Raw genomic sequence first — 72,089 nt, 5'->3', positions numbered from 1 at the left:
CTCATCTTGTCTACGGAATGAGACCCTTTCAGTATTTGATTTGTTACAGGTCAGGATCCAGCAATTTTTGTCCTTCCCAGCCCCACCCCCACAAAGTGATAAGCCGATGTCCTCCTGCTCTGATTCTGATCTTCCCTGTAGCATCAGGTTTTCCTGATATGGTAGCAAGATAATAACTTTTCTAATTCCCAGATGCTTCATTTATTAGAGGAGAGGCAACTGGGAAAAAGAGAGGAAAAGTGTTTTCTCAACACAGACAGAAATTAGCAGAACATAGAATCCAATCTATTCCTTCTGCTCCTTAGCAAAATGTCCATTCTATTATGCCATTTATCCAAAATAATTCCCTTTAGCTTCTCTCATTTTTCCTTTGAAATATTACTGGTGTTTGCTAGACAAAATTGAGTTTTGTTATATATACCTAGAAATAATGTTATATAAATAAGAACTTTAGTTTCAATGTTACAGGTCCTCCGCATGCAATTTTCTGTCAAGGGAAACACTATCTTTCACAGAAATTTTAGAGCAGAACTGGAGCCTCAAAAACTTGGCTCAATAGTCTCAATTTCCAGATAGTAAAAAAGTGAAAAATAAGATCTAAAGATACTAATTTACTTGTACAGTGTCATGGTGCTAGTAATGCGATCACATTAGTTTTTTGTGATTGTAACAGTAAAGAATAAAGTAAAAATATACCACAAGGTTTTGCCACAAAAAGATAGCTACTATTAAAATATAATTTTTTATTTCTTCAATTAAGTTTACATTAAGAGGAAAATAGATAAATAGTGGCATTTATTTAATACTATAATAATCACCACAGTCCTCTTGGGTTTAAATTCAATTTAGGCATTTATTAGATTTGTGACATTGGGCAAATTAATTAACCTATCTGGGAAGTTCCCCCATAAATAGGACAAAATAGTAGGGCTATTTTCGGGATGAGATGTCACAGTATATGAGAAGAGTATCTAATATATGATCAGCATTTAACAAAGCATAGCTATTATTTTTTCTAAATCAGTGTAAACAGTTTATGGTTCATTATAACAGGAAAATTTTATAGATTTTTCACTTAATATATTCATTTTTATAGATACTCATGTAAGATTCATATTTTATAGATAGTCTATTCTACTATATATACATTTATGGACATATACACATTCTATATTTTAAAAATGAGGGTTATGTAGGAATAATTTTGTGTTTCTCTTCCCTTTTTAAAAAGAGATATATTAGATCAATCAGAAACTTGAGCTATGTTGGCTATAATTTTATCTTAGGAATTACCAAACTACTGGGCAAAAGCACACACAAAAGTTGTTATGTCTTGGAATAAACAGTAAATTCAGTAGAAGGATTTAGATACCAATCCAACTACATCTTAATCTTAAGCAATTATATTCATATATACATTACAGATCAGGAAAAAAAGTGTTTAATATAAACTTAACTATATAAAAATTGTGCATAAGGGCAGTGTCTGTGGCTCAGTGGGTAGGGCACCAGCCCCATATACCGAGGGTGGCAGGTCCAAACCCAGCCCCAGCCAAACTGCAACAAAAAAATAGCCGGGTGTTGTGGTGGGTGCCTGTAGTCCCAGCTGCTCGGGAGGCTGAGGCAAGAGAATCACCTAAGCCCAAGAGCTGGAAGTTGCTGTGAACTGTGTGATGCCATGGCACTCTACCGAAGGCAACAAAGTGAAACTCTGTCTCTAAAAATAATAATAATAATAATAAATAAATAAAAATAAAAATAAAATTATGTATAAATATGAAGAATATGTGCATTATACACAAGCATATATTTAAATCAGGAGGAGTATATTAGGATGTTATCACTGCTTCTCTCTGGAAGTTTTTTTTAAATATGGCTTTCTATATTCTATCAATTCCCATTATGAATTGTAATATTCTTTTAATCAGAAAGTTCCTAAAGAGAAATCAATAAAGAGTTGCCTTCTTCCCTGTATAGTTCATTGTGGCAAACCAAATGCCTTTCCTAATTGAAGACAAAGGCAAACTTTTGAGAGTTACACTTAGATGATTCATCGCATTGAAGTATGACATGAATTGGCCCGCCTCCTTGTCTCTTTCTTTGAGCTGCTCCAGTTGCCTGGTAGACTCTTGCTTCCTTTTGCCTCCACTACTTCATTATCACTGCAAAGGGAAAATCTAATCATCATTCTAGACACCATTAGTTTCTCCTTCTGCATTAAGTCTATTTACATTGCACACTAATAATTGACTACTCCTACCTTTGTGACCCACTGTAGCTTGAACATGTATTTGTCACAAACCATAAACAATTTTTTTTTTCACGTTTCTTTTTTTTTTTGTTTAATTGTTGGGGATTCAATGAGGGTACAATAAGCCAGGTTACACTGATTGCAATTGTTAGGTAAAGTCCCTCTTGCAATCATGTCTTGTCCCCATAAAGTGTGACACACACCAAGGCTCCACCCTCCTCCCTCCATCCCTCTTTCTGCTTCCCCCCCCCATAACCTTAATTGTCATTAATTGTCCTCATATCAAAATTGAGTACATAGGATTCATGCTTCTCCATTCTTGTGATGCTTTACTAAGAATAATGTCTTCCACGTCCATCCAGGTTAATACGAAGGATGTGAAGTCTTCATTTTTTTTTTAATGGCTGAATAGTATTCCATGGTATACATATACCACAGCTTGTTAATCCATTCCTGGGTTGGTGGGCATTTAGGCTGTTTCCACATTTTGGTGATTGTAAATTGAGCTGCAATAAACAGTCTAGTACAAGCGTCCTTATGATAAAAGTATTTTTTTCCTTCTGGGTAGATGCCCAGTAATGGGATTGCAGGATCAAATGCGAGGTCTAGCTTGAGTGCTTTGAGGTTTCTCCATACTTCCTTCCAGAAAGGTTGTACTAGTTTGCAGTCCCACCAGCAGTGTAAAAGAGTTCCCTTGTCTCCACATCCACACCAGCATCTGCAGTTTTGAGATTTTGTAATGTGGGCCATTCTCACCGGGGTTAGATGATATCTCAGGGTTGTTTTGATTTGCATTTCTCTAATATATAGAGATGATGAACATTTTTTCATGTGTTTGTTAGCCATTCATCTGTCATCTTTAGAGAAAGTTCTAATCATGTCTCTTGAACATTGATATATGGGATTGTTGGCTTTTTTCATGTGGATTAATTTGAGTTCTCTATAAATCCTAGTTATCAGGCTTTTGTCTGATTCAAAATATGCAAATATCCGTTCCCATTGTGTAGGTTGTTTCTTTGCTTTGGTTATTGTCTCCTTAGCTGTACAGAAGCTTTTCAGTTTAATGAAGTCCCATTTGTTTATTTTTGTTGTTGTTGCAATTGCCATGGCAGTCTTCTTCATGAACTCTTTCCCCAGGCCAATATCTTCCAGTGTTTTTCCTATGCTTTCTTGGAGGATTTTTATTGTTTCATGCCTTCAATTTAAGTCCTTTATCCATCTTGAATCAATTTTTGTGAGTGGGGAAAGGTGTGGGTCCAGTTTCAGTCTTTTACATGTAGACATCCAGTTCTCCCAACACCATTTATTGAATAGGGAGTCTTTCCCCCAAGGTATGTTCTTGTTTGGTTTATCGAAGATTAGGTGGTTGTAAGATGTTAGTTTCATTTCTTGGTTTTCAATTCGATTCCAAATGTCTATGTCTCTGTTTTTGTGCCAGTACCATGCTGTCTTGAGCACTATGGCTTTGTAGTACAGACTAAAATCTTGTATGCTGATGCCCCCAGCTTTATTTTTATTACTAAGAACTGCCTTAGCTATATGCAGAATCATTTTTTCCAAATCTTGAAAGTACGATGTTGGTATTTTGATAGGAATGGCGTTGAATAGGTAGATTGCTTTGGGAAGTATAGACATTTTAACAATTTTGATTCTTCCCATCCATGAGCATGGTATGTTCTTCCATTTGTTAATATCCTCTGCTATTTCCTTTCTGAGGATTTCATAGTTTTCTTTATAGAGGTCCTTCACCTCCTTCGTTCGGTATATTCCTAGGTATTTCATTTTCTTTGAGACTATGGTGAAGGGAGTTGTGTCCTTAATTAGCTTCTCATCTTGACTGTTATTGGTGTATACAAAGGCTACTGACTTGTGGACATTGATTTTATATCCTGAAACATTATTGTATTTTTTGATGACTTCTAGGAGTCTTGTGGTTGAGTCTTTGGGGTTCTCTAAGTATAAGATCATGTCGTCAGCAAAGAGGGAGAGTTTGACCTCCTCTGCTCCCATTTGGATTCCCGTTATTTCCTTGTCTTGCCTAATTGTATTGGCTAGAACTTCCAGCACTATGTTGAATAGTAAAGGTGACAGAGGACAACCTTGTCCGGTTCCAGTTCTAAGAGGAAAAGCTTTCAGTTTTACTCCATTCAGTAAAATATTGGCTGTGGGTTTGTCATAGATAGCTTCAATCAGTTTTAGAAATGTGCCACCTATGCCTATACTCTTCAGTGTTCTAATTAGAAAAGGATGCTGGATTTTATCAAATGCTTTTTCTGCATCTATCGAGAGGATCATGTGATCTTTATTTTTGCCTCTGTTAATATGGTGGATAACGTTTATGGACTTGCGTATGTTAAAACAGCCTTGCATCCCTGGGATGAAGCCTACTTGATCATGATGAATGACTTTTTTGATGATAAGCTGTAATCTATTGGCTAGGATTTTGTTGAGAATTTTTGCATCTATATTCATGAGTGAGATTGGTCTGAAATTCTCCTTTTTGTTTGGGTCTTTTCCTGGTTCTGGTATCAGGGTGATGTTTGTTTCATAGAATGTGTTGGGGAAGATTCCTTCTTCCTCAATTTTTTGGAATAATTTCTGCAGTACAGGAATTAGCTCTTCCTTTAGGTTTGATAGAATTCTGGAGTGAAGCCATCTGGACCAGGGCATTTTTTGGTTGGAAGATTTTTTATTGTTTCTTTGATCTCAGTGCTTGAAATTGGTCTGTTCAGGAGCTCTATTTCTTCCTGGCTGAGTCTAGGGAGAGGGTGTGATTCCAAATATTTCTCCATTTCCTTCACATTGTCAAATTTCTGGGCATAGAGTTTCTGGTAGTATTTAGAGATGATCTCTTGTATATCTGTGGGATCAGTTGTTATTTCCCCTTTATCATTTCTGATTGAGGTTACTAGAGATTTTACTTTTCTGTTCCTCGTTAGTCTGGCCAATGGTTTATTTATTTAATTTATTTTTTCAAAAAACCAACTCCTTGTTTCATTAATTTTCTGAATGATTCTTTTGTTTTCAATTTCATTGATCTCTGATTTGATTTTGGATATTTCTTTTCTTCTACTGAGTTTAGGCTTAGATTGTTCTTCTTTTTCCAATTCCATAAGATCTCTTGGAAGATTGTTGATGCGCTCTCTTTCTGTTTTTCAAATGTAGGCATCTAAAGCGATGAATTTTCCTCTCAAAACTGTTTTTGCAGTATCCCACAGGTTTTGGTAGCTTGTGTCTTCATTGTTGTTATGCTCAAGGAAGTTAATGATTTCCTGTTTTATTTCTTCCTGCACCCATCTGTTACTCAACAGAAGATTGTTTAATTTCCATGCCTTTGGGTGGTGTCGAGCATTTTCATTAGAGTTGAGTTCCACCTTTAGTGCCTTATGGACTGAGAAGACACAAGGTAAAATTTCAATTCTTTTGATTCTTTTGATATTTGTTTTGTGTCCCAGGATATGATCAATTTTGGAGAATGTTCCATGGGGTGATGAGAAGAATATATATTCTTTATCTTTGGTATGGAATGTTCTATATGCTTCTATCAAGCACAGTTGTTCTAGGGTCTCATTTAAATCTCTTATATCTTTGTTTAATTTCTGTTTAGAGGATCTTTCCAGCTCTGTAAGAGGAGTGTTAAAATCCCCTGTTACTATGGAATTGTCACATATCATATTGCTCGCACTGAGTAAGGTCTGTTTCAAGAATCTGGGAGCATTTAAATTGGGTGCATAAATATTTAGAATTGAAACGTCTTCTCATTGTATTTTTCCCTTGACCAATATAAAATGACCATCTTTGTCTTTTTTGACTTTAGTTGCTTTAAATCCACATGTATCTGAAAATAAGATTGCAACTCCTCTTTTCTTCTGAATTACATTTGCCTGAAAAATTTGTCTTTTGAAGCCAGGTTTGTTTCTTGCAGACAGCAAATGGCTGGCTTGTGTTTTTTAATCCAGTCAACCAATCTATGTCTCTTCAGTGGGGAATTCAAGCCATTAACATTTATTGAGATAATTGATAAGTGTGGTAGTATTCTATTCGTCTTATTTTGTGAGAGTCCATTGCTTAGTTTTATCTTTTGCATCAGTGTGGAGGTTAGGTTCTGTCCTTTAATTTCTGAGTTCTCAATTTGCTGCTGATCCATTGTGGTGGTCAGTGTGCAGAACAGGTTGAAGTATTTCCTGTAGAGCTGGTCTTGTTGCGGCGAATTTCCTCAATGTTTGTATATCCGTAAATGATTTGATTTCTCTGTCAATTTTGAAGCTTAGCTTAGCAGGGTACAGAATTCTGGGCTGGAAATTGTTCTGTTTAAGTAGATTAAAGGTAGATGACCATTGTCTTCTTGCTTGGAAAGTTTCATTAGAGAAGTCTGCGGTCACTCTCATGGATTTGCCCCTGTAGGTCAATTGGTGCTTACTCCTGGCAGCTTGCAGAATCTTTTCTTTTGTCTTGACTTTGGACAGGTTCATCACAATGTGTCTTGGAGAAGCTCGGTTAGAGTTGAGGCGACCTGGGGTCCGATAGCCCTCTGAAAGCAGTGTGTCAGAATCTTTGGTGATATTTGGGAAATTTTCTTTTATAATATTGTCTAGTATGGCTTCCATTCATCTGGGGCATTCTTCTTCCCCTTCTGGAATTCCTATAACTCGTATGTTGAAACGCTTCATAAAGTCCCATAATTCTGACAGTGAACATTCTGCTTTCTCTCTCTTCTTTTCTGCCTCTTTTACTATCTGAGTTATCTCAAGAACTTTGTCTTCTACCTCTGAAATTCTTTCTTCTGCATGGTCTAGCCTGTTGCTGATACTTTCCGTTGCAACTTCAAGTTCCCTAATTGACTGTTTCAGTTCCTTCAGCTCTGCTATATCCTTTTTATATTCTTCATATCGTTCATCTCTTATTTGATTCTGTTTTTGGATTTCCTTTTGGTTATTTTCCACTTTATTAGCAGTTTCCTTCATTGTTTCCATCATTTCTTTCATTGTTTTCAAGATGTGTATTCTAAATTCCCTTTCTGTCGTTCCTAACATTTCTTTATAGGTGGAATCATCTGCAGTAGCTACCTCATGGTCCCTTGGCGGGGTTGTCTGGACTGGTTCTTCATGTTGCCTGGAGTTTTCTGCTGATTCTTCCTCCTGAGTGATTTCTGTTATCTGTTTCCTTGCCCTAATTTTCCTTTCACTTGCTCTTGCTCTTTAAGTTCTCGTGCCTATGGACTAAGGGTTATAGGACCAGAAGGGTGAGAAGGTTGAAGAGCAAAAAAGGGATGAAAGAAAGGAGGACCGAGTGATAAGAAAAAAAAAAGAAAAATAGAGAAAGGTATATTGACAAAAAGAAGAGAGGCAGAGAAAGAGGGAGACAGAGCAATGTAGGTGTACAGTAGGGTACTTTGACACAACCTTAAAAAAAAACCACCTTCTGGGGGTGCCCAATTGTGTGGTTCCCTTGAGGTCAGCAGCTTTTTGCTAACCTGATCAGACACAGTACCCCACCTCCACCAAGTAGAGAGGAAAAACAAAAATGCTATAAATCAAACCAAAACAAGCAAACAGAAAACTTTACGGGATAAAATTGGGTGGAAAACCAAATAATAGTGGTAGAAACACTAGCAAAAATGAAGTTCTAGTTATTGAAAAAGGCAGCAATGGGAAATTATAATTAAACTAGAAGAATTGAGAAAGAAAAAGGATCTGTATGGAAAAGGTTGAAATTAAAAAACAAAACAACATGAACAACATCAAAATAAACAATTAAAACAAGCAAACCAGAAAAAAAAAAAAAAAAAAAAACACAACCAAACACAAAGCAGTATGTATATGTTGTTGAATATTGTCCGGGCAACACGTGGTCTTCTGGCGTATGAGATGTTAATCACAGTTCTGATACGACTGGAGGATGCTGATTTCTCTAACCCCAGAAGGTAGACACCCTAAATCTCTTTTCAACCCACTTAAAAGGCACTTTGAACTTGTAAACTTGCTGAGCAGAAGCTTTCCCAGGAAAGTGCTTGTCGCTGGAATCACTGCTGAAGTGGCTACCCACTTACCCAGTGTGCCAAAACCAGTCTCACTCTGTCCCTGATGGTTAGGGCTGCAAGGTGGCTCAGACCCCACCCTTAGGCTACTCGGTCACTGGGTTACCATCTCCCACCCGATTCTAGCTCTGAGACCCTGAGGGCGGAGCTTGCCAGGGCAGATCACTCACAATGGCTCCCTGTGACCCACAGCCAAATACTATTAGCTCCATCTGGCTCAGCAGCTCAGACTGGGGCCCTAGACAATGGCCAAAGTTCTCTGCACTCCCGCTCAGGCTCTCCCCAAGGCAGTTCAACTGAGTGCCAAGTCCAAAGACACCAAAACGTTTCACAGGTAAGGCCTTTCTGGTTTGCAGTCTCGCTGCTACTGAACTTACAGTTGTGGGCAGGTTTAGACGGATTGAACACACACGACCACTTGCCATTTTTCCACTGTTTTAGTGGAAAACAGAAGTCTTGGTGTCCAGAAGTCTCTCGCTGACTCCCTGTATCCTCACAGGGGTGATGATAGGCAGATCCCACCAGCCAGAGATGCCTGGAGTCCTATCTCCCCAGACTCATGGTGCCCAGATGCAAGGAAGCTGTTACTCGGCTGCCATCTTGCTCCACCTCCTCCTTTTTCACGTTTCTGAGCATATGTCTGTACCTGGAGATTAGAGGCTCTACGGTACGTCTGTTTTCCCAGTACTCAGCATAGTGTGTGCTCTTTGAATATTTGTTGAAGATGAGAAGGGAGGAAAGTGGGAAAAGAAGGAAGAAACAACCAAATAAACATTTGGCGATGTGCAAAGAATAAACACATCTTATGTCGACTGGAAACATTCTTATGAAATTGTTTGAGGCAGGCCTATTATTCATATTTTTTCCATGCATAAACATACCTGCCCAAAAGTCTGAAAAACATTAATATTAAGGTCATAAGAGTAAAATGAATGAATCCATAATTGGAGAAACTAATTTTGCCCTTCTGTGTCAATGTAATTACTAGCATCTACACAGCATTTTTTAATTTTCATAGCCCTTTTCGAATATAGTCCTTTTAAAATCTCATAGGAACCCAATGACCTAAATATCATTATTCTTAGCTAAAGATGAGGAAACTAAAGTTCAAAATAGTAATATGATTTGTTTGACAAGTAATATGAGAGCTAAAAAATGGCAGTTTATTCTTTAGCAACATTTTTCCCAAATCTCAGTGGTTTTGTACAAACCAGACTTATTTCTCAGTTGAGTTTTCCATTATATATCAGCAGGAAGGAATCATATATTGTAGACTCCAGTGAACCAGGCTGATGGAGAAGCCACCTTCACAAACATTGCTAGTTATTATGCTGGAGCAGAAGTTCTCAACCTGTGGGTCTCAACCCCTTTGGGGGTAGAACAGCCCTTTCAGAGGGGTCACCTCAATACATCCTGCATATCAGATATTTACATTACGATTCATAACAGTGGCAAAATAACAGTTATGAAGTAGCAATGAAAATAATTTTATGGTTGGGGGTCACCACAACATGAGGAACTGTATTAAAGGGTCATGGCATTAGGAAGGTTGAGAACCACTGTGCTAGAGAGACCGAGACTTCAGAATTTCTCACCGCAATTACAAATTTGTTCTGCCTCAAAGTGACACACCCCACTTTCACTAACAAATTGGCCAGAATTACTCACATGACCCTACCCAACTATAAAAGGGCCAAGAATTAAAATGTTATTCATTGTGAGTAGAACTAAAAATATTCTACAACATGTCTGTCTACCTCATATCTCCCAGTCCTGAGTGAAGTGAAAGTATTCCTCAAGTATTTTTCTCAGTACGAAAATAGAAATAAAATACTCTTAGAATTTTAGAACCATGTTAGCCCTTAAAACTCACATTTGTCACATTATTTTGTAATTGAATTTAATTTTTTATTCAAAAATAAGTTCGTCCTAAAGCAGATGATTGCATGCAGTTTCGTTTGCGCCTATTTAGTACAACTTTATTTACATTTAGGGTTGAGACATATAAACTTGTACTGATAAATTAGAGTCAGACTTTAGACAATAGGTTTTCTGCAAGAGAATTTCCATTAAGGATGAAAGAATGAGTGTGAAAGAAATTGGCCTCTTTCAATATTAAGTTTTATTTGTATGTCTCCTAACCCAACTAAGATTGTATATAGGTCCAGGGAGACTAATGGGGCTGTGCAACAACAGGTCTCTTTTATTAGACTTATTCATGATTTGAAACTCAACCCCCCTATGGAATATTTTTTTACAGCTGAACATAACATCCTTCACAAGCACAGATGTGTCTGTATCTCCACAGCAGTAATGCAGATTCATGTCATCATAGGCCACGAGAAATGCTGCCATTGTAAGGCCAAAACCTCTAAGTAGTTTAGGAGGCCAGCATCTAGGAAATCCCCAACAGACTAGCAATAATGGTTGTGACAAAAGAAAATCCCCAAAAGTGACTGGTACATAGTGAATAGTGGTGCTAGAAATGGACTGATGCCAAGGGCACCGGGAGTTAGCTCTGCTTGAAGCAGACATGATCTTCCTGGAGCAGCAGCTTTGTGGAACAGTTGAGTTGAGGTCAGTGGCTGTGTAATTCTGAATTAGTTAATAAAAATTAATTGACTAATTTCCTTAAAGATGGATTATATATTTACTGAGAACCTATTCCGTGCGAGTCACTGTTCTAAAATTTTTCTAGGTGGAGATATTAGGTAAATGAATACCTTCTCTGCTCTCATGAAGCTAAAATTTAGGAGGAAAAGACAAGAAAAAAATAAGTACATGAAGAAAGGAAGGAATGGATGTGTAAGAAAGGAATCAAGGATGACTTCTAGGGTTTGATGAACAGTTATGTTATTTAATGTAGAAGTGTAAGAGTTTCCTAAATCCCACAGTCAAGGGTGCAGTTTTGAATAAGTGAATGTTGAGATGCTGACAAGATATTATTGAAATGTTGATTAGACAGTTGCATATAGGAGTCTGGAGCTTGAGGAATACATTGGAGCATAGCAGTGATCCTCCACTAAAACAAGTACTGAATCAGATACAGGAACATTGATAGTGCAGCCTGGAATAAAAATAAAGGCTGCAACTAGTGTCTTCCTGGACTGATTTGTAGTCCATATATCTCACCTCTTTTGTATTCCCACCAACATATCCTAATACTGGGTACAAGAGATGTATCACAATATGCGTCCCAATGTGATTATTCTCATGGTATAATTTATTTCACAACTCATATTTATATTGGATAGCTTAGTAGAGTTATATTTGTGGAGACAGTGTGACATAATAGGAGGTTAATGGATTTGGAGCCAAAGTGTGGTAATTCTCCTTCAGTGAAGAAATTATTATTGCTTCAACTGCAGGGAGGCCTATTGGCAAATAACCTTCAGCTGTCCAGCATCTTTGGGGATTTTGCAAGGTCATGTCCCTTCCCAGGGTGGCCAACATCCAGTGACTAAGCCATGTGGGAATATTTATGCCAAAGATTAGAAGCCCAGCTTGGATCACTCTGTAGGGAACTCTGCAGGGTCCACCTGGTGGTGCTGGCAGTGATCAGCCCTGCAGCTCAGCTCAGCTTCTTCTCAGTTCTAGTGCTATCCTCTCTTTCATAAATGTTGATGCCAAGGGAACTCCTTTAGAAACACCCTGCACGTCACACTCTATCTTGGCACCTACTATGTGGAGAACCCAACTTGCAACACAAACACTATAGTTATTTCTGTTTCACTATTTACCACATAAATATATTTGTGGTTGTTTGATAACATGTTGACACAATTTTGTTTACAAAGGGTGGGCTTCATTACTGTTTAAATGAACAAAGGAATATGGTGGAAATGATAGCTGTGTTATTTATGACTTCTTAGTAAAGACCATGAGACTTCAACTGGTCCTCCTTGGGATATTCATTTTGGGAGCCTTTTGCTGCTATCTATGCAGCCCAGCTACTCTGAAGTTGCTATATAGAGAGACCTTGGTGTGGGAGATGACAGTCCGCCACATCAACTGTTCTAGCCTCCAGAGTTTGAGCCATGTCAGACCAGCCATCAAACATACGAATGAAACCTTCGAGATGTCAGTAACTTCAGCACCAGCCATCACCTGACTGAAACTGCACGAGAGATCCCAAGCAAGCATGGACCCTCTGAGCCCAGGCAACTCTCAAGTGAGTAAAAAAAAAGATGTGTTATTGTTTCAAACCATTGGTTTAGGTTAGTTTGTTCATAGCTATAAATAACTGCAAAAATAATGAAGTTATTTTAATTTTCTAAGTCTCAATTTCTCTACCCATGATATGGGAATAATTTTATTAAAACCTTCTGAACCTATAGCACTGAAATGTTTTGGAAAGAACATTAATAAAATATGTAAACTTGCTTTATAAGCTATAATAGGCATTAATTAGAGGTACAAATTATTATAATTATAGCTATAAATCCTCATTAACTGGAACAGAGTGTACGGAATACCAAAAAGCATGGTTCCTCCTATCTCAAGGAGCAATGATACTAGCTCCCAATTTATATAATTGTTTATCCTAACCACAAAAGTATGAATAGAGGAGTCTAGAATGGAAAGGAGAAAAGGAACATTAAAAAGCTGATTTAAAAACAATAATGTAGTATTTGTTTTTCTTTATCTACCCCTTCTGTACAGTTAACAGCGTGCCAAAAACATGTATACACATTTTAAAGGAAAAGGTATACTATTTATGCCTGTCACCTGGTGACACTAGCATTCATTTCATTAACATAATCTTTTGAGCAAACACCAGATTACACATTGATACCATAGTTCAACTTTGAAAAGCAATACACTTAAAATGTGTGTGTATATATGTGTATATATGCATATATACATACACATACATGCATACATATATATATATATATATATTTGGCACCCCTTCCCCAGTATATTTGCAGAGGATATAACTTTGTCCTCTGGTCAAAACTTAGCACTTAACATTTCCCTCTTTTACATTCACCAAGTATTTCCTCTACTCCCCTCTTTTTGTTCACATGTATATTTTGAACATCTGTATCTTCAACTAAACATTTTTTAAAAAACAGTTCAAGAATTGTTCATAATTGTGCCCTAAGATAAACCTTTATTGTATTTTGTAAATAGAAGTTACTTAATACACCTTTATAAAACAAACTCCAAATAGGGCAAATGTGATTTAAAAGATTAGATCAACAATTACTTATTACTATGCTCCTTTTAATTGAAAATTAAGAATTCAACTACCTGTTTAACCTTTTCTTTTTTCATTAAAAAATTAAAATTTCCCCCTAGTCTTTATTAGTGTGACCTACTAAATACTCCAGTTCCCCACACACCCACCCACTCTGCCCTTCCAGGTACATTTTTTTATTGCACATTCGGAGCTTCTTGTGATAAACAATTGTGGTGACACAGGAGTGTATGATACGAGTCACTTTAGGTGGAATGTAAGTTATGGTTCTAAACACTCCCAGAGCTCTTGTTTCCTCTGGCACTCATTTGCAAGATCCTAGGTAATGCTGAATCCCATTAGCCTGTGTTCCTTAGCGATGGTAAGCAGAAATACCTTTTTCCTCTTCTGATCTGACCCGAAATGGTCATGTAGTATCAACAAAAAAATAAATGGCTGCTTCTATTTAAACCTTTGAGATTTAGAGATGTTTTTGATTCTACATCATAACTTCCTGATACAGCCTTACTGATAATACACTTTAGTGATCAAAACTGATTGATGAGTTTGGCAAAAGTTCAGGTTAGAAGAGGAATAACAGCTCAGGTACAATTTCTCTTCTTTCCAATTCTTTGTCAGTGGAGTCCAAATCAGCTTAGAATTCAGCATTTAACTCGAAATGCCAAATTGTTACCAGAGAGACCACAAGCCAGCACTTTTAATGACTGCGTCATATGTACCTTTAGGCTTTCCAAACTCTATGTTAAATTCTGTTACAAGAGCCTACAACGTCTCGAGCTATATCTGGAGTTGTCTAGGTGAGTTCCCCAGAGAAAACACTCTGAGACAGGGATTTTTATGCAAAGTTTGTGAGTGCTATCTGGAATGTTTGTGACTTGTGAAAACATAGTTGGCCAGGAGATGCTGAATTGAGACGCAGTCAGAACAAAGGCTTCAGCTAATGGTCTGAGAAGCCATTTAGATGATGGTTGATTGCTGCCCTGGTTGAAGCAAAGGGCTTGGGCTCTTGTGTCTCTGTATCAACTTGTCATTGGATATGGGTGACTACAGGGGAGGAGTGTAACTTTCAGCCAGGCAGCTTCCTTCAGTGGAGGCTGATGCCCGGAAGGGACTCAGCGCTCAGTAAGCAACACCTTTGTCAGCTGGAGAAATTCATGTCTGTCCTGAAGGGGGATTCTGCAGGCTGCAACACAGCATCCCCTAGAAAATCCCATGTTTCTAATCAAATCATTGGCAACCTGCCACCAGGTTATCGCCGGTTGAAACCATTGCTTCAGTTTGTGTGTCATGATCTGTCCACCTGGATTGCTGTTTGTTTCCCTGGTTTCTATCAAAAAAAAAAAAAAAATTTAACATCATTTAGTAAAATTCTCCCAAGAAATCTCTCCTGATTGTGTTCCCAGTGATTTTTTTTCTTCTTGTGAACATTAGCACTCTACACCAATTCTGTTTTATAAGTTTTTTTTTTGTGTGTGTGTGTAAGGAAAAGGCCCTCTAAGTGGATGCCTGTGGGCTGCTCCTCAAACCTGAGGCACAGAAAAACTAAGATAAAAAACCATAGAGGTGAGAACAATAACTTGAGGGACTCAGATGCCCTGGGTCCTTTTTTCGCACTAAGCCTATTGAGTCCCAAGTATCTTGTAGAATGACGTCTCCTAAGCCAGATGCTTCCCTCTTTCACCATACTGTATGGGATACTCCCCTTTATTATTCCTAAAGCTTTAGTAAAGAATTATTTAAAAGCTCCATTGTTGAGCTGATCTTCCTTCGGATCATTTCAATCCCTTCTGTGACTTGATCCTCATTCAGTTTGCATTTTGGTCCTGGTGTTAATTATCAAGGGACTTAGCCAAGGGAAAGGGAAATATTAGAGTAATGGGTCTGGGCTCTCAGGTCTAACTGTCCCTTTCCTAGTAGAAATGCTTCCTACACAATCAACCTTTGATTATCAGTTTTAAGTTTCATTTTACGGGGGAAGCAATGTTTTCATACTTTTAATTATAATTACGTGTACGCAAATTTCATTTCTTAATTAGACCTTAGGTTACTTGAGATAAAGAGAGTAAATTTAGAGAAATCACTAGAATCTTTAATTTCCACATTTAAAAAATAATATAATTCTTCAAGGGCCCTTTCATCTGAAGAATTTACTAATTTTGTGTGAGTTAGCCAAAAATGATAGGATATCACAATTCTAGAAAGGTCGAGAATACTTTATCTCCGGTTTTCATATCAGATTGCCGGCAGATATGCCGTCTATATTTCTTTGTCACTGTGAGGCAAAAAATAACTGCCCTGGAACAGAGGGCAGGAATAACACAAAGGAAGTTAAAAAAGGATATTTCATAACAACCATAATCAGAAACTCAGGGGCAATTTGACTTAAAGCAGCTTAAAATTTTAAAAGAAAAACAAAAACTGTAAATTGCTTTCTCATTTGATGTTTCTTCTTTAAACAAGCACACTTTCTCTCCAAAAATTTACCCCTAAAAAGACAACACATTACACAGCTTGACCTGTAATTTTAAATCACAAATTTAAATTAAGCTTCCAGTTAGAATGTATCTTCTTCATAAATCTGTTCTAAGTCCCCTGGTGTTCTGTTGAATTCCCTTATCCTCTTAAACAGCATGGCCACAGTTTTATTTTCCCTAAATATAAAATGCTGAATTATAGCTTATTTATGAGTTTCATGAATAAGACTAATTTGATTGCAATTTGCAGAGAAATTCTCACCAGGTTATTATACTCTAGATCCCATTAACTAATAAAAAATGCACAAAATAAATACTACTCCAAAATAGTCATCCATGCAAAATTGTGGACAAGCTTTCTTTGGGTACAGAAGATGCCACCGACTAGCACTACTGAGAACGCTTCCTCCTGTTGCCCCAGGTCAGCCCTGCTAACTGTGCTAAATCCCATCTACTTTCTATCAACATTTACAAATCTACCTTCTACCTTCTAGCCTGTTACAGTATTTATTCCTATGAGACACCCAGATTTAGGTCAAGAACTTAAAATCTGAACCAATTTAGGTACTTCCCATAGGGAGTGAATTCTTAATGAAGCGCAACAATGGGGAAAACTGTTGCTTAGAAGTTGAAAATATTATTTCTCCTAGAAATTAAACTCTGGGGCACAAAAAGCCTTTGTTTTTGTAAAATTGTCTGAATACTCAAGTTTATATAAATGTAGAATAGTTCTCTGTTGCCATAGAAATATATTAAATATGTAGCAGCAAAGAAATAAAATGCTTTGCTTTAGGTTGGAGCATATTGAAATTAATCTAGGCATTTATTTTTAAAATACTCTTTTCTGTATTTCTAGACCATGCAATGCCTATATTTAATTGCTTGTACTTATGAAAGTGTATGAGTCTTTTTCCCAAGCAGCTGCCCATAGGACATTGGGTGAGGATACCAAGAAATGGCAGAGAAAACTTGGAGACACAGTAAGTTTGGATTGATGAAACCTCACCTGAACTGTGCTGGGAATGTACCATAAAAGCTGGTATTTTTAAGAAATAATCGCTCTCACTCTAAGGAATACATTAATGCCGTACTATCATGGTCTCAATACCCTTAGGAACCAAAGGGCCAAACCACGCCCTGGTGGGTAGGGTTTGGGTAGGAGACAGAGTATAAGAGTGTAGACCAAAATCTAATAAACAGAGGTCTGTGAACCCCCCACATGCTATCTACCCATAATGGGACAGAGGTGGGGTGAAAGTTGATGCTTGGAGATAAATGTGGAATGAGAAAAGGAGGGGAGATAGTGATCAAGGTTAAGTCCTAGTTTCTATGCAAGTTAATGTTTGATGGAGTATTTAGGAATTTAAATACAGGTAAAAATAACAACAAAATAACCAAGAAACTTTCATCTGAAAAATGTGGGAAACAGAATGTCATGTAGTTGCTTATCCATTCTGTTGATATTTATGGAGCACAACTCTGGTCAGGAACTTGGCTGGATGCTAGATTTACAGACCCTGTAAGTGACTAAAAAGCAAGACCACTGACATGGAGGTGCTCACGGGGGTGAGGGGGAGATCTATAAATACATACATGTAACAGAAGTCTGTGTATGCTATACAAAAAGGACGGTTGGTAATTATACACTGACAGCACTAAGGAAGTGATATTTGAATTACATTCTTTCGACCTGAAACTACAACTGTTCTTACAGCATAGCAGAAATTTGTTTTTACTTTATAGGCCAGAAAAATCACAACCCAAGGAAAAGAATCTGGTGCTGAAAACCCTCAGAAGCATGAAACTGGAGTATTTCATGGTACATTCCTGAGCTTCATATCACAGTGGTCACTGATATTACAAAAATAGAACACTTTGTGACAGATAATAAAATACTAGATCAGTGAGATATCATCACTACCATTAGCTTTCTGAACCATAAAAACATTGCATATTTTGTAGAATACATTGTATATTCCAGTATTACTTTTCAAGTCTTTCCTTACTTTTTAAAACTGTTATTTTCCTTTATCTTAACAAGAAAGCAGCAACTGAATCCCCTGTACCCATTTTTAAACAACACAATGTTTATTAGGCGTCCATTATATGTTGAGGTATATCACAAATGAATGCCACAGCAGAAATAGAGGATGGAAGAAAAGTATGGTTAAAGGTTTAAATACCCACAGAAAAGGTTGTAATTTTTCCAGAACTGGATTCAATTTAGGGGTTGAAACATACATAGAAAATACACATGGGGGGAAGTGGAGAAGGGATGAGCATTTCAAGTTCAGCGTAACAAAGATGGAGATGGAGAAGTGAATATCAATGTTTCAGGAACATAAGAAGTTAAAAGTTAAGTTAGCACGTGAAGTACTCCATAATCTGGCTTCCGTGCAACTTACATTAAATCTTGCTATTTCTTGCTTCATTTGTTTACCTTCTGTGCCATTGTATGTGGGCTTTTAGATCACCTTTCACTCATTAGTTATTGTCTTTATCCGAGATAGACCCATGTTATTCATCTTTGTAACCCACCACCTAACACAATTCTTGGCATAATTCTTTCTATAAATTTCTGTTGAATTCATTCCTTCATTTTTTCATGATAAAGTTTTTTTCAGTGCTCTCATCATTGGCTGGTTCTTGGTTCCCAGTCATGAACAACAAAGGCCCTGCAACCTAAGAAAGAAAGAAAGCAGTAGGTGAAGAACCTAATAAAGGCTAGGCATGCTCTCTTAAGGTTAGAATTCAGTAGGCAATTTTCACCAAAAGTTTATACAGAAGGACAAGATATCATATTTTTTATTCAAAAACATACATATTTTAAAAAATTTTAGAGAGGGACGAGCCTGGTGGCTAACCAGTCTTGCTATAGTAGGAAAGAAAGTTAGAATCTAAGTGGAAGTACTTGTGACATAGAAGGGATAATTGCAGAAGCAGATCTTGCAGGGAAAATATCTGAACGTGAAGAGTTTGTTTGGATCTAGTAAGGATTGAATTTGGTAATAAAAAGCAACCAATTGGAAAATTAGGCAGATGTGTAAGGATTTGAAGTAAAAAGTAATAAGGGACTACGATTACAGGGACAATAATTAAATGACAATAACATTTTATGAAGAACTAATAATCATCCCACTAAAGGAAGGAGTATGGTAAAGCAGAAGAGAGATGATGGCTAACTTTAGCTAAACCAGCATACAAGAGATGAAAGTGATAGCTAGACAAACTGAAAGAACAAATAAGAAATAGTAAGGACAGCCTGCATTTTATGAGTGGTACATAAAAATATTTTCTTAAGAGCTGGTCCCAGATTTATTTAGAGAAGTAATTATAGGTTTTAGGGCAAGCTACTTTGAATATAGAATGTAAAATAACAAAAAGGAAATTGTCAGTACCAGAAGCAACCTGAAAAATTGAAGAGCAGAAAGAACTAACAGCATGGTACCCTCCAACATTTTATGCTTGGCTATTTGCCCTAGGACTCAGTAGCTGCATTTTAATGTCCAAGCACAAGGCTTTGAGCTTCACTGAAGCAGAGGAGCTGGAATTAGGTTCTTAAATAAAACCTGCAGACTTAAGATAACTGTCAACCACAGGACTGGGGAAAAAATGCTACCTACTAGCTTGGGGAATAGGGAGGCAAGGAAGTGATGTGCCCAGATCACCAAGTCCCCAAAGACCACCAGAGAGCCGATTCCGATGCAAAAGCAAAAGAGCCTTTTACTGCAAGCTTGAGCTTCGGCTCCCAGGGGCTCCGCTGCAACAAATCCAGGCCAGGAGCCCCGAGCTCTGAAGCAAGAGATTTTTATAATGCTGCACAGCAAATGGGGTGTATACAACTTGAACAAAGGTACTGCTTCTGGATTGGCTGCCATTGGGCCTGCCATCTGGCCTGATCAGAGGGCTGTTCCTGACTGGGGGCTGGTGACTCATGATTTTGGGGAAATGCCTGCTTTTACAGGAAAGTGAAACTTTTAAAACAAAATGGCAGAGAAAACAAAACTTAACTCCTAAGATGGTGTCAGTCCAAGGCTTTGGATGGAGGAAAAAAACCACAAGTTACCTATGAAAAATCAAAACTTTAGTTTTCCAACAGATATAAATTTACAGTATCTGCATAATTCAGGAACCACAAACTGAAAAATTATCATTTAAGAGTGCTTCAGAATCTTTGAGGGGCAAAGTATGCTTGCAGAAGCAAATGAATAATTGCTATGAGGGGACTATTTCACAACGTGGGGCATAAGCGATTCCCATTAACAAAACGATCCCACTGAAGGAGAGCCCCACATGAGGAAATAAATCACTGAGCAAGAGCCAACAAAGTCTGTAAACAAGAGTAAGGAACTTAAAGGCTAGAAACAACAGCACAATCAGGAAAGTAGGTGAAACAAAGATGAACTTGAAGAGGCAAAATACTAGAAAACATAATGAAAGAACAGGCAGATTTCATAAAGAACCAAACAGAACATGCAGTTTTAAAAACAATATTGTCACTGAAATGAAAATGAATGGGTCTAACCAAATCCTATAGGTAAGTATACTCTCCTCCTTTTCTATTCCCTATTTTAAATTATGCTTAGCTATGTTTCTTTCCAAGTTTGCCAGACAGGTTATATTTGATCAAACACAGCACAAATAAAATGGTAGGGATGCAGGTCTCTTCATCTGAACACAGACCCCATTTTCTGGGCTCAAGCAGGCTTATTATCCAGTTTGGTCCATGTTCCATCTAAGCCATCACTCCTGGGGAACAGTGGCATGCCCTAATTTTTTTTTTTCTTTTGCAGTTTTTGGCCAGGGTTGGGTATGAACTCACCACCTCTGGTATATGGGGCCGGCACCCTACTTCTTTGAGCCACAGGCACCTTGCCTGGCATGCCTGAAATTTTTTAAAGGACACATTCCTACACAACAGTTTCAAAATTAACTTCTGCCCACAGGCCTCTGGTGCCAGGAGTTGTGACATGTTTCAGCCATATATTCCATTTCCCCAAAGCCCTCTGCCTGCAGGGTAGGAAAAGTTGCATATAAACTCCTAGACAGAGGGACAAAATAGGCTGGACACTTGGGACACACTTCCACTGTGCCAGAGGCTTCGTTCTTTCCAATCTCTTATCTCTAATAAAATCTGTCCTGTTGCTTACTCATGGCGGTCTGTGAATTCACTTGAGTTTCTGAGACCAAGAACCCAGCAGAGAAATTCTGGTAACAGTTGCAGTTGAGGAAATAAAATAGTCATGTGTCACTTACAAATGGAATACATTCTAAGAAATGTGTTGTTGGGAAATTTCATTGTTGTAAGATGATCATAGTGCACATAACAACTCTGGACTCCTAGGCCACTGACCTGTATGGCATATTTCTGTACTGAACACCACAGGCAACTGTATGACAGTGTTAAGTATTTGTGTACCTAAATATGGAAAAGACAATGCATTGGGTTATGATGTTATAACACCATCATGCAACAGGAATTTCTCAGCTCCATTATAATCTTAAGGGATCATAGTTGTATAATGCAGTCCATTGTTGACCAAAATGTCATGTGGTGGTTGGTCACATGACTGTTTTCAGAGAACACTGCTACTCAACAATTTAAAAATACAGACTTCTGGGGAGGGAGCTAAAAATGTATATATAAACTTCCTGTGATTATCAATTTATCCCTTTGAACGCAAAATAGTCTCTCAATAAAAATGAATCACTCCTTCATTATTTCTGCAGTAAGGGTAAAGTCCTTCCTTTTTTCCTATCGTTCCAAGTTCCAGAGAAAGATTCACTTGGGTCCCTGTTAAAAGCTGTAACTTAAACACTCTAAAATTAGAAAAGTATACCCTAGAAGAGTTGAAGGCCAGATAATTCTGCTAGGTCCTGCTTTATGAGTTTATCTGTGTCCTTGCTGGTACTGATGCTTTCCACATAAGCACTAAGACTCCACTAGCTACACGATTACTGTTTGAATCACCACTTGTGTTGAAGCGTTCAGAAGATTTTAATCCATAGTGATGGAAGTACAGTCCTCTATTTATACTGCACCTGCCCTACAGTCTCTCACTGCTCCAATTTAGGAGGTATTATTGACTTAGTGACACGGTCCTCTCCCCTTAACCTGTGGTAACCTCAGAAGGCAGAGTTCTAAGTTAGCTATCAGTGATTTCCTCCAGTCCATCTGTCCTACATAATATATTAACAGAAATACCTTGGTGTTTCTGGCACGTACTAAGATTAAAATTTAAACCTCCACAAGCAATTTTCATTTTAATAAACAGTCTTAATGGAGTTAAGTACATTCTTAAGACCACTTCAAAGTCCTTATCCAACAAAAGTGCATTTGTATGTAAGTTTCCATCCAATTGACACAAGTAAATCAGCAAGTTACTAAGGTAAGTGAAAAGGCTAATGCCTACCCTATATTTTCATCCTGAAGAATAGTTTATTTGACAACGTGATAAAGTCCACATGAGGATTTGCTGGCAAATTAAATTCTTTACTCACAAAATGATGGAAAAAGGGACAAAACTTAAAATATAAGATTCAACAGAATCAATACAAGATAATAGCTGTGGGCACACAGGAGATACAGGAATCAAGGTAGACAAAGATACCTGCATAACCAAACTGAGGTTAGGCTACAACCTGTAGTTGACATCACAGAAGTGTATAGCATATCAGAGTAAATACAGTTCTTTCCTAAACAAAAACCCATAAAACTTATTTTACTCCCTTAAGTAGAAAAAGAATTTCAAACATTCAGGCCCATTCTTGATAGTTCAATTATGTAAATCCATTTTTCCAGGGCCAAGAAAACAACTTTTAAATACATGCCCTAGGTTACTAAACGTGTCCCCTCAAATTCACCTGTTGATAACTTAACCCTCCAAGTGGTAGTATTAGCAAATGAGACCTTCTGAGTGATGATAAATGCCATTAGTGTTTTTATAAAATAACCCCCAAGGGATCTTCTTTGCCCTGTCCACGTGAGGCACCAAGAGGACATATCTAGAAGGCACTATCAACCAGAAAGTCCTTTCCAAACACTGACTCTCCCAATGCCTTGACCTTGCACTTTCCAACCTCCAGTAATGTGAGGAATAAATTGTTCATAAGCTCCCCACGCTATGATAGTTTGTTATAGCAGCCCCAAAGCATTCACACAACCTAAAAGAGTATTACTGGCTACTCTATCTTTTTGTACCTCACTTACGAAGCAACACTCTGGAGTTATGCTTTACTAACTCATTACCACAAACAAAGCTCGCAAGCAAAATTGACACTATTTTTTCTTCTCAAGAATATACTTCGCTGACAGGATTGATTACTAGCAAAACCAGATTCTATACACGAAGCACGGTAAAGCATGGTACATAACACTCAAGAACACCCGCTGTAGAGCGTGGCTACCTGAGAACAAATCTAGGCGTCTCTACTTCACAGACAAGATGTTTAACCTTTCTGTGACTCATCTTACTCATCATCTGTAATTTGAAAACAGTATCAGATTTCATAGATTTGTTAAGATAATTTAAAAAGCCTTTGGAACACAGCCTGACACACAGAACTCAATAAATATTAGCTTTCCTAAGGTTTCCACAAACACTTCCAGAAGCGTTAATCCTGCTTATCATTACACAGAATACCTATTTGGCACTACACTCGCCCCCCGCAATTTCTCCCCTGGACTCAGAACACCGCTAGATAAAAAGTACAGTCGTCCCTTCCGGACTGGAAACTTGAGACCTGGCCAAGGTCAGATCCGCGAGGGGCGGAACCAGAACAAGAGCTGGAATCCCCAGAAGGCCGGGCCCCACAAAGTACAGCTTCCACTTCTTAGGAGTCTGAGCCAATCGAGAAGATTCTGAGGCTTCCACAACACTCAGAAGAAGCCTCTCCACTCGGAGCCCCCATCGCCTCCAGATGTCAGCAGCCAGCACCACCAGGCCCTGGAGAAGGCGGAGCCTGCGGGGCATGCGGCGGGCGGAAGGGGCCTAAGGGGGCGGGGCTGGCGGCGGCGAAGCCCCGCGGCCGCGGTGTGGGGCTGGCCGGCATATGCCGGACTCCAGGGTCAAAATAGACCTCCTGCTCCTTTAGTCCCCAAGCCTGCGCCCTTGTATTCTGGAAGCTGTTATTATCCAGACTTTCTTTTCTATCGCCTGTGGCGTTGATCGTTCGCATGAAGGAAACATTTGGAACCCTAAAGTCAGGCAGTACCTAGGAACCAACAGCGGAATTAAGCAGAGGCTGCGGGGTCCTTTGCTCGCGCCGAAATTCAAAGTAATAAATAGTTCCGGTGCGGGCGCTGACTGTGGCCTGAGAGTTGTAGCACCTGTAGCAGAGTTTGCCCCGTAGCGGTTGTAACAGGAGGGTTGGCCTTCTCTCCGCTTTTGTGACCGAAGAAGCCTTGTGGAGCTCCAGACCCAGGCAGCTTGAGGCAGCGGTGAGGCGGGTGCGTGTGCGCGGCTAGTTGGGCCCGGCCGGCATCCTGGAGGGAGCTGCGCGCGCGGGAGAGGAGGATGAATAGCAAAGAGGAACCTCAGATATAATTAGGAGTAAGTAGAGGAGGCATAGACAAAAGGGCCCCGGGAGGCGAGGGAACACTCGGAGTAAAACCAGGAAGGTGGAGAATATGAGACTTATTTCATCTCTTTAATAATACTTAATGACCTTTCCTCCCTCCGGAGTCGGGCACTATTTGGGGATACAACATCGGGCGTAGGCGAAGATCATACGCGAAATTGCATTATGATGGATTAGGATAGACAAGTAATTATCGTTTAGTATCAGCTTTAAGTGTCAGGAAAACCGAGTGCATAGGCCAGGAAAGACCCCAGTAAGATGACATTTGACTTGACTGCTGTAGAATGAGCCGTGCTACTATTGGCGAGAAGCACGCTATGGGCAAAGAGAATGGGTTGTGAAATAATCAATAGTCTTTGTTAGCTAGACTGTGGTAAAAGTAGAAGGCAAGCCTGGAAAATAGGGAGAAGTAAAGAGTTATGACTTAGAAGTTGAGTAGTTTAACTTCCATGTAGTGGGTATCTCTTGTCTATTTTTAAGCAGGCAAAAGATACCTCTACTGCAGAGAAGATAGTTTGGCAAGTGACTATTTTATTTATATTGCCATGTCATTGTTTTAGTCTCTCACTTTTATTATGATTTCGAGTTTATAATTACACTCAGTGATGTCATTTCTGTTTTGTACAGAACTGGTTTGCGACCTGTTTGATTTCTAGCAGAAGTTAATGGGCCCAAGACAGTATCGAAAATGCATATTAAGTCAATTATTCTTGAGGGATTCAAATCCTATGCCCAAAGAACAGAAGTTAATGGTTTTGACCCCCTTTTCAATGCTATCACTGGTTTAAATGGTAGTGGAAAATCCAACATATTGGACTCCATCTGCTTTTTGCTGGGTATCTCCAACCTGTCTCAGGTAAAGTTTAAACTTTATATGAATTTAAGTTTAGCAAGGGAAATCTTCACTGAACTTAGGAGACTTGCTCATATTCTCTTCATTTGCACTTTTCTACTTTAAATGAATTATCTTATACTTCCTAGCAACCTTTTAAGGAAAGTATTATTATTCCATCTGTTAGACGAGAAAGTAGAAATTTAGAGGGATGGCATAAGGTTTATCCTCAATATATTTAGGATATATAGACTGTATTAGACATAAGGTTTATCCTCAATATAAACATAAGGATATATTCTCAATATATTTAGGATAAACCTTATGTCTAATGCAGTCTAGTTCGAGAGTTTGTATTTTTTCACTTCTGTGTCATAATAATGCCTTTTCAAGTCCTATGAATGGATCAGATGACTAATGAAAATCATAGGTGTTGCCTTTCCTTTTGTCTTGTTAGTTGACTTTTGTTAAGAAATGAGTAGAAAACCAATTCAGTGTTGAAGGGTTCTATATAGGAAGATGCCGATTTTAATATAGAATGTCTCCTGTTTTACTTGCCAGGGAATACAACTGCCTGTCTTGTTTACTTAGTAGATACTACATTGGGATGTTTTCCAACAGCAAGACATCTATTGTTAGTGCTGCTTTGTACAATGTGAGGTTTTGTAGTGGATAAGCTTTTCTTCTTTTATTTTAGGTTCGGGCTTCTAATTTACAAGATTTAGTTTACAAAAATGGGCAGGCTGGTATTACCAAAGCCTCAGTGTCAATCACTTTTGATAATACTGATAAAAAGCAAAGTCCTTTAGGATTTGAGGTTCATGATGAAATTACAGTAACAAGACAGGTGAGTGGCTACTAAACAATTCAACACCCTAAGAACTTTTCATGTCTGATATGTGTTTTTGTGGAGTGGGGGGGGGCAATATGGCACTATAAAAAGTGATAGAGAAAGTTCATGAGCAGAGTTTGATGTATCAAACATTGACTAGATTCCTTAAAAATGTCTTCTTTGTATTAAAATTTTGATCATGCAGATTCTATAATTAAGATGATTGAAAGAGATCTGAAAAATTACATATCCGGTATAAGCATTCAACCATGCTTAACTCTTGAACCACACTTGAATCTTCTCTGGAGGTGCTTGAATGCTTTCAGCGCCTGAGATCTTGCTGTCTTCTGAGATAACCCATTCTGGCTTAGAGGCAGGTCTTACTAGAAAGTTGTTTCTATGAATTTAGCTTAAGTGTGGTGTCTTAAAGATTTACTCATTAATCCTGGTCCTCTGGATAGCACCAAGCAAAGCTAAATATTCCATATATCAATATTTAAGTGATCGCCAAGTATAATTTTTTTCCAAGGAAATTTCACCAGGTCTTTGACTTGATGTTTCTTTCTAATTCCTTCACTTACCTGATCACACCAGTGCCTCCCATCTTCTTGCCTTCCCATCTATCTATCTTTTTTTAAGGCCTGGGACCTCAAATTGTATCTGTTGGAATTGGTCTAGTTAAGGCAGAATGAAGCAAAATTATTACTTCTTTTCATTTTAGATATTCTTCTATTTTTCCCCAACAGAGTGTTCATAATACATTGTTGACTTAGACTATATGTACTTGAAACGTCTCTGATTTTTTTCAGATGTGATGTTACTCAGCTTGTGTGACTGCCATTTTTGTATGCATGCAAGTTTTTGAAACCAATGAAGAACCTTACATTTGTCCCTTGAAATTTGTTCTTCTTGTAGTCAATGTTTTTACCTTATTAAAGTTTTTCTCCATCTTAGCATTATGTGATTTACAGATTTTCTCCTCTATTTCATTGAAAGCCTCTACTTCAAAGAAAAATGTTGACTGGATTGGGACAGAATCCTATTCTATGTCATTAGGCTTCCATCAAACAATTACTCTGTAGGAGATGTCACTAAGTCTGTTACTAATCTACCTGGTTGTTTTCTATTGTCATTTAGGCCATCAGCCTATATCTTCACCAAAATATTGTTATCAAATCTATGTCAAATTACTTATAATGAGTGTACTAGGTCTGTCTTTAAGAACCCCAGAACCTGGTGGGTGAGACAGTTTAAATGTGATGATAGAGTTTGTGTAGTATCTGGTATGACTCATTCTTAATCGACCCACACTGAAGCTCCATCATCACTCCTTTTTTTTAAGTGGTCACAAGACATGTCTTCATTAATGCCTTTTAGAAATTGAGGTCAAGCTACTTTTCTTTAGGTTTTAATGTCTGACTTCTGTTCCCCTTGAAAAGTAGAAGAGAAGGGGTTAACCTCTGAGTATGGAAAAAATCGCAGAATGAAGGTGATAAGGAAAGGAAAATATATTTTATATGTACTTGGAAACAAAGCTGCATAAACCTTATGGAGACAGAAACCTTAGAGAACAAGTCCAATGAATGGTAGGATAGGAACCTTGTGCTTGATTATGTAACTAGTTAGCAAAAGTGACTGGAGTAGGAGGTAGATGTCCTGACTCAAGTTAATATTTTTGACCATGTCACATTTCTTCAACTCTACTCAGAATTCGTTTTATTTACTGTTAGCTGGATAGAACAAGTAAATGCATAGTAATATACTTAGTAATTTATTATAATAGCATAAGGTGTGCATATACCTTCATATTTTTAAAAATTCTTTTTCAGGTGGTTATTGGTGGCAGAAATAAATATTTAATCAATGGAGTAAATGCAAACAACACCAGAGTACAGGACCTCTTCTGTTCTGTTGGCCTTAATGTTAATAACCCTCACTTTCTCATCATGCAGGTATTTTATTGGAGGTCTTTATATCTCTTTCATGATGGTTTTGATAATTTTATTTTTAAGTTATTACAGTTGGATAAGTACCTTTTTTGCAACAACAACAAAAAAAAAATAGCCAGGTGTTGCGGCGGGCGCCTGTAGTCCCAGCTACTTGGGAGGCTGAGGCAAGAGAATCACCTAAGCCCAGAAATCGGAGGTTGCTGTGAGCTGTGATGCCACGGCACTCTACCAAGGGTGGCAAAGTGAGACTCTGTCTCAAAAAAAAAAAAAAAAAAGATTTTCCGGTTTCTATTTATTTTTATGCTGTATTCTGAGATCTATCATCTACCATATTACATACATTTGAATTTTGGAGAACATTTAGAAGTTTTTCTTGAATTTTATTTTGTCACTAAAAGAATAATACATGTTTAACTATTTTAAAAAGTCATGATGTGTTCTTTTATTCTATTAAAGCATTTTAATATTTCAAGTATGGACGTTTTAGTTATTTTCTTCATTAGAAGTTTATGCAAATGAAAAGTAAAGACTGTTGTTACCTTGCATTTACATTATTTCACTTGACCCATCTGGCTGCCTTTGAGAGTCACAGTTACATCAATGGGAAGATCTTGATGGGAGCAAAATAAAATATTTTCTTTAACTCATGCATTCAAACCTGAATGTTTACTTCAAGTGAATCTATGTCCTAGTAATATGATTCTCTGAGACCTGAGGGTGCAGGTGGTTTTGTTTCATTTGCTTTTGATAATGAATTTAATGATTTTTATGGCATTGGAATAAAACATTTTATTCTATTTGAGGCTTAGAGATGTGTCCTGTTTTATGTAATTATATTGGAAGGTTATTCAAAGAAATTAAAAAATGTACATTAATTATGCTAAAATGTGTATATACAATACTTTTTTAAAATTAGATGTTTCTATATCATTAAAATTAATGGTCTCAGAAAAATGGTCTGAGCTAACTTTGTATCATTACATTATTTCATTTTAATAGCTTATGTAACTTTTATCATTGATAAGTGAGGAAGTAAATAACAAAGTTCCAAAATCCTAGGATTATAAGGTACCTTTGGTCACAGATCTAACAAAAGAATCATCTTTAATGTAGGTTGACAGTAGACCTCCCCCAAAATTGCATATTGAGATTTAGCAGCTTCAGTACAGATAAACATAAATGCCGTTAGGTTGCATTTTCTGTAATTTGTTAATCATTATGGTAAGTTTGCCATTTTATTTTCAGGGCCGAATTACAAAAGTATTGAATATGAAACCTCCAGAGGTAAGAGTATTATTTATGAACATTAAAAATAGTAATTATAGATACTGTTTTAATCTTCTAGGCATTTTTTCTACATAGTTTCTTCCATTTATAAAATTCTTAGAAATACTATTTAAGAATGATTAGTAGAGAAAATTGTGTATTTAATATTCGGCAGTATTAAAAGAAATTTTGACTCTATTTGGTCTTGCTTAACTGGTGTTCTGTATCAGGATTCATCCCTACAGAAAAACTTTACAGAAGAAGATTTGTATTAAATCACTGTGTTTAACTCTTACTATCTATTTGGGCTATTATTTTTTCGTAAGATGCTTAGTGAGGTCAAGACTATAAATGATTTAATATAAACTCCAGTGAGACACATTGTCTTGGATTCTTAAAATATTAATACAAGTGTCATTTCAGATACTATCCATGATAGAAGAAGCAGCTGGAACCAGGATGTATGAATACAAAAAATTAGCTGCCCAGAAAACTATAGAAAAAAAGGAGGCTAAGCTGAAAGAAATTAAGACGGTAATTAAATATTTATAAAACATTTTCAGAGTAGGGTATAATCTTGCATTTGTAGTTTATGCTATAAAGAGGGAATTGTTTTTTCTCAGTTCAGTTTTTGATAATCTTCCATTCCATTTCTTTAAAATTTTTTTGTGGTATTTTACATATGGAAAATATTGATTTTTTTTTTTTCCTTTATTTTGCAGATACTTGAAGAAGAGATTACTCCAACTATTCAAAAATTAAAAGAGGTATATGCTATATATGGCAGGATAGTCAGCCAGGATGTTTGATGATGTATCCAGAATTATACATAATGGGGATGAAGTATATATTATTTCATGGGGGTTTTTTTCTGGGATGAGATAGGGAGTTAGAATTGATACTCATAACCCAGTCTTCTTTTTGCAGAGAATAAGTACTTCATATCTCTTAAGTCTTAATGATATTGGAGAATGATCTTTATAAAAGTCTCAGAAAATGATATGTCAGATTTTGACTATTAAAGAAACAAGTCTTATTTTCCTGGATGATTTGCCTAGAACAACATTTCTTAAAGATAGCATTCTACCCTTGGTAGAATGAATAACTTCTAGAATAAGAAGGCCATTGCCTTAATGTACACAGCTATGATTTAATCAAAAAAAAAAAAAAGAAGGCCATTGCCATAATTTTGCTGTCAAGGTATTTTGTAAGTGAAAGTTGTTGAAACAGAGAATTGAGGTTTCTTTTTGAACTTTGCAGCTCCTGATATCATAAAACTTAGCCATGTTTCAGTGAAAGAATAAATTTGTTTTTATAGATAGCCATTGAGTTTATTAAATAGCTATTAAAACTTGGTAATGCTTAAAGCTGTTTTCATAACACAGTAGTGCAAAAGTTGCTGGAAAAAATGAAAAATTGTGATCTTGAAGGTGCCATTTTTTATGCATGATTTAGTAGAAAACGCTAGATCAGGAATTCAAATTTCAACCTGATTTTGTCACATTTCTTTCTAATTCTGGCATAATGGACAAGTCATTTAACCTTGAATTTGTTTCTTTATCTGCAGGTTAGGGATTTTAGTTATTTCTTTGTATGCTTTAGTAAGTTTTTATGGGAATCAGGTTTCATAATGTGTGAGCAAATGCTTATTATAGTAGTATTTGAAAAAATGTTAAGTAGACATTTAGTAATATTACTACAAAACTTTTTTTTTTTTAACTACAAAATACATTTAGTAGTTTATCTCTCACTGGTAGGTCATCTTTGTAGACTTATTACCACCAGTTTGTAAACCACATATTTCTCTGTTAATCCCAACTGTCTGATTATATATTAGAAAAAATAACCACATAGAATTCATTAGCGATGGTACAATGCTGTCTAAAAAAGCCAGAGTTTTTTATGTCAGATAAAGTTTTCTAAAATTTAAAATGTCGTGATCATTCAGTATGAGGCAAAATCCATTATATCATGTAATGCAAATTTGATATATATTGTAGTTTGATTCTTTCCAAATTTGTTAAAAATAAGAATTTTGAGTTATTATTAAAGGGTGACTTCTCTTTCAGGAAAGATCTTCCTATTTGGAGTACCAAAAAGTCATAAGAGAAATAGAACATTTGAGTCGATTATATATTGCTTATCAATTTTTGCTGGCCGAAGATACCAAAGCACGCTCAGCTGAGGAGTTAAAAGAAATGCAAGATAAAGTTGTAAAGCTTCAAGAAGAATTGTCTGAGAATGATAAAAAAATAAAAGCACTTACTCATGAAATAGAAGAATTAGAAAAAAGTAAAGATAAGGTCAGAACATATATATAAGAACAGATAATATACTCTATGAAAAAATATGCAGTAACTTCAAGATTCACTGGGCATTGTGATTCATGTTGATTTGATAATGTTGAAGTAGGGGAATGAAATAGCTTATAAAATAGTAAACATTTCATATGAGAATCAATGTAAGAAAACGACTACATGCACAAATTTTAAGTGATTTTATTGAATCAGGTGCATTTGATTATAGGAAATTGGAGGTATACTTCGATCTTTAGAAGATGCTCTCACAGAGGCTCAGCGAGTTAATACTAAATCTCAAAGTGCGTTTGATCTCAAGAAGCAAAATCTGGCAAGTGAAGAGAATAAACGCATGGAGCTGGAAAAAAATATGGCTGAGGTGAGCTATTAAGGCTAATAGTGTACATTTATCCATTCAGTATACATTTAGTGATTGTTTACAAGAGCTAAGTACAATTATTTGGGCTGAGGGAAGAGCAATGTACAAAATGGTCCAAAGTCCTTGCCTTGTGGATCCTTCATTCCAGTGGGGGAAATGATAATTAAGAAAATAAAATTTTATCATGTTATATAGTGATAACTGTTATGGAGAAAAAGTAAAGCGGGAAAAGGATTTAGGAGTATGGGGAATAAGAGTGAAATTTGGAATAATAAATTGGGTAGCCATTGAAGTTTGGAGTTACCAGCAATTAAAAGGGAAAATAGGAAGAACAGGTTTGACTGGAGGAAATAAATGTGGTGTGAATGTAATAGGCTTGAAGTGCCTATTAGATATCTTGAGTGGTGATATTGAGTAGGTAGTTAAATATGTGAGTATCAAATCTAGGAAAAAGTGCAGATTTGGGAGTCATTGCTGTATAGGTGATTTTTAACTCCATAGAGACTCGATAAAATGATTAAAGGTGTGAGCATGTAAGACGAGTAGAGGTTTAAGGTTTGAGTGCTAGGATTCTTGACCATTTAGAAGAAGTTAGGGGACATGAGGAAAAATAAGCAAAAAGTTTGAGGAAGTCTGAGGAAAGTCAGGGAAGTAAGTTGTCCTGGAGGCCAAATGCAAAAGGTGTTTCAAGGAGAGGCTGCCTTGGGTTCCTGATTAGAGTGTTCACAGTCTCACACAATGAAGGCAAAAACATTTGAGAGTGAATACAGATAACTGAGAAGTTTTCTGAAAAGAAGGATACTTAGCAAACTGGAGGATAATGTACAAATAATAGATTTTTTGGTTTGATTTTACCTTGGATAAATAACAAATTGTTTACTGATATAAAAGATCCAGTAGAAAAAGCATCATTTGTGATTCAGAAGAGAAAGATTGGAAAATTGTTAAAACAAGGTTTCTCAGATGAGGAGGTGGTAGAACTTGGTCATTCATTGTAACCGAAGACCCAAGTATATATATATATATATATATATATATATATATATATATATATATGTATGTATATATATATAGTCTCATATGCAGGTAGGTAAGTAGGTTATGTGATTGGAGCTTATGGAACTTCTCTTGAGAAGGATTCTGTTATCCGAGTGAAAATATACATTTGTCTTTTTATTGAAAAAATAACTTCATGAAAATAAAGTGTTTCTTTATACTGTCCTATTAGATGTATTTGCACAGAGGTCCAATTATCCACTTATAGTAGGGCAAAAATTTAAACAAAATAAAAACAATGTGAATGTGACTTAGCAGACTGTTGTGGAACCTAGCAGCTGAAATCAGTCCATCAAACTTTGGTATTTTCAACTGAGGTTTGTAAAGCTCTGAATTACAGACCTGTCTTGGTTTGGGTGTATTTTTCCTTAAACCTGTCAGGTCCTTAAGCTTCACATAGTGACGGTGTTGGTTCCTTTTTTGTCTTCTTTATTCTCTTATTCTTCTTGATCTCTAAATTTTAGTTGCAGAGCTAACACTCATGCCTCCCTTTTATATCCAGTCTATCAACAAATTCTGTTGGTTTTAAAAATATTAATATATACAGGATATAGCCACTTTTTATTCCTCCATCACTGCCAACCAATTTGAGCCAGCACCATTACGGCTACTGCAATAGTGTCTATTTATCCCCACTCTGACTCTTGCCGCTACACAGTCTGATATTTACAGAGGCTAAAATATAAATTGGATCATGTCATTCCTGTGCTTAAAAATCATTCAGTGGTTTCAAAGTCACATGTACATTTAACCCTTAGACAACATGGGTTTGAACTGTGAGGGTCCATTTAGATGCAGTTTTTTTCCATAAATACAGTAGTCCTCCATAGTTGATCACATCCCTACATTAATTACCTCCTTAAGCTGACCTGATTGTCATAGACTGGACATGCGCCACATGTACATATCAGTATAATAGGCCTACTTCCTTACGTTGGTCACCTCTGTATGTTGACCCAGTTTGTTACAGTCCTTTGGGTGGTCAACTTACAGTGATTCTACTGTATATAGGAAAACTTTTTGAAGACTCATGACAGTTGGAAAAAACTTCAGATGAACTTCATAGCCTAGAAATAACTAAATTATAAAAAGTTAAAATTTGTCAGAAACTTACACATGTGCTTATAGTGGTGTTATTTTGCAGTCCAGACTAGGATAACAATTGTCAAGAGGCAGTATTAAATCATAACTGAATAAAATTAACTAGTTCATACTGTACTATTAGAATAATTTCATAGCCACCTCCTGTTGCTGTCATAGTGAGCCCAAGTGTTGTGGATATCCACTGAAAATACTGTACGGTGCTACTCATCTCTGTGAGCAGACCCTGCTTGATAGTGTGCTGTAGATTGCAGTCTAAGCTTTGGTTGCGCACCATTTCAGACAGAAGATTAATCTTGTAGCAGATGACAGAAACATAGGGTATCAGGAGTACAATACAATACCGTAAATGTCTTTTCTTGTCCTTATGATTTTTGTAACAACATTTTCTTTTTTTTTATTTTTTTTATTTTTTTTATTGTTGGGGATTCATTGAGGGTACAATAAGCCAGGTTACACTGATTGCAATTGTTAGGTAAAGTCCCTCTTGCAATCATGTCTTGCCCCCATAAAGTGTGACACACACCAAGGCCCCACTCCCCACCCTCCATCCCTCTTTCTGCTTTCCCTCCCCCCATAACCTTAATTGTCATTAATTGTCCTCATATCAAAATTGAGTACATAGGATTCATGCTTCTCCATTCTTGAGATGCTTCACTAAGAATAATGTCTTCCACTTCCATCCAGGTTAATACAAAGGATGTAAAGTCTCCATTTTTTTTAATAGCTGAATACTATTCCATGGTATACATATACCACAGCTTGTTAATCCATTCCTAGGTTGGTGGGCATTTAGGCTGTTTCCACATTTTGGCGATTGTAAATTGAGCTGCAATAAACAGTCTAGTACAAGTGTCCTTATGATAAAAGGATTTCTTTCCTTCTGGGTAGATGCCCAATAATGGGATTGCGGGATCAAATGGGAGGTCTAGGTTGAGTGCTTTGAGGTTTCTCCATACTTCCTTCCAGAAAGGTTGTACTAGTTTGCAGTCCCACCAGCAGTGTAAAAGTGTTCCCTTCTCTCCACATCCACGCCAGCATCTGCAGTTTTGAGATTCTGTGATGTGGGCCATTCTCACTGGGGTTAGATGATATCTCAGGGTTGTTTTGATTTGCATTTCTCTAATATATAGAGATGATGAACATTTTTTCATGTGTTTGTTAGCCATTTGTCTGTCATCTTTAGAGAAGGTTCTATTCATGTGTCTTGCCCATTGATATATGGGATTGTTGGCTTTTTGCATGTGGATTAATTTGAGTTCTCTATAGATCCTAGTTATCAAGCTTTTGTCTGATTGAAAATATGCAAATATCCTTGCCCATTGTGTAGGTTGTCTCTTTGCTTTGGTTATTGTCTCCTTAGCTGTACAGAAGCTTTTCAGTTTAATGAAGTCCCATTTGTTTATTTTTGTTGTTGTTGCAATTGCCATGGCAGTCTTCTTCATGAAGTCTTCCCCCAGGCCAATATCTTCCAGTGTTTTTCCTATGCTTTCTTTGAGGATTTTTATTGTTTCATGCCTTAAATTTAAGTCCTTTATCCATCTTGAATCAATTTTTGTGAGTGGGGAAAGGTGTGGGTCCAGTTTCAGTCTTTTACATGTAGACATCCAGTCTCCCAACACCATTTATTGAATAGGGAATCTTTCCCCCAGGGTATGTTCTTGTTTGGTTTATCGAAGATTAGGTGGTTGTAAGATGTTAGTTTCGTTTCTTTGTTTTCAATTCTATTCTAAGTGTCTATGTCTCTGTTTTTGTGCCAGTACCATGCTGTCGTGACCACTATGGCTTTGTAGTACAGACTAAAGTCTGGTATGCTGATGCCCCCAGCTTTATTTTTATTACTAAGAACTGCCTTGTAACAACATTTTCTTTTCTTTAGCTTACTTTATTGTAAGAATACAATTGATTATACATATAACACACAAAATATTTGTTAACTTTTGTTATTGGTGAAACTTTTGTTAATAGTAGGCTAATTAGTATTAAGTTTTGGGGAATCAAAAGTTCTGCATGGATTTTTAACTTCGAGAGAGGTTAGCAGTGTTCAAGGTCAATTATCTGGGTAAATCAGAAGTCTTTACCATCACGTGGTGTGCTTTTATTTAGCTCTTGTCTCCTTCTTACGTTTATTCACTGTGCTCCTATCACAGTTCCTTAAACACCCAACATGTTCCAGGCCTTGTGAGGGGTACTGCCCTCTACCCAAGTACTTGCATGGTAACCCCCGTCTCTTCATTTAGGCTTCTGCTCAAATGTTTCTGCACAAAGGCCTTGTCTTATTATTATTAAAATAATATTTCCTATCATTTTCTGTCCTCTTACCTTGCTTTTTTTACTGGGTCTTCTGCCTTTAAATATAGCTTCCCTGAGGACAAGGTCTTAGTCTGTATCTTCAGTGTCTTAGAACAATGCCTGCTATATAGTAAGTGGCTAATAAATATTTGATGAATCATAAACTAATCAGGTGGGCTAAAATTTCTGGTTACTTTCTGTAAATAAGATAACTAAGATTGTGTTTTTCTGTTGTGATAGTATCTTGCATAGTGTTAGATACCTGGTTAATATTACTTAAAAGATATTAAATATTAGTAATACTTTTCCCTACAACTATTTAGTACGTAAATTTTATGGCTGTTAGCAATTTGTAAAATATTTTCATATACATTCTCTTAATCCTAAAACCACTACTTTTAAGCTTAGTGTAGGATGACTATTATTTCAACTTTAGAAATTGTTCTTTAGTTTCTTCAAGTGGTTTGTTTAAATATGCAATGTTTTTTAACTCAGTGTATCCTAGATTTGATTTTAACATATGGAATGAAAATATTTCAGGTAGTACAAGAGTTACATTTATCCCCCAAACCGAGTGAATTTCAAAGCAATAATTTAGAATTTATGAAGTTATGATGGTGGAATTTTCTTCATCATGCCTACTTCAAATTGCTACAAAATGTGATAGTGTGAGAGTTTATGTGTGTAAGAAAGTGAATGTTTTCCTAATGTATATTTTTCAATTTGAAACTCTTCCTGAAGGACTCTAAAACTTTAGCAGCGAAAGAAAAAGAGGTGAAAAACATAACAGAAGGGCTGCGAGCCCTTCAAGAAGCTGGTATTAAAGATGCTGAGGCTCTGGCTGCTGCACAGCAGCACTTCAATGCTGTGTCTGCTGGGCTGTCCAGTAATGAAGATGGAGCAGAAGCCACTCTAGCTGGTCAGATGATGGCCTGTAAAAATGATATAAGCAAAGCTCAGACAGAAGCCAAACAGGTAACTACAGACCTTAAGCTATATGTGATTACTTTTTTTTATTTTGTAAGTTTCTTTTCACATTATAATTAGGCAGTTGTTAGAAAATGCTGAAAACAATCAGTGTCAGTGAACATGTTTACTTTATTCTGTTTGCGTCTCTCTGGTACTTAATATAGCAAAAATACATATTGATTGCTAAATATTGATGGTAATTTGTCATGATGCTGTAAAACATAAATTATCTTAATTCACTTAATAAGTGCTTGCGCTGCTCACAGAATTTTATGGAATATGGGATGTTAGCCAATTCTTATCCTTCTTGGCTGTTTTTACTAGTATCATAATATTGAAGTCTTATGCTTTAACAGGAACCAAAAAACCTTATCCTCTCTATTGCTTTGCTTTTCTTACCTAGTTCTTAAAACCTTGTTTTCAGAACTTAGCAGCATCTTTCTAGGAAGTCTTTTTACCTCACGTTTACTTACGTTCCAACCTTTGGTTTCCCTGCTGATGTCACAATCTTGAGAGTCTTGTCAGTCTGTATAAAATGTTAGTTAAACATGTTTACATAGTAGTACAGCGTGAAGTCCTATGGACACAGTTTTGCTGGCAGAAAAAAAAAATAAAGACACACACTCTGGTCATTTCTTTATATTTTTTAATGCAGGATGCACCTTTTAAATATGCATACAAATATGTGAAATTGTGCATTCCTCCTCAAGTTTTTCTGTGTATATATTTGTAACTTTAATTCAGAGGTGATAAAGATGATCGTCACAAAAATTTTATAGAATTCAACAATGGAAAAACTTGACAGTACTCTTAGTTTTTCTATTCATTTGTTTTCTAAGAGGATTGGGAAAAACCTGTGATTACTCAGTTTTAAAGGGAAGATATCCCACATAGTTCCTAGAATACTAGTTTATGGCTTTAAGAGGCACTGTTCAATTATATAAACTGCAGACATTAAAATGGTTCTAGTATTTAAATTTTTTCTCTGTCTACAGGCAGTCCTGGGTTCCGAACACTAAGTTTTGTAGGTTAGTTCTTAAGTTGAATGTATATGTAAGTTGGAACAGGTGCATTTACCTATTGCCTAGAATAACCTCCATCTGCAAGCGTGATTCTTACCTCAGTCGGATGTTTGTAACTCAGGGACTGCCTGTATTTGCCTTCTTTTTCCTATATAATCTTATTTCTCATTGCTCAGTTCAGCTTCTCCACTGTTATTTAGGTAACACTCACAAATATACACATACAATTAATAACACCTAAGTGGAAAGGAAGGGAACTAGGATTGTGATAACTCGTTTTCTATTGTATTTTTAGTTTAACCAGCTACTGACATTTATCTTTGATATAATTTTTCAACTTTGTTAATATGTCATGTTTTATGAATATTAGAAATATGGACTTAAGTTGCAAATTGCTTAATTATTTATATTAATAATATGTTAGTTTTTATGCTCCATGTAGTTTCTTGGGGAGAAAGTACTGGGAAATGATTGATCTGTGTGTATACTAATCCAAGAGACCAAACAGTTTCATTTTCTTGACTAAGGTCTTATAATTAAACCAGTCTGAATCTGTGCCCATTCAATTACTAGCATTATCTGCTTCATATGTCATATAGTCTGTTACATTTCTTTATCACAGGCTCAGATGAAGTTGAAACATGCCCAGCAAGAATTAAAGAATAAGCAAGCTGAAGTTAAGAAGATGGATGGTGGATACAAAAAGGATCAAGAAGCTTTAGAAGCTGTAAAGAGACTTAAAGAAAAACTTGAAGCCGAAATAAAAAAGCTAAATTATGAAGGTTTGCCTTTTAAAACATGATCAATCATTAGAAGGTAGTAATTGTTGATAAAAGTAATATAAGTAATGGAAATAAGAAAGTGGGAAACACCTTTGACCCTATTAATGGGTATTAGTAGAAGAAATATTTGTAAATATAATCAGAAAAATACCTAATTATAAAACAGTGCATGTTGTTTCTTAGAATGAAAATTACATTATTTGTTGTTGGAAATAATGCCTACTTGACATTTGACATAAATTTGAATAAGAATTTTTTTCTAATACTTACCAGAAATTTGTGTTTTGCTTCTGAGGAATGCTTTTAAAATAGAGATTATTGACATTTTCCTTAAAATGTCTGAGTTTTTAAAATTTGGTTTCTATTTTTTGATGGTTTACTGTTCAGAAAATAAAGAAGAGAGACTTTTGGAAAAGCGCAAGCAGCTGTCTCGTGGTATCAGTAGATTGAAAGAAACATATGAAGCTCTCCTGGCCAAATTTCCCAATCTTCAGTTTGCATACAAGTGAGAGATTTAAACTTTAAATTTTATCATAGTAATAACTAAGACATAGTTTTATTTAAACTGGAAACAGTCTGAAAATTTTAACACCAATATTTTTGTATGGAACTTGTAAGCTGTTTTTCCTTAATTGGTATTTCTTCCTTAAGCATCTATTGAAATATTTCAAATGTGGGCAGGGGAATTTTTTTGAAATTTAAGGGCTTCTGATGCTACTAATCTTAAAACCAAAATGAGGGCAATTTAATGTCAGTTTCAAGTATCTTTAAAGTTGTTCTTTCATTATTGTTAAATGTTACATTTACATACTATAATTTGTTAAGTTATGTGGATTTTTTATGGAATACGTGTTATAGAGATGAGGACATCTGAGTTTTTATTACATTGAAAACCTACTGAAATATCTATTGATTGATTTAAAAACAACAGCTGGCTAGTCATTTGTAACATGTTAATTCTTTTATATACTTTCAATTCTTTTCAATGCGTTGTTCTAAAGAGCTCTTGACTAGTAAAGTATGTCTTTTTCTATTTTCTTATCTAAGATTCTAGGATTAATTTTTGTTGACTTTTCTATTTCAGAGATCCAGAGAAGAACTGGAATAGAAATTCTGTGAAAGGACTTGTAGCTTCTCTGATTAGTGTGAAGGATACATCTGCAACCACAGCTTTAGAATTGGTAGCTGGGGAACGACTCTACAATGTTGTAGTAGATACAGAGGTAACTTTTGTTTTCTTTTTCTTGTTTTTTCTTCTTTCCCCATGTGTGTACATGCATAATTGATAATCATACAGTAATTTTTTCTGTGTCTGGCTACATCACTTGCATAATGCCTTCTAGGTTCATCTGTGTTGGCACAAATGGTAGCATCTCTTTTTTAAGGCTGAATAGTATTTGTGTGTGTATAGTCTTGAACTTTTTGATTGTTTGCTATAGAAGGCACTATACGTTGCTCTTTTACTTTTAAAATATTAAAGGGTATAAATATTTTTGTTACATTGATAGGTTTTATTAATGGCTTGAGTTAGGGCCTTCAGTGTGCCCATCACACAAATTGTGTTCATTGTACCTGTAAGGTAGGTTTTTACCCCTCTGTTCCTCTCCACTGCCCCCTTGTTGATTTCCAATGACTGTTCCTTCTCTGTGCAAATATGTGCCCATTGATTAGTTCCAAATTATTATTATGTTTTTTTTTTACAGAATATTGCAGGAGTACATTTTGGTTACATAATTTGTACATTTTAAGCCAAAGTGATAGTATGCCCTTTACCCAGAATATGTGCATCCCACCTGCTGATTTCTGTTCAGTTATACTTAAATTTGTACACATAAATGTTGATCAACTAGTTCCAATTTAGTATTGACTACATGTGGTGTTTGTATTTCCATTCTTGTGATACTTCACTCAGGAAAATGGTTTCCAGTTCCATCTAAGTTATTACAAAAGGTACCAAATTATCTTTTTTATGGTTGAATGGCACTCCATGGTATACAAAGTATTAATGTATAAATAATGTATAAAAATGTAAATAATTATGTATTGATGGGCACTCGGGTTGTTTCCACGACTTTGTGATTGTAAATTGTGCTGTTATAAACATTTATATGCAAGTTTCTTTGTTATAAAATATCTTTTTATCTTTAGATAAATGCCTAATGGTGAGATTGCTACTAAATTATCTAAATACTTGAGTTCTTTTCAGATTCTGGTTATCAGACCTTTATTGGATATATAGCATGCAAATACTTTCTCTCATACCATAGGTTATCTGTTTATTCTATTGATGTGTCCTTAGCTGTGCAGAAACTTTTTAATTTGCTCGATCCTCATTTGGTTGTTTATCTTGTTGCTATAATTTTTTTTGTGGGGGGGCCTTCTACAAAAATTCTTTAGCTTGGCCAGTATCTATAAGAGTTTTTCTAGTTCTTCTAAATTATTTTAGTTTCATGCCTTAGGTTTAAGTCTTTTATTCATCATGAATTACTTTTGTGAGTGGTGAGAGGTATGGATCATGGTTCTATCTTTTATATGTGGTCATCCACTTTTCTCAGTGCCATTTATTGAATAGGGGTTCAGTCAGCAAAAAGCAATAGTTTGACCTATTCTTTCCCCATTTGAATCCCCTGGATTTTTTCCTTTTGCCTGATGACTCTGTTTAGAACTTCTAGCACCACTATGTTGAATAAAAGTGGTGAAAGTGGGCAACCTTGTCTGGTTCCAGTTGTAAGTGGGAATGTTTTCAGTTTTTCCCTGTTCAATATGATGTTGGCTGTAGGCTTGTCATATATAGCCTTTATAATTTTGAGATATTTCCCTTTATATCAATTTAGTTAAACGTTCTTATCATGAAAGGGTATTGAATTTTGTCAAATGCTTTTTCTTCATCAATTGAAAAGATCCTATGGTCGTTATCTTTGCATGGCAGAAAGGAGTGTCCACACTTCCTGCTCCCTCCTCTGTATGGTGGGGACTCTGTGGAAGCTCCATAGCAAAGCCAAGCCCCTGGTGGCCTGAACCTGAGAGCTCAAAAAGGCATCACTTGCAGAAACTCTGAATGGGTGGCCACCAAATCGCAGCTGTGCCTGCTCTCTGGTACAGTGTCTCTGCACAGCCTGCAAGCAGCTCCCTGATCAGTCTAGAGGTCTGCATCGGTGGTCATGGTTGGGAGATGGCCCTTTACAGCTCTAGTCACCCGAAGGGTGAATATGGGACCCCAGGGCTCCATCCTCCTGTCTTTCCCATGTGTGGGTTATTCCCCAAATTTGTCCTTGATCTTGCTGAATGAATTATCCCATCACTGTCTACTTTATTCTGAATGTCCCCTATCTCTTTGGACTTTTACATTGTTCTTTCTAAGAAGAGCCATCTGTAGGTAAACCTCTGCCTTTAACTTTCAATCTTCTCGAGATTAGCACCCATGAGCTGCTTCTAGTCCACCATCTTCTCCCATTCTCTCTAAATATTTACTTGATTATGGATTTCTTTGCATTCTTTATTCTTAAAAGTTCTCTATCATCATTAATATATGTATTTTTAAATCTCAAATGTATATTTTAGGTTACTGGTAAAAAGCTACTGGAGAAGGGGGAATTAAAGCGTCGGTTCACTATAATTCCACTCAATAAAATTTCAGCCAGATGTATTGCTCCGGAAACTCTGAAGGTTGCCCAGAATCTTGTAAGTCTTATTTTGTCTTATGTCTGTGTTTAATCTTTATTTTTTATTTTTTTAAATTAGAAGATACTAATTTGGGGCACATACTCATATGTAGAACCACAGATTACTAATTTTGTTTTTTCTGTGAAACGTAAGATACTCTTAGTAAGAGTTGGGTCTTGTGTAATTGGTTGACAAGAGAATAGAAATGTTGGATGACTGGAACTCCCTTTGATACTTTAAAGTGTAACATGTTAGTTTCTTTAAACCTTGAAGTCACACAACTATCAGGTGGTAGTAAATATTACACTTCCGATTTTTGAGTAGAATTGAGCTCACATATATCCAAAGTTTTTTAAATATCAGACACACTTTAAGTGCACACAAGGATAAGCATTATAGGAGGTATCCATCAGTTTTGCACTGAAGCTTTCTTTATTAGCGTTCTTCATTGCTGTTAAGCCTATACATAGCATGTGCCCAGCATCCTGGTCAACTGTGGAGCTGATATGCTAAAGTGGTATGCTTGGCAGTAAGGAAATAGATAAGTACAATGAGATACATTTAACAAGCTGTCATGACCGTATAATCCTGGGTAAAACATGAATCATAACATTCAGCAGCAATATCAATTTGTTGTTACTGAGTAGGCATTCCAAGTGCATGAGTTGAAAGGACATTTCTATAAAACCTAGAAATACATTTGTAACTAAGTTGATATAGAGTATCCTTACTGAAATTAAGGATTCAGTCGGTAAGGCGCCGGCCCCATATACCGAGGGTGACGGGTTCAAACCCGGTCCCGGCCAAACTGCAACCAAAAAATAGCCGGGCGTTGTGGCGGGCGCCTGTAGTCCCAGCTGCTCGGGAGGCTGAGGCAAGAGAATCGCTTAAGCCCAGGAGTTGGAGGTTGCTGTGAGCTGTGTGAGGCCACGGCACTCTACCGAGGGCCATAAAGTGAGACTCTGTCTCTACAAAAAAAAAAAAAAAGAAAATATAGTTGCATTAATATGTATACTATCAAGAGAGGGGGAATAGGTGAAGGGTAATCAAGGGTGTGTTGTAGTCATTTTTTTACTTTTGAAAGTCACCATTGGGTCATAAAGGCTCAGGAAGTTAGTTCAGCCGTAGATCAAGTTCAAGAGTTAGAATTTTGGATTTCAAGTAACAGCAAAAATAGTTTTCACCCAGATCCCTTAACCAGACCAGGCTAAGGGTAGTTGCTATGTCAAAGAACAATGCTGAACATATGTTATGTAGAGGTGCCTTTATTTTGATGTTTGTTGCTGCCATTAAGCTCCAAAAGGTAGGCAGAGCAGATTTTATAAGCAAAGGCTAAAAAGAGAAGGTTGGATCAAAGTAGATTAAGGTTTTTTTTTTTTATTATGTTTTACTCTCTCAATTGTTCCATTCTATTTTTGCTTCTGTAATAGACAAGTGGCTATTTTAGCATGTTTAACTTGACTGGAGGAGTATTTATTATGTAATGACCTGGTTACTGACTATTGAAACCAAAATTTTATGTAATTGTATTGATGTAGGCATCATTGTTTGATGTTCCCTGGTCTGATAATCTGAAAGCTGAATAGTTTTCCCAAATATAAAACTTCTGGAGCACCAACATGACCCTCAAAGGAAATGCTTATTAGAGTATTTTGACTTTAGGGAAAAAGCACTAGAAATGTTTTTTATGGCTTTGTGTGACTGTAGCAAACCTTCAAAAAAGTCAGGAAGATAGCTTGTTTTCTGTGGAACAATGTGATTGCCTGGACTGAGCACAGAAATCACAAAGAATAAAGCAGAGCTAAGGAACAAATCAAATTAAATTATACATGAGAAAAGAATAGCAGGTTATTGTTGAAAAGGTAAAGGCATTGGGGCAAAAGACCAGATCTTCGAAGACTTTATCATGGAAAGCAGCTTCACTTTGTCACATGCAAGGAAGATGTGCTCTGACCCATAGTGGCATTTCTGATGCCAGGTATCCCATCTCCCCTCTCTCTGAAATGGGTATTTATCTTAACACTACAGAAAGCAGCAGAGAGTTCAAAACAAGACATTGAGGAATTGATCAAAAAACCCATTTTCAAGGTATTGTATTACTTAAATGAGGATTCATCTCCTTGGACTAACATAGAAAACCAGGATAAACCACACAAGCATGAGAGACTTTGAGATATAAAGTCTAGCTAAAACAACAAAATGAAACAAAAGCTTGACCTCTTTATTAACGTTATAGCTTTATTACATTTTTACCCAATTATCAGTACCAACAAACTAAGTTCACAGTTAAGAAAATACGAAGTGCTTTTTGTTTTACCTGTACAAGTTGAGCATCCACATCTGAAAATCCAGAATCCTCCAGAATCTGAGACTTCTGGAGCGCCAGCCTGATGTCAAAGGAAATGCACATTGATATCTTTTAGATTCAATTTGCAATGCTTAACTTAGAAGACAAATGAACCAAAATCCAAAAAAAGTTGGAAATCTGAAACATTCTGGCCCATGCATTTAGGATAAGGGATACTCAACTAGTGCTATATTTTAGTTAAGGAAGTTGTGTCCAGGTTAGTCCATTTTGGATTTAGAAACTTGGTAATCACTTTTTTGTGATAGAAACTCTATTAATGCCTGGTGTTAGCTAAATATTTTACTTAGCAATAGATCTTTCAATATTTAAACAAGCAATTTTTCTTAAACTTTTTAATTTTACATAGTTTTTTAGAACATTCAAAAAATTCTTATGCTAGGTAATTATTACTCAAATTTCTATTACTGTAATTCTTAATGTTTAATAGTTGAAAAGAAATACTATGTACTATGGTACAGCTGTTGTTTTCCACAGGTCGGCCCTACCAATGTTCATGTGGCTCTTTCCCTGGTGGAGTATAAACCAGAACTTCAGAAAGCAATGGAATTTGTTTTTGGAACAACATTTGTTTGTGACAATATGGATAATGCCAAAAAAGTGGCCTTTGATAAAAGGATAATGACTAGAACTGTAACTCTAGGAGGGGATGTGTTTGATCCTCATGGGACGTTGAGTGGGGGTAAGTTTTACATCTTTTATCTTCACTATTCTGTATGGTTAAGTAGGAAGTCTTCCCTCCTTTTTTTTTTTTTTTTTTAGAGAATAGTTAGAATAATTCAGAGTTTTATTCCTAGTCATTGGTTAGAACCAGGACTGGCGATCAGGTTTTATACTTAGATTATATACTTATTTCCAATGCCTTTTAATGTATTTAAGGATCGAGTTTAATTTTTAAATACCTACCCTGTGACAGTTACTTAATAATAATAATGAGAAATTATATAATGTTACAATCTTCAATGGTCTCATAGTCTAGTGAACAATCTCTTAGCTTCTTTTATTCATCTCAAGTCTATTTCTTTTTATTCTTGCTTTTTGCCCCATCACGATATTCCTTCCTGTCACTGAGAAATTCTGTTTTTGTTGAATACATTTTTAGCCTAACTACTCACTTCAGTAAACACGTTAGCTTCTAATTTGTGTATACATCAATACTGCCATTGCTCTTAACCAAAAGTGAAAAAATAAGTAAATAAATCTGTCTTTGAGATGGTACCTTAATGCCTTACAGGAATTCTTAGTCAGTGATCATATTCTTCTTGTTCTAATATTTGATACATTGAGTTTCCAGATCTGTGTCAAGTGATAACTTCTGTAACAAACACTGAAGAATAATACTTATGTGCAGTTTAAGTTCTAAGACTTGTTTCCAACATAATAGCCACTAGCCACATGTGACTCTTTATATTTAATTAAGTTAATTGAATTCAAATTAAAGTGATTTCTTCAGTTGCATTGCTCACACTTCAAGGGCTTGTATAGTTAATGGGTAGACAGTGCAGATATAGAACATTTCTAGCATTCTATATAGCCCTATTATGTGATGTTTAAATAACCCATGTAATTCTTAAATATGAGGAGGCATATTATTATCTCCATTATACAGTGACAGAAATGAAGATGAGAGTGGTTACATAAACTCACTATTAAGTAGCAGAGTTCAGCATTTAAATCCATGAACTTTGATTTTGGAGTTTGTGCCTTTAATTTAGTAGACTATACATAGTTTCTTGAGAGATCAAGTGATTTAATGTCTAAGCCAAGAAAACAATAGCAAATTCGATCAATTCCATGATTAGGTATTAGGTTCTTTAGTAAAATGACTATTATCTTCAAATATTTTGAAATACCTATTACAGAAGAACCATTTTAGATTTTGATTTGGATGCTCTTGAAGTTTATTCTTAAGGGATAGCAAATATGTAACACCTGTATCTTACTAGCAAAGTGTTCATAACAGCACGTTTACTTGATGTTGGCATTGTTCTATCAAACCTACCAAGTTTTCTTGTAAATACAGTCCCTCAGCCTGTAACTGCCAAATGATTGTAGTTGCTTACAATGTGAAACCAGTTTACTTTGCATGCTCTGCTATATCAGAATTTGGGTTAGATTATCATGTTGTAACAAGCAGCCTTCAAATTGTAGCAACTTACAGCAGATTTATTCCATAATTAAGCTGCATTCATAGCAGGTCAGTTACCTGTCTGCTCTGTGTTATTACGCTGGTACTTAGTCTGAAGGAAAGGTAGTGTCTGTCTTGAACATTAGTTTTTCATGGCAAAGGGAAAGCAAGTGTGTATGTGTGTGCCTCCTAAAGCTAACTTTGAGAAGGGGCACATTTCCTAATTCATTGGTCAGAGCAAATCGCATGGACAAGTCTAATGCCAGTGGGGTGTAAGATGGGCTTTGGAGGGATAGGCCCAGTAGATAAGGAAATGGTTATTTTGAATAAAAAAAATTACCACACCTTTATTTTGTTGTGCATAATGTGTACTTGTTTGCCCAAATTTTGAAAGGAAAATAAGGATGTGTATTTTGTATAGGTAACATTAATTCTGTATCTAAAAATGTTTTCAATTCTTTATTTATGCTTACACTTTAAAATCTTAACTCTAAAAAGTAATAATAATGGCGATATGCAGAATAATACCATGGCATACTATAATCTGTTTTGTTAAATGTACAACTAACTTTCAAGTAGAGCATTTTCAGAGAGTGAAGAGCTATGTATATCTCTTCATACACTTTAACTGTGAGCTACTAATCTAGCTGACATTTTTACAAAAACTATTGGAAAATCTCTTTAAAAATATTGAAATGGTTTTTGTAAACCGTTAAGTTTTAAGCTAAGGGTTTTTAGGTTTTGAGGGTTTTCTTTTCTTTCTTTTTTTTTTTTTTTTTTTTGAGACAGAGTCTCACTCTGTTTCCCTTGGTAGAGTGCTGTGGTGGCATACCTCAAACTCTTAGGCTGAAGCAATCCTTGCTCTTGCTTAGACTGGTCTCAAACTCCTGAGCTCAAGCAACCCACCTGCCCCCAGAGTGCTAGGATTACAGGTGTGAGCCATTTCACCCTGTCTAAGCTAATAGTTATTTAATATGCTAAAGAGTTGCCAGGAGACACTTTGGACCCCTTCCCACAGACAGTGTCATCAGATTGTGGGCACAGCAGGAAGAAAAGCTTCAGATGCCAAGACAAAAGGCAGTGTGAGAGAAATCTTCAGAATGTCCATAGGTGGAACAAGAGGTGAAGATCTGGATCCTGGAGCAACATCAAACTAGGATCTCTGTTTTGACCAAGATAATACAAGAAGAGAGTAAAAGGATTGCATGAGAAAAAAAAAAATTGATTATTTGTCAGAGATACCTAAATTTTACTTTAACTTTATGAAGGTAGGTTTGATCATGAGAACATAAAACTTGCCCCAAAACTTCCAGCACCTATGCGAATCAAGTTTTGGAATTTCATTCTTACCTTACCAATCTTCAAAAGACTTATACCTTTGAGCTGTTCTAAATGACCATATGGATAAGGTCTTACATTTGATTTGCCATCCAGCAGAATTGTGCACATCAAAGGAACAAAGACTGTGGTTGTTAAAACAAGAGTAGATGAGAAAACACATTTCACTGTTGTTCAGCCTGCTATGCAGGTGGGACAAAGCTACCATCTATGATCATCTTTAAAAGAAAAACAGATCATCTTTAAAAGAAAAACATTTCTGAAAGAAAAGATTCTAATTGGCGTTACTGTTCCTATTCATGAAAAAGGGTGGATGAATGAAGAAGGCAGGAAAATCTGGTTTAACAAAAGGCCTGGAGGATTACTTAAACAGTTCTGCTTATTTTTGATCATTTCAAAAGCCATGTTATACAAGGTGCAAAAGCAGTCACTGTGGACTCAAAACCCAACTTGCTGTGATATGTAGGCTGACCGGCCAACTGCAACCTCTAGATGTGTCAGTAAACAGGCCCTTGAAAGCTCTAATGAAGATACAGTGGACATGGTGGGTTTAGTCAGTTGGTAATGATTTAACTTCTACAGGCAGTAACATGAAAGCACACATCACTCAGGTTTGCGAATGGATCCTAATTCGTGAAACTGTGTCAAAAATGAAGTGCTATAGATGGAACTGAGGATGGTGAAATTTACTGAGATGAGGAAAGTGACTTAATATATAACAATTGAAGAAGGTGGTACTTCTCTTTTGAGACAGAGTCTCACTTTGACGCCCTTGGTAGAGTGCCTCAGCCTCTCCAGTAGCTGGGACGATAGGCACTCACCAAAACGCCTGGCTATTTTTTGTTTGTTTGTTTGTTTTAAGAGGTTTTTAAGGTTTTTTTTTAAACTCATTTCTTTAATCCTTTGAGAGATGTGTTTTGCCCTTGCTCAGACTGGTCTTGAACTCCCTGAGCTCAAACAGGGCCTCCCAGAGGGCTAGGATCAGAGGCAGGAGCCACTGTATCCGGCTTGATACTTCTTATATTAACAGTGGTAAAAAGTTCCTGGCCTTCTATGATGTGTAAATATCATAAATTTGTTACCAGTACATAAAATTTCTTGTCCTTTGTATCTGTTGTATTTTGTAATTATTTCTTACATAAAATTTCATGTACTATAATATGTTAAAAAAGAATGCAATAATTCCTTTATAATACAAAACAAATACTTAAATAGAAACAAATAAAAATTTGAATTAAAAAATTAAAAGGAAAGAATTTGTTCCTGTAAGTTTGGGCCAAAAACACGGGTTCTCATTCTACATGGGCAAATACAGTAGATGTATTATTTACCAATTCTGCATGTCCCAAGGATCAAGTGATATAATGAATTCTGTAGTTTCATAAGCTTACTACGAAATTTGCTATTGAATCATTTGACTTTCTATTGTTTAATGTATATGTGATAACTTAACATGCAAGCCCTGTTTCCATTTTCCTCTATCAGGTGCTCGATCCCAGGCGGCTTCTATTTTAACCAAATTTCAAGAACTCAAAGAAGTTCAAGATGAGCTAAGAATCAAAGAGAATGAGCTGCAGGCTTTAGAGGAGGAATTAGCAGGTCTGAAAAACACTGCTGAAAAGTAAGACTTCCCTTGGATGAAGCTGTATTTTTTTGATTGAAGATTCCCACGGTAGATAATGATAGAATATAACATTTACTTTCAGTTAAAGAAATGACTTCTGACTTTTTAAAATTTCGTATCCTTGGTTTTATTTAAAATATTTGAATAGATTATGAGTTGATAACTTACAATATTCATTTTTTTCTGATAAGAATAATGTCTGTTATAAGAAACCAATGAAATTATTTTTAGGCAAAAGGAAAAAAATTCAATCAGATATTTTACTCTGCTGCGGTGCACACTGACCTCCTACTGACATTGGTGGGGGGATTTTTAGATTCTCTGGACTTTGGATACCAGAGGATATTTGAGTTTTTGATTAGAAATTATATGACACAGTATAGCATTGATCAGTTGTCTGCCATAAGTTTATTTCCTTACAGTGTTTCTTCTTTGTGGGTATAATTTTTATGTTTGTCTACTTTTTTGTCACTACTTCTGTTTCTGTATAATAGAAACATATACATATTTTAAGTTTTCAAAATTGGCAACTTTTTTTCTCACTCAACATTACATACTCAATAAATATTCATTGAATGCCTCTAATATGCTAGTAAGTACTTCTCTAGGAGCTGGGGCATGGCAGTGAATCAAATAGATAGTATCTCTGTCCTTATCCAGTTTTCATATAGTTGGGGAAATAGACATTAAACAAAGACACATTGGTAGAACATATGTTAGAATAGTTCTGTGAAGGAAAAAGTAAATCAGGAAAGGAGACATGAAATATCTAGGGCAGTACATGATGAAATTTTAGAGCAGTCAAGAAAAGACTGAGAACGTGCTGTGCAGTAAACACCTGGAAGAGGTGAGTGACCTTGTGGCTATCTGGGAGGAGAGACCCCACTTGCTTTAAAAGCTTATGGAGTACTACAATTTTAAAATGTGCATTATTTGAAAGTCTAATTGTAATTTTTTCTAGTCCCTCTTAGGATGGCAAATAGGAACTGATAAAAATTTTATTCAGAATTCACAATACTGAATATAGTATAAAAAGTCTAAATAAATTTTGAAATGATTTTTGGGGGATCGGTTTTTAGCAGTCAACTTCCAAAGGTAAATAGCACCAAGACTTTTGGGAGACCGTATATGTAAAAGATTTTCATAATCAAAGTGGCCACTCAAAGATATAAAATGTATCAAAATGCTCACTTTCAAATCTCACATACATGCAAAGCTTACATTTTACCTTTATTAGTATAAATTAACCACAGAGTGAATGACCTTTATTCTTAGAAGTTTACAGCAAAATATTTCTGTGATATCTAAAAACTCTAGCAAGGTGATGCATTTATAGCTATGTTCGGCTTTAGCTATAAAAGTATCTTGCTAGGGGCGGCGCCTGTGGTTCAGTGAGTAGGGCGCCGGCCCCACATGCCGAGGGTGGCGGGTTCGGACCCAGCCCTGGCCAAACTGCAACAGAAAAATAGCCGGGCGTTGTGGCGGGCGCCTGTAGTCCCAGCTGCTCGGGAGGCTGAGGCAAGAGAATCGCGTAAGCCCAAGAGTTAGAGGTTGCTGTGAGCCGTGTGACGCCACGGCACTCTACCCAAGGGCAGTACAGTGAGACTCTGTCTCTACAAAAAAAAAAGTATCTTGCTAGAGTAGCCAGTAGTTTTAGCATTAGATCATTTATTCTGCAGAATGGGTTTGTTAGCTAATTGTGGCACTGAGGTGAAAGAAGAAAAATAGATTTTTTTAAATATAAGAACAGAAGGATCAGGTAAAGTCATTATTGTACTCCGTATTAGGAAAATAATGTATATGGTATCTCTTTTTTTCCTGCAAAATATCTACACTCCACATTTTTAAATATCTTGAACTCAAAATTACCGCTTTAATACTATCAAGCACAGTTTTAGGCAAGAATACTCAAAGTAGCATTTATACTTTATGAATTTTGTCATTTTTTTTCCTCACACCTCATGGATTTCTAGTGATAAAGTGCTTTGTGAATTTATATTAGCTTGAAATTTCACCATAACTGAATTAGCTAAATACCTTTCCAAGAAACGTCTCAACAGCTTGGAGTGGAATAGAATTACAAGGATTTTGAAACAGTGTTTTACAGATGATTTAGTTTAATACTAAGTTTTCCAAAGCTGTCAGTCTCATTACTGAAAGTAGAGAACATTTATTTTTAACATTTGAAATTGGGCATTAATAAATACCTAAATTTTTGAAATTTTGTATAATTGTTGTAATTTATTTTTATGGTAAGTAGTTGTTTTTCAAGTTTTTTTTAGATAGTTTAGCAGAAGGGATTATTTTAAGGAAACCTGTAATTATTTTTAGTGTTTTCTAAAAGTAACTATTTCCAGTTAATTATGGATTTTGGTTGTTTAGAGTTACTACCTTCAGTGACCAAATCAGAATTTTGAATTTTTAGTCATCGATGCCTCAGGAAATTGAATAGCATCAAACTATTCTTCTAACACGTAGCATCTTACATCGTTTTTATTGTATATAAATTTAATTTAAGTAAGAGCCTGAAGTTTGAATTATGTGTCAAACACCAGAAAAATCACAGGCACTTATTATATACTTCTCTTTTTGTAAGGTATCGCAAACTCAAACAACAGTGGGAGATGAAAACTGAGGAGGCAGATTTATTACAAACCAAGCTCCAACAAAGCTCGTATCACAAGCAACAAGAAGAGTTAGATGCCCTTAAAAAAACCATTGGTAAGATGAAACATTCTGTGCATAATTTCTGTTTCTGTGAATATCTTTTACCTCACTTTAGGTGTTTAGATGACTCTTCTTACCACATTTAGGAGTGTTTCGTTAGGGCAGATCCAAGTATGAGATTTATGGGTCTTAGGATAGCGGGTCACCTTCGTTTTTATTATGGATCACCAAAGTACTGCCCTTTTCCACCAATATTCATTTCTACCCATAGCATATGAAAAATTTTCAATTTTCCAAATTCTTTTCTTTCTAGACTTTAAATCTCCAATCTCTTGGTTGTGAAGAGATTTTAATTTGCATTTCCCTGAATGCTAGTGAAATTTGTAGTCTTTCTTATGTATTCATTGGACTTTTGAGTTTCTACTTATATGAATTTTCTACTTATTTCTTAGCCCATGTGTTACTCCTATTTTTTTTTTCTTTCCTGTTCTCATGCTTATGAGTTCTAATTTCTTGTAGGATATATACATTGCAAAATAACTTTTGGGGCTTATGTGCTTATCTTTCAATCTTTTGTTCATGGTATTTTTCTCACACAAAAATTTTTAATGTTTAATGTAATCTACTTTATTACTATCTCCCTAATTTTAAGAAGCTATCTTATGCTTTTTTCTTTCCTCAGGTTTAATTCTATATAGTAGTTTTTGTTTTGTTATTCCTTAGGACAATATTTATATAACTCTTTCCCTACTAATATTTTAACTCTGCCAGCAAAAAGTAATTTGGGAAAATCATTACTTCTAACTAGGTGCTCTAACTGACAAGGTGTGTCAGTTGTGACTACAACATGTTCAATCTGTTTTGCTCTTTTATTTCTTTCATAAATTTTGGGATAATGATTTTTTCTTTATTTTATACTAGACATGTTCTCACAATATTGACATACTTTAATGAGAGATTTCTTGAATATGTATAAAAGAACAAAGAATGTAAAATAAGCTTGTTTGTGAAACTGACTTTAAGCTTTCTGGCAACTAAAATTAAGAAAAAATACCATGTTTGTATGTCAGATTTTAGAAAGCACATAGGTATGTTAAAAATGCCAGGTGTGCTCTTTTTAATACATTGCTTCAAAACCTTTTGAGAGAGGGATAAAATTTATGTTACTCAATTTCACATCAATAGAAATTATTCTTTACAGATCTTAGGTAATTCAAGTATGGCTCTTGGGATATACATATATATATATGTTTCACTGTACCATTTCTAGGCCATTGTTGTGATAGTAATTCGAGCCTCTAGTTCTCCAGATTATTTCTCTATTAAAACTTGAATTTATAAATGTTAATTTAGCCACATTATCTATAATGTGTTAATTATTTCTCTATTAAAACTTGAATTTGTAAATGTTAATTTAGCCACATTTGCCCACTTTATGATATAGAGGAAAGCGAGGAGACTTTAAAAAACACTAAGGAAATTCAAAAAAAAGCAGAAGAAAAATACGAAGTATTGGAGAATAAAATGAAAAATGCAGAAGCTGAAAGAGAGAGAGAATTGAAAGATGCTCAGGAAAAACTGGATTGTGCCAAAACAAAGGCAGATGCATCTAGTAAGAAAATGAAAGAAAAACAACAGGTAATAACCTCTCTTGAATTGGAACCAATCTTTTAAAGTCAACTTAGAGCCTAAGGTGGGGCCTCATTGATTGGCCTTAATCATCAGAATTGATCCCAGAATCTAAAAGTGAACTATGTTCTTTAACAAATTATGCATCTTACAAATCAAATTTAATAATAGAATCTTAAGTCACCTTAAGATTCTATTATTAAATAGCTGTATAAAGTATTTTGTAATTAACTTACAATAAGAGAGAAGAAAATTGAAAAACTTCAACTTTTTTGCACATTGAATAATTTTATTTAAAAAAATTGTTATCTACACTAATTCATCTGTTACATAGATTTTTATGTTTTTCCTTTAGAAATAAAAGAATAAAGGAAATAATTTATGCAGAGTTCTTTGAACCCATAAAAATGGCTGTTTCGAACCTGACTCCGGCCAAACTGCAACAAAAAAATAGCCGGGTGTTGTGGCTGGTGCCTGTAGTCCCAGCTAACTGGGAGGCTGAGGCAAGACAGTCACCTAAGCCCAGGAGTTGGAGGTTGCTGTGAGCTGTGACGTCATGGCACTCTACCGAGGGCGATAAAATGAAACTCTATCTCTAAAAAACAAACAAACAAAAAATTATATATACATTTATCATCATTTTTTCTTTTTAAAATAAGAAAATAAACTTTCCCCTTCTTCTGGAGAAGAATAACATGTACTTTTGGTAACTAAGCTGTTGCATGAGAGTATTATGAATTTAGGTATTCTGTGTTTATTTTTTAGTAGGTTATAACCTTCATGAATACCTCCGTACTATGTTTTTTATAGGAAGTCGAAGCTATCACTCTGGAGCTTGAAGAGCTCAAGAGAGAGCATGCATCCAATAAACAACAGCTTGAAGCTGTAAATGAAGCTATCAAATCCTATGAAGGTCAGATTGAAGTAATGGCAGCTGAAGTGGCTAAAAATAAGGTAAGATTTCTTTATGAAACTGGAGAAATTGAAAATGCTAATTTTTGAAATGTTAATGTAAGATGTTTGACTTTAGTGTTCTTAATCTTTTCATTCTTGTCATGATATTAGCATAAGGCAAAAATGGTGATTCCTGATACAGATTTGTCACTTTTCTGAGCAATCTCAGAAGTAAATTTTCAGTGGTCCTTCTTCCTGTGTACATGTTGATCTCATTGAAAGCTGCATTCAGCAAAAACTTATTTTCAGCATGACCGTTGCATTTTGCATTTCAACCCCTTTTTTCTAGTAGTAATTCATTAGTCCTTTTTTTTTTTTTTGAGACAGAGTCTCACTATCTCACCCTCAGTAGAGTACAGTGGTGTCACAGCTCACAGCAATCTCAAACTCTTAGGCTTAAGCGATTCTCTTGCCTCAGCCTCCTGAGTAGCTGGGACTACAGGTGCCTGCCACAACTCCCAGCTATTTTTTTCATGCCGTTGTCGTTGTTGTTTAGCCTACTCAGGCTGGGTTTGAACCCACCAGCCCCGTGTATGTGGCCGGCACTCTACCCATTGAGCTATGGGCGCCGCCTTATTAGTCCTTTTAATAGTGATAGAAAGTGTAGCTCAGGGGTCCTCAAACTATGGCCCATGGGCCACATGCGGCGGTGTCGTTGTATTTGTTCCTGTTTCGTTTTTGCACTTCAAAATAAGATATGTGCAGTGTGCATAGGAATTTGTTCATAGTTTTTTTGTTTTTTTTTTAACTATAGTCCGGCCCTCCAATGGTCTGAGGGACAGTGAACTGGCCCCCTGTTTAAAAAGTTTGAGGACCCCTGGAGGGTTAGTTGATCATCTGCCTGTAATCAAAGGCCTATTTTCCCGGAATTCTCTGAGACAATTTTTTTTTTTTCCAGACAATTCTTTAGTAAACTAAAGACATTTATATTTTACCTAATTATGTAATGTCTTGTAATTTTTTTGTTTCAGGAGTTAGTAAGTAAAGCTCAAGAAGAAGTAACCAAGCAAAAAGAAGTGATAACAGCCCAAGACAGTATAATTAAAGCTAAATATGTGGAAGTGGCAAAGCACAAGGAGCAGAACAATGAATCTCAGCTTAAAATTAAGGAATTAGACCACAACATCAGTAAACACAGACGGGAAGCCGAAGATGGTGCTGCGAAGGCACGGTCTTGTTCACATTTATCCTTAGAATCAAGTTTTTGTGTCTGGGCTGTTGATTTTGCCAAATCAACTGCTTGATGGAGAGAACTCAGTATTAATGATAGAACTGCTGTCTCACATGTTAACTGCTTCTCAACAATGTAGTCGAGAATGAACTGCTTATTTATTGTAACAGAAATTTATTATAACAAATCTTATGTTTGATTTTTAAATTTAATTTCAAATATTTCTTCCCACCTACATATATTTATCAAATGCCTGGTAGTTTCCCAGGGGAAATAACTGGGATTTTTTTGCCCCTAAATATTGATAGGACTAATTACTAATGTATTAGTAATAATAATTTATATTCTTTATTTCAAATTGAGTTTAAATAACCTATAGACATATATAGAGGGTGCCACAAAAATATATATACATTTTAGAAAGGAAAAAGCTAGCTGTATTAAATGTGTAATATATACCAGTAACAAAAGACAAATACAAGTCACATTGGGCACTCTTATAATTGCAGAAGTCAAATGTGACTTAAATATTACAAACTTAATATAATTTTTTCCTTTCTTAAAATGTATATACATTTTTGTGGCACCCTCTGTATATATATGCAACTTAAAAAGGGGACTTAATAGTCTTTTAGATGTCCTTATGGTGACTACTGTCGGTTTTTGCATCTTTATAAAAAATCTGATGTTTGGTCAAGCAGTTATATTTTTGAGGTTGTTCCACTGCTTTTGGTTACTCTTAATATTTCCCTTTTTCATGTATCTCACTGCCTTTACTTAAGTACTTTAAGGAGAACACATGCTTTTGCAGAATTTCATTGCTTGGTTGAGAGGCTACATTCACGTGATATTAATAATTCATCCTTCGTGTTTTCTTATGAGTGTATAACATTTGGTACCAACCTTTTGAGTGCCCACATTCTTTTTTAGCATCATAAAAATATACTGACTTTACAGAAGATCAAGAATATACAAGACAGTCTTCCCACACTCTGAAAAAACTTGGTTTAAAGAACTTTTTTATGGCTACATTATAATTTCCCACTTTATTTTGTTACTATTGATTTCCCATTAGCCTAGTAGCTTTAGCGTCAATGGATTCATTGAGACACTACCCAATGCCAGTGTTACCACTAATAGTTTTTTGGTAATTGGATATGCTAATATTGGTGATTGTCAGATTTTATTTTCTAGTGAAAAGGTAAAATGGGAGACTTGTAGGTAGAGCTGCTAAGAAGTCAAGGATTCTTTGAAAAACACAGTTATACCAAATATTTATTGCTTACCTACTAGTATCAGATACTATACCTCACTGAAGCTGTAGGGATAAGCAACATGTTTGCAGAATGCGTTCAGAGAGCTGGCAGGGAAGATAGAGGACATATGATGATTTCACTTCGGGGCCTAGAGGTGAGGCCATACCCGTGGATTTAAAAAGAATAAACAAATTGACAAGGATTGGATTCTACCAGTTACAATGAACCTTAAATAATTCTAGTGAAAGAAAGTCTTCCTTAAGCATTATAATTTGAATTTTATAATCAGTTATGTGAAGAAGTATTAAATTGTGTCATTGTTGAAGTGGGTGGGAACAGAGAGAGAGGTAATGTTGAGAGCACTTTATTTTCTTAGATTATAATTCTTAGAGATAATTATTAGGCACCAGTCAGGATTAGGTTCCCATTTTGCCAAATCTGTAACTTAAGTACAAGAATTTTGACTTCTCATAGGTTGTTTTTAGAAGCAATAGATAGAATTTGGTAGAATCTGAAGGAGCCCCATCTGACTTACATTTCATTCTAATGGAAATGTTTTACAAATACTCCCTGTAGAAATGTCTCTAAGTTGGCTCTTCTTCTGATGCTTCAGTAATAGGACGATGTTTTGCTCTTCACTCTTTTGTTACTGTAGTCTGTGCTCCAAGTAAAAATACTCATCCTTAGTCTTGTCAATAGTGAACCTTATTTTTTTGAAGAGTCATTAAGAGATGCTCCCCCAGTATTTGAATTAAAATCAGTAAATATTTATGAAACTGATTTATCAATGTTAGTTTGTAAACAGTCATAGATCTTTTTATTTTTATATGTGACTAGGTATCCAAAATGTTGAAAGATTATGACTGGATTAATGCAGAGAGACACCTCTTTGGCCAACCCAACACTGCCTATGATTTCAAAAATAACAACCCCAAAGAAGCTGGTCAGAGACTTCAGAAGTTGCAAGAAATGAAGGAGAAGTTAGGAAGAAATGTCAATATGAGAGCTATGAATGTACTGACAGAAGCTGAAGAGCGAGTAAGTCAATTTCCTGTTAATAACTGACCATGCTCCACGTGACTGGCATTTGATAGCACTGTATGATTTCTGATGCAGTTATTAGAGTTAACTTTTTGCTAGATGTCCTTGATACTTGTTTTCTTTCTGCTTTCCTTTTTCTCCCTGTTCTTCATTTTTTTCTTACTATTTCATTCTTTTCTCATCGTCAATGTCTGTATTCTATTATATACTACTAATGAGTTTTCTACTGGACTTTGCTATGCCATAAACATGTTTTACTCTTTTCTTATTCTTGGCATAAATCAACAACAGCACTTTGGATCCTGTTAATTCTCCATATTTCAATCATTCCTTTCACTTGCCCTGAATAGCTTTGAACAATAGCATATGCTGCTGTCCACCTCCTCACCAGTCACTTAGTAACTGCAGTCTTCCCTTTGACTCCAGTGTATACAGAAACCGTTATGTCAGCAATGACTAGAATCCTTCTGTACACAACCACTGTTTCACTAGTCTGTAAATCCAGCAGGATCTTATGGTTTTAATGCTCTCAATTGCTAGATAAATCTATCAGTCTCCCATACCCTGACATCGTCTAAGGTCTGAGAAAGGAATTATATGTCATCTAGTAATGAACTTGGGAGGCCCCTGTCACTAGAAAAACCTAGTGAGGGAAGCAGTCCCTTCCCTGATGGCCCTATAGAAAAATAGCAATCTTTTTTATTTTTTTAATTTTCTCTATACATATACATGTGTTTATTTGATTTCCACTTTTTGCCTTCAAAAATTAAAAAGGCTTAAAATTTAATAATAATAACAATGTTTAAGGTAAGGACTATAAACAAAAACCTCATAAAGAATGAACGAAGATAAATACATTCAGAAAAGAAATCAGATGATTGCTGCAACAAAATATTCATCAATAATAATAGTAATAGAAAAAAAGTAACATTCACATTGTCAAATAAGAAGTATGTCTATCACAGAATGCTTTGACTCTGAGATTCAGTATGGCGTCATCAGTTAACTTCTTATTTTTTTTTTTCCAAAGTCTCAAAAAATAGACAACTAATATTTATAAGTAAAAATAAAACATAATTTCAAAAAACGGATCATGCTAAATCTTACAGACATTAGAAAAGAAGAAATACTTCAAAATCATTGTACTTTATCTGGATACACCTGATATTAAAATTGGAAAATATAGATTATTATAAAGGGAAATTACAAACATATTTCATTTATAAATGAGGATGCAATATCCTAAATAACACATTAACAAGTTGAATTAAAAATTAATGTTTAAGTAATATACTTTGGTCAAAATTAAATTCAATTTATGTGAGAATTAGTCACTATTTTCTTTTTTTTTCTTCTTTTTTTCTATTGCTATTTTTCTAAAAATAGCCATCTTAATAATTTTATATTAATGTTCTAGACCTTTAATTCTGTAAATTCTGTTTGAATTTGTATATTAGACTTAAAGTAGGATTATAAAGAAAACTGCAAATAGATAATGCTTATGAGCTCAATTACTGTCAAGAAATTTTAAAAACTATTACTGACATTAGTATGCACCAAGAATCTAAATTATATTAGATATCAAACAAGTGAATAATGAAGGTGTTGGGATTGTTAATCTATAAAATACTCCCTCTGGTTTTTTTACTTTCACATTAAAGTTTTGTAATATGTTGCATATTTGTGGAAGGAAATCTTTGCTCTGAATTTGAGGTATAGCAAGTAATGAAATGTGTTTCACTTTTACTTGTTTACTTTTATTACATAATAAGAAGTCAGTCTCATTCTTTTTTTCAAAACATTTATCAAGGGCAGGTTCTTACAAGAGAAGAAGGCTCTATTGTTGATCATCAGGTGGCCTTTTGTTTTTTTCTCATGTTTTGTGTCTCTCTACATAAGAAGTCACATGGACTTGTAAAAGAATAAAGATACAGAGAAGAGGTTTGGGGAGCTTGGCGATAAAGGAGAGGGACAGAGGGACAGCAAGACAGACAGCAGGACTGGCTGGAGTTGTTAAGGGAAAATAGGAAGCCTCCTTAAAATGGTAGGCTTTGAGGAGAAGTGAGTTAGGGGAGTTTATACTAGCCATTCATAGTATAATTATCCCTCTACAGCCTTTTGGAAGGAAAGGCTACTCTGAAGAGATAAATGTATAAACTGAAGTTTGAGGGACTAGTTGTGTTGGTATGGAGAAAGAGCATTCCAGGAGGAGAGAACAGTGCAGTGGCTATAAAACAATAATGAGTTAATTATGTTCAGGCAACTGAAAAGACTGTGTGACCAGAACAGGGGGAGGAGTCTGATGCCATGAAGTAAAGGGAGAAAAGGCCCACTTTTAGTAGTACTATACGTCATGGTAAAGAACTGAAATTGTATGCATTTCACTGCCAAGACTGACATTAAGAGAGCATTCAGAGCTGCTTTTACTTGAATTTGTATTTGACACTTTTTTGGCCTTGATTGCTTGAGAGATAAGGGAATATTACAAAATCAAAATGTTTTAAGGGTTTGTACTACAAATTCTCAATTCTAGTAATTGAATTTTATGATGTACATATGGATGATTTTACTCAAAATTTGATTTAGTACATTGTATCTTTTTGTAAATAGGATAGCATGTATTATATTAAAAGATTAAAACCTCTTTATTCCTGAAGTTTAGAACATAAAAGAAATTTTATATTTTCCTAATTAACTGCTTTTTATCTCACAGTATAATGACTTGATGAAGAAGAAGAGAATTGTTGAAAATGACAAAGCTAAAATTCTTACAACTATAGAAGACCTCGACCAGAAGAAAAACCAAGCCTTAAATATTGCCTGGCAAAAGGTATATCTTTATGAGGAGGCAAGGATGAAAAAAAATACAGTCATTGAATTTATACTTCATAAGAAATTTGGAACACTCGAAATAGTTTGAATGAGGCACGTGATCACACCAGAATTAAAACCTCACACTCTAAAGGCAGTTTGTCTTTTCGGACTTAACTACCGGATGCTGTCACCCTTGTAGCTCTTCAGGAACTGGACAATGAGAAAGCAAGTTTAGTATTCTCTTTTATAGATTTCTACTTCTCTGGCTTCATATAATCTGTCTTCTCTAGGATAATTCCTTAGTGTCTCATGTGAAAGTTTTATCATTTTTCCTGTAGCAAAAGACTCTTGCTTAAAAAATTCCAAAAATAGTCCCTGTGCTGTTTGATACTTTAGCACACCTGTGCTTTCTGAGATTCCACTGGGCACCTTGTATGTGGGTGAACATTAGGGAAGTTAAGATTACAAAAATAAAGTTAGATTGATAAAACAGTGAAACGATTATACAAAATGTTTTGTGATCAGGGTCAGGTATGCAGGATAATGGGAGAGGACATAAGCCTCCACAAAGAACATACTATACTGGGGGCTTCACGAGACAGCTTGACTTGAACATCAAAGGACTTCAGGGAAAAGGCCTACAAAGGCCTGGCTGAAGCCAAAAAGGACCCCCCAAAAAAGGTTCATGCAGGCCTGGCTAGGGCGTGAAAGGGCTTGAAAAGCCGTTTTAAGATTAATTAAGACAGCACATACAACTGAGACATTGCGCAAGAAAGACTAGTTCTTGTGGGTGTGAAATAAAAACATGAAAAGATTCAACTTTTTTCTTCCCCACTCCTGATATAAATAGGGCATCAACTAATCTGCCCCATAAAAACACAAAAGATTAGCTGGGTGACACCTAGCTCCAAAGTCTTATGTTCCTTTTTCCTTTATTTTCTGTAATCCTGTTAGTGATTGGTGAGTATTTTAAGAAGTAAAAGGGTAATCAGGTGGGTAATGGAAAATAAGGACATGAGAAACCACAAAAATGACATATATTGTAGTTGTTATAAAAACCCATTTGCTGATCAAGAGAAGTAATAAAAACAAAGTACATCGGAGTTTGGGGCCATCACTCTCTCTCACATAAAGGGTATGTGTGTGTGTCCCCCTCTCCCAGGCCCACTCTATAAATTCTACTCTTATTTCTGTTTTTATTTTCTTCATTCTTTGGTCACTGCCAAACACAGGAGACGCTTACAGGTTGTGTGGGGGCTGGCGCCCTCCAACCTTGCCTCGTTTTCTCTTTGTAATTGTATAGGAACTTCATTTTTAGTAATGATAACACAATTATTACTTTCAATTATCTGTTTTTCCTGTGCTAAGACTTATATTTAGTGTTCATTTCCCTGTAGTGTTTCTGTTTTTATTTTAAAAAATGTGTGGAAAAAGTTGACCCCATTATTCTTGTATGACATGACCATTTAACACTGATCTAAGAGGTTTTGTTTCCTTTTTTTTACTGTGGTTTCTAGATGTAGTACAAATCAGAATCAATTTTTAAAGTGACCCTGCTCTTCCTCTTATGTCAGTTGCTATTCTCAAATTAATTTTCTCATCCATTCCTCATAACATGCTAATAAGATACGTACTTATCAGCATTATATTCTTCCTCTGTTCCAAGCATACTTGACTTAAAACCAGCCAGATTATTATAGGCATTTTTTGTTTTGTTTTTTGTTTCCATACTTGCACAGTTTCTATTTTATTGCATTGTTATATCAGTCTTCTTCTCTGCCCGCTAACTTGATGTGTTTCTTTTTTCATCTTTTGGAAGGATTTTCACGTGGAGTTCATGGTTGCATTTAGGTTTTAGTAGCATTCTACTCTTACTCCTGAGCTGCCTCTCCTCCACATGACCTAATAGGAAAAGAAAAAGAACTTATCCTACCTTCCATCATCCCCTCCAAAGACAGTGGTTCTCTACATTTTGTGATGACCATTGCCTAACTCTGGAAATCTAACCTAAATAAAACCAGAGCCTGCTTCTACTGTGTAGGATATTACTTAGCAGGTGTGTAATTGCTTTTAAAATGTGTGTTCCTTAGTAAATCTGTATTCAGGAGCACCACTGTGTCTAGGAAATTTCCTTGGTATTATAAGTATTTATTACAAAGTATAATCACATTCGAATTCAATAAACCTACACTTGAATTTGGAGATTTCCCTAGAAAACATGACTGTCAGACCCTGTGTGTTACACTTTTAAATTTGACTACAGAACTAAGATCATGTTTTTTAAAAAGAGATGGCCAGATTCCCAAACATCAATTAAGTGTGTATGCACAAAAATCACCCTATTCCAAGGGAGCATGTGGGCCCTAGATCCCTGGGTAGTCTTCTCCTGTGGAGAGACAGGAGCAGGTCAGACAGCTTCCTCTTCTCTTGGGGGACCCACTCCTGTTCTTGGCCCTAAACACCATAAGCTCTGGTTAGGAAATAAAGCACATAGAAAAGAACACTTGGAACACGTCCAGGGGTGTTCAGTCTTTTTTCTTCTCTGTCACACATTGGAAGAAGAATTATTTTAAGCCACATTAAATACACAAATACTGGTAAAAGCTGATGAGCCAGAAGGAAAGGTCTGTTGAACTGCAGGTACATATGTCAACAACTGATTCTTCTTGGAAAGCATTCTGATATGTTAATATGTGGGGGGTTTGGGTTTTTTTTTTTTTTTATCCAGGTGAACAAGGACTTTGGGTCTATTTTTTCTACTCTTTTGCCTGGTGCTAATGCTATGCTTGCACCACCAGAAGGGCAAACTGTTTTGGATGGTCTGGAGTTCAAGGTTGCCTTAGGAAATACCTGGAAAGAAAACCTAACTGAACTTAGTGGTGGTCAGAGGTGAGTAATCCCTTTGCAATATTATAATTTCTCATTGCACTTACTTTATTATAATCTAATATCCTATTACCTCCCAATTTTATGTTTTGATTTTCTTAGCTCTTTTGCAAATAGAATTTAAGGAGCCTAATATACAGAACTAAAAATTTTGATTGGAACATTTGATTAAAATAGTAGGTGACAAAAGATAAATAAGAGTAAGATACTAAAAAAAAAACAATAGACAAAATAAATGAAAAATAACTATTTTCATATATTGGAAAATGAGTAGCACAGGACTGTGATACTCAAAAGAGGACGCAGAAATGCTGAGCCTTGTGTTCACCCTGGCTGGCTTTCTGGTAGCAATTGCTGGATTTCAGATGCAGGAAAGGAACCCCCAAATAGCTCAGTAGTCTAAGTTAAAAAGACAGAGATTTTTAGAATTGTGTGGGGCCTCAAATGACTACACACTGGCAGTAGATCTGTATGTCCCTGAAAGTGGAAGTTCCTAGACTCTGCCTAGGAAACTTAGCACCAGACCTTGAAAGGATCAAGCTGGTCTGCTTGTAACTTAACTATTTATCAGAGCTATTTATCTGGTGGTGTAACTTAACTACTTATCCAATGCTCTTTAAAGGAAGCTAAAAGAAACAGATGCTAAAACAGTATAATCATCACAATGCCCAGCATCTAATAAAAATCACAAGACAAAAAACAATAGAATGTGACACTAACTGGGAGAAAAATCAGTCAATAGAAGCATGTTCAGAAATGACAGAGATGAGCCTGAGGTGGAATGAACACTGGCTGATTGAGGCAGGAGGATCTGCTGAGTCCAAGAAGTCAAGTCTGTAGTGAGCCGTGATTGTGTCACAGTACTCTAGCCTGCGTGATAACCAGAACTTGTCTCTAAAAAGAATAAACTTAAATTTTTTTAAAAAGCAGGACATAGCACATAAAATTGCTAAAAAGCAATGATTAGGAGAAAAATCTTAAAAGCAGCCACAGGAAAACAGGTATATTACATGCCGGTGAATGAAGATAAGAGCAACTTCATACTCTTGTCAAAAACTACACAAGCCAGAAGTCTGGGACAGCCATAAAGTGTTGAAAGAAAAACATGTCAATTTATAACCTAAATATTCTGCAAATTGAAGTAATGTGAACACATTTTCAGATAAACAAAAGCTGAAAACATTAATCTAGCAGAACCATACTACAGGTTAAAGGAAGTCCTCAGGCAAAAGGAAAATAATACCAGAGGGAACCTTGCATCTACATAAAGGCATGAGAAGTGTTGGATAAAATGTTGATCTAGAATTTGGGGAAGTTTCTCCCAGTCTTACATTGTGATTCAGAAAATCAGCGTAGTGATAGAAACTAAAGGTCATGTGTCCCAATACCATACCTGCAGATACCCAAGTAGTTAAAACCGCCTACAAGAAAATTGTGAATTTCCACATAATAGAAATTGGTTATTAATTTATTGTTTGATTTTTCTCCTGAAGGATATGTAATCCAGAAGCCTTGAATTTTTTGTGTCCTATTTTTTATGTATGTAGAAAATATTGAAATGTTCATTTTTCTTATGAACTCTTGTGAGGAGAATGTCTTTGTACTTCTATTTTCATTGTTGATAAAATTCCTAAAAGATGGCTCCTGCTGCCTGTTAATCAAAATTGAATTGTATAGTTTACATCAGAACATCTTTAACTAATTTTACCAAAGGCCTAAAAAATGTCTTGAGGAAAATAGGAAATACTTGCTTCTCTTCTTATTGGGGTCCTACAAATTATTTCCCTAAATAAGATGCTATAAAATTATTTTTGGATATACTACTTACTGCCCAACATAACAGTAGTAAAGCAAATTTAGCTTTTTATTAAATGACCTTAGTTTCCTTCTGTAGAGGTAAATATCAGTCTTACTGTGCTTTGTTTTTTGTACCATTTCATTCCTTTCCTTTTCTAGAAATCTTGTTTTTTTTCCACTTTTGCGCACATTTTTTCTACTTAGGTGTTTCTTAATTGATAACCTATTGGAATGCAATAAGCAGGGGATTGGCTATTCTGGTGCTACATGCCAGGAGGTATTTGGTTATAGAATAATGATTATTATAATTCTTATTCTAATGTTAAGTAATTATAAATATTTTGTATTAAAAGAAACAAGGGGTTTTATAAAATATATTTCTTAAGAGAAAATATTATAAGGATTATTGTGACTCCTAATACCAGATTAGAATGAAAACAGCTGCAGATAAAGGGAATGGTGAGCTGGAAGCTCTAAAAACAGAGTATAGAATTTTTGAGTAGGTATATCTATAAATTTTATATAAGGATTATTTGAACTTCTGGCACTATAAAATACTTAGGATAATGGCCATAATCTTATGCAGCTTGCTAGCAAATGGTGTCTCTGTGTTTATGTTGTCTGTGTGTTTGTGGGTGCATGCATAATAGTTTCAAAGAGGACATCTAAACTAGTTATAGTTACCAAGACAAGAGCTATCATCTTAAATAAATACATAGCCCTCACTCACCTGCTGCCTGGGCTCTAGTAAGTGATTGGGGAAGGAAAAACAAAGCTATTAAAACGAACATGAGTTAACACAATATGGCAATATTTAAATTGTCTTAAACAGTATGCTTATGAAGGGAAGAAAAACAGCTAAAATAAAAGAAACATTTTAATTCAACAAAAGTGCTGACATTTGACACTTAAGATTTCTTCTTGTAAGACTATCTCACAGACTATCTGCACAGCTCACCATAGTAACAGCATCACGGGTTTGTTTCCATGTTTTGATAAAGTGGTAAAATCAAATTCCCATGGATTTTCTTTCACTGACCTTTTCCTAGGTCTTTAGTGGCTTTGTCATTAATACTGTCCATGCTCCTCTTCAAACCTGCTCCAATTTACATCCTTGATGAGGTAGATGCAGCCTTGGATCTTTCTCACACCCAGAATATTGGACAGATGCTGCGTACTCATTTCACACATTCTCAGGTAAGAACCAGAAAAAAGTCTCAGTAGTAGTGTAAGTAATATACTTAGGCTTGGAGAATATTAAAACATTATACATCTGGGCGGCGCCTGTGGCTCAAGGAGTAGGGCACTGGTCCCATATGCCAGAGGTGGCAGGTTCAAATCCAGCCCTGGCCAAAAAAAAAAAAAAATTATACATCTGTTTAAATAAACTTATGTTCTTTTTTTTATTATTGATATTAAATCATAGCTGTGTACATTAATGCGATCATGGGGCACCATACACTGGTTTTATAAAAAGTTTGACACATTTTCATCATACTGGTTAACATAGCCTTCCTGGCATTAGCTATTATGTTAAGACAATTAATTACATTCTACATTTACTAAGTTTCGCATGTACCCTTGTAAGATGCACCGCAGGTGTAAGGAGGGAGAATCCAATTGAGTAAATTTAGAATTGATTTAAGGTTTATAATGTTTTTTTTCCTAGCCTGTTGCCTTAAAGATCCATACTCAAAACAAAACTATTTTGGAGACAGTTCAGGTATCAGACAATCATGTGGCATTTGATGGGTGGAAGTTTGTCCTGGCTAAAAAAAAAAAAAGAAAAAAGCCTCCTGAAACTAGGGACAGTTTGTTGTTATTGTACTATGACTGTAGGAGCTGGGCCTGCCAAACGTAGTTGTGTAAGTTACGCATTGTACAACTCTGGGTGCTCTGCTTATCAAAGTTATCAGAGATTGTGTATTTACTTATTTATTATGGCAGTTTTTTTGCAGATAACATTGAAGTGGTGCCTTTTCTTAATTATATAGAGGTTCCATTTGGGCTAGTGGTAGTGCTTAAAATATCTCAATGAAAAATATTTCACCAGATCTATTAGAGGCAGCAACAAAACAGTGAATGAATGCCGGCTGTAAATATAAAAGAGCAAAAAGCACTCAACCCCTGTGAAATACTAAACCTGGGTAAGAAAGCACTCAAGATAAAATTAAGAGATATCTAAAATGCTTTTTTTCTTTTCCCTTAAGTTCATTGTGGTGTCGCTAAAAGAAGGTATGTTTAACAATGCAAACGTTCTTTTCAAAACCAAGTTTGTGGATGGTGTTTCTACAGTAGCCAGATTTACACAGTGTCAAAATGGAAAGATTCCAAAAGAAACAAAATCCAAGGCAAAAGGACCCAAAGGAGCATATGTGGAAGCTTAAACTGCAAGTTTTTCTCCTTCACCTTGGCCTGTTTTTTAAACAGATACTTTGAAGAACTTGGAATGTCTAATATGTTTATGTAAAAAAAAAAAAAAAAATTAATGTGATTTTGTTACTTAACCCATATTTTCTCTTCCTTTATGTAATCACTTATTAATGAACATCAGTTCCTCATCTCTTAATTAGTGTAACTATGGTCCAGTTACTGTGGTTGTGATTTTATGCATGTAATCATTTCTCTTACGCATGTCTTCTATAATTAGGGATCCTGAGATACCTGGTTGGTGATAAATTCTGTATGTAAAAGCAAATATACAAAAAAACAGATGAAATTAAATTACAGGATAAGTATAGTTGATAGCTTTTAATTAGCTTAGTTTCTAAGGCAACTTTAATCTGTTTTCTGTTGCTAATAAAGTCAGTCAGGTAAGGAAGAACTATAAAGGAGATATAAAGCAAGTAACAGTGGAAACACAGAGAAGGCTGTTACAGCACTGAAGCTATTTGAGGCTCGTTCCTTGAGGACACAACTCCAGATCCCTGATTTAGACTGAGATGAGAAACAAGTCTTGAAAGAGTTTTTATTTTAATGTTTGAATATCATGTTTCTATATTCTTAAGTAGTCTTTGCAACCTTAAGTTTTTGTTTTAAGCCTTGTGAATATTATAACAGAAGCTTGGGAGGATGTGCCTTCTGCTGCAAGTTTATCTGAAGTCTCCTAATATTTTCAAAGCTTCTTGTCAGCCTTTTGTAATCCAATCAATAACAACCTATTAGTGAGTGAGACTGTAGGAGTCAGCAGACTAAATCAAATTTATGTTTTTCCTTCAGCCTAATTAATATATAGATTCATCTGTTCACCAAAATAACTCAGAAGTTTGATGGTGATAATAATTCTCAGTGTCTTTTGTTTCAGTTCAAAGGGTTGAAATTCCTTTGAAACTTGAAAGCTGAAGCTAACATATACATAAGTGGACTGTCTATGTTACTACCTCTAGATACATCACCAGAACATTGTCTCCAAGCTCAATCCTAAAAGTTCTGACACGATCTAACCTGACCTTCATTGTTCTCTGTTTTGTCTCACATTATTTCTTGTCCCTGAGTTTGGCATTTCTTACCCTTCATTCTTCATACTGAGATGTCAGAACATGCCCAAGGAATTGATATCTCGGGACACACTGGAAAAGACTGGATCTGGAATTAGTTGTATCCACTGCGGGAGGGGAAATGCTATAAAGTTGTAGGAAGTCCACTGTCAGAGGTAACAGGCATTCACATGGATTGCAAACACTGCCAAAAAAATTGTTCGCACTGTCACCAATAAAGTATAATGTACCGTGTGACCACAAACTAATCATTTCTGGCTGTTAATTTTAATATTTCTGATTGCATAACTATAAAGTAGTACTTCATTGCTGTGTTAGACAGTATTTTAAAAAATAATTGTGAGGTTGAATATTTTGCCTATGTACTGAGTTTTTTCTTCCCTCTGCTACAAATGTTCTATTTGTGTGCTTGCTTTCCTAATTTTTGTCTTACATATTAATATAATCTTGCTCCTTGAAAATAATCAAACATATATTAAAATTTTGTGAGTAATGCTTTTTTTTTATTAGAAGACATTAAGGTAACTGAGACATTTATTTCACACATGTGTAGTAATATGAGTTAATTAACATTTATCAAGCTCTTTCTGTGCCTTAGACACTATTCTCATTTGTGTGTATTTTCACATTTAATCCTCACAGTAACGCAGTGAGGTAAGTACTGATATTATTGGCATTATGTAATTGAGGAAACTGTATTGAGCAGAGAATTTAGGAATTTTGGATAAGGCAGGTAATACAGTTAGAGAGTGGCAGAGCCAATATACAACTCTTGGCAATTGTTCTCTAGAACCTGTAGTATACTACTTCACTGAGAGCTTGAACATTCGCATTTATTGAACAAAATAAATTTAAGAAATATACCTGTATGAGGAATGTGAATATTATATTCAAGAACCTCAAAAACATTTGCAGAGAGGATTTGTTTTTGGCATTTCAAGCAAGCAAACACCAAATGCACAGCAAAGACTTCCACTACTGTGGTGTAATCTCCCAGGCTAGCACTCTCGCAGATAATAAATACAGATTCTGGGCAAAATACCAGAAACAACTACCCAAGAACTCTGGGAACGGAAGAAAAAGCAGGAAGATTTTGGATGAGATGTGAAATTCAGAGGAGACAGGCACAAACTAAATTTAATGTTTTGGCACCTTTGACCTGACTGCTAGCTGTAATCATGAGGCAGCTGTAAGATCACTAAAACTGCAGTAGAAAGCCTGCTGTCTGGCCCAAAGAGCTAAAGGACGAGGTCGGGATAACCACAGCTTCTAGAAGGTGCAGGAGAAGTCTCAGAAGGGAGAGCTAGAGAACGAAGTCCCCTGATCTGATAGATGAACTCAATGCTAATGGACCCCTGAGCTATGCAAATACAGAGTAAGTCAAATACAAACAAAGCCATATTTACTGGTTAAAATAGTAAAGACAAGATTTTAGTCAGTATTGTACTATTACAATGAGAAGAATCCAGGATGAACTGAACTCAACTTCGATTTGTATCGAACTGGCTGGGTGTTTTAAAGGGAGAAGGAGGAAGGGCTAAGTGGGGGCTCAGTAAAGTCAGGCAAGTAAAAGGGGAAGGGAAGGAAGGTCCAGGTGAAACCCATCTTGGGTTTGTGAACTGACTTATCCCTAAGCTAGTTTCTCACTGTCATGTAGACTGAAACATGGGGAGTCCACATAGGACACGTTGGCTGGAACAAATTTAATTCTTTTAGCAACCTTGAATTTTCTCAGATGAGCACTTCAAGGGGTTTGGGGGAAGTGGTAGGCTTATCCTAGGGATGTGACCTTGAGCTGTTAGAAACAATGTGTTTTCAAAGTCTTTATAGGCAAATGTTAAGGCCTATTAGAGAAAGGGCTCAGAGAAGTCCAGCTAAAGTCTGGTCAAAGAGAATCTTTGACACATAGGTAAGTAGTTAATACAGTTCAGCCTAAT

General features: G+C 35.8%; 1 protein-coding gene across 3 annotated transcripts; it reads left to right on the top strand.

The window, feature by feature from the left end:
* The first annotated feature begins 24,271 nt into the window (after positions 1 to 24,271).
* SMC2 (structural maintenance of chromosomes 2) lies at positions 24,272 to 69,400 on the top strand. Of its 3 annotated transcripts, none has more exons than XM_053567236.1 (25): positions 24,272 to 24,517; positions 25,173 to 25,401; positions 26,075 to 26,224; positions 28,039 to 28,161; positions 29,404 to 29,442; positions 29,848 to 29,958; positions 30,147 to 30,191; positions 31,494 to 31,727; positions 31,951 to 32,100; positions 37,291 to 37,524; positions 39,163 to 39,322; positions 39,710 to 39,827; positions 40,407 to 40,545; positions 42,884 to 43,003; positions 45,828 to 46,032; positions 50,302 to 50,437; positions 53,037 to 53,161; positions 54,552 to 54,745; positions 55,547 to 55,690; positions 56,662 to 56,856; positions 58,955 to 59,155; positions 61,872 to 61,988; positions 64,701 to 64,861; positions 67,705 to 67,852; positions 68,866 to 69,400. In XM_053567236.1, the coding sequence occupies exons 2-25, from the start codon at positions 25,234 to 25,236 to the stop codon at positions 69,040 to 69,042; spliced, it is 3,594 nt and encodes a 1,197-aa protein (XP_053423211.1). In that variant the 5' UTR covers positions 24,272 to 24,517; positions 25,173 to 25,233; the 3' UTR covers positions 69,043 to 69,400. The 3 variants fall into 3 exon arrangements, with proteins under 3 accessions (XP_053423211.1, XP_053423219.1, XP_053423204.1); XM_053567244.1 differs by having other exon boundaries at positions 24,277 to 24,405; XM_053567229.1 differs by having other exon boundaries at positions 24,277 to 24,414.
* Positions 69,401 to 72,089: the final 2,689 nt, after the last annotated feature.

This window comes from Nycticebus coucang, chromosome 2 (assembly GCF_027406575.1).
Source record: "Nycticebus coucang isolate mNycCou1 chromosome 2, mNycCou1.pri, whole genome shotgun sequence".
In the NCBI taxonomy this organism is placed as follows: Eukaryota; Metazoa; Chordata; class Mammalia; order Primates; family Lorisidae; genus Nycticebus; species Nycticebus coucang.
Note: the sequence above shows the minus strand (reverse complement) of the source record. Positions and strands in the feature narration are given on the sequence as shown.

Coding starts and splice junctions, on each gene's coding strand:
- SMC2 (XM_053567236.1), top strand. CDS start 25,234: ATGCATATTAAGTCAATTATTCTTGAGGGATTCAAATCCTATGCCCAA. Junction 28,162..29,403: donor CTCACTTTCTCATCATGCAG/GTATTTTATTGG, acceptor TTTTATTTTCAG/GGCCGAATTACAAAAGTATT. Junction 59,156..61,871: donor TGACAGAAGCTGAAGAGCGA/GTAAGTCAATTT, acceptor TTTATCTCACAG/TATAATGACTTGATGAAGAA.